The 66,047-nt window shown below is 37.8% G+C and overlaps 1 protein-coding gene across 1 annotated transcript; it reads left to right on the top strand.

The window, feature by feature from the left end:
- Nucleotides 1–15,094: 15,094 nt before the first annotated feature.
- On the top strand, nucleotides 15,095–40,885 carry LOC140011292 (uncharacterized). Its single transcript, XM_072060074.1, has 2 exons — nucleotides 15,095–16,793; nucleotides 40,575–40,885. Exons 1-2 carry the CDS (start codon nucleotides 15,095–15,097, stop codon nucleotides 40,883–40,885), a joined length of 2,010 nt encoding a protein of 669 aa, XP_071916175.1.
- Nucleotides 40,886–66,047: the final 25,162 nt, after the last annotated feature.

Genomic DNA, 66,047 nt, shown 5'->3' on the forward strand with positions numbered 1-66,047 from the left:
GCTTATTTGCCCACTGACTCACTTTTGACTTGGTGAGTGTCAAGTGCATGATTCGTTGTTAAGTATGTGAATTGCTTCTTCCCAATTATGTGACTTGGAATCATCGAGACGAGTGTATACTTTATCGCACTCGTTCTCTTTTACATGAAATTATATTCGAATTTCACTATGTGAATCGATATTCGACTCGTGTAAAGTGTTGTGGTTGTGATTCGCATTTGTGATTCGTATTTGAAATCGTCGATTGGAGCGTTGTCTCATTGACTCCTATTTGTATTTGGGGGACGCCCAAACTCATAGGTTAACCTTGTGACTCGAGCCAGCATGGGTTTAGTCGAGAATCTTGGTAAGCCATGAGAAAATTCGTAAAGTTTGATCTATTTGAGAGATCTCACTTGACATACTCTAGTAGTATCACATTCTAAATGATGAAGAGGCTCAGAACAGGGGGTTGTAACGGTGAATGGGATTCGTGAAGTAAGTGGCGTTCTATAAACTAAATATACCTATCCGGTTGACGGAGTGTCATTGCGCGGAGGTGTATAATAGAGACTTGGCAAAGCAAGTGGAATCTAACTCCTAAATGCTCCCGTATCCTTCTTGAATATGTTTTGTGACTATTCATGACTTACTTGATTGTTATAGTTTTATTTCTCGTACAAGTTTTATTGCTACTTGAATTACGTGCTTGCATAATTTTCTTGGCTTCACTGAGTGTTAACTCATCCCATTAGCTTTGTTTTCCTTAACAGGACTGGATCGAAAGATTTTTGGAGAAAAGCCGACTAGATTACTCTTTTGATTAGTACCTTGGTTGTAATTGTTTAGTCGACTTATAATAGTTGTATTTTGAGATTTGATGTATCTTTGAGAACTTATGATGTAAGATTTGAACGTTTACCTAAGGAAGCGACTTTGATGTACTTCGACTTTTATTATTGGTTATTTATCTTTAAGTTTGGATTGGAATTGTATCGAGTCCTGGTGAGAGTTAGGCAGGCGTCCCGCCGATACCCTTTGGTTCGCCTTAGGGAGAAGTGGGGACATCACACTATTAGTACTTCGAGTCTATTTTCTAATAGTGTAAGTTTTGTGATTTTTTTACCTACGGAACTCAAGTTATACTTTTTCAAATAATGTCGCTAAAGTTGGAAATTTTGTCAAATGAATTGAGTGGAACTTGAAAAATTTTGAGAAAACTTTTCTAGGTATTAAACTTTAATTGGTATGATTTTGGATGGTTTTGTGGCCTTAAACAAGTGTACGTCATAGTCCTAGGAATGCACTTGGTCATTCTTCGATTGGCTTTCAAGTTTGCCTTTGAGTTTTGTGTTTTGAGGGGCCGATTTTAGATAGGCGTATGGCTCATGATTAAGGCTCAAGTGAGTACCTTATTAATGTGAATTTTGAATGATCGAACCATGACATCTTGTCTTGGTTACTTTTAGGGTTTAACGGTGGGAAAAAGCATGATCCGGAGTCGAATGTTTAGCTTTGATCTACTTTAAAATGTAAGTGTTCCTTGCATATGTGTGCTTTAAATGACTATGTGGAATGTTGTGAATGTTGTCTGAATGTTAATGTTTTCCAATGATTGCTAAATGATTTTCGATGAGCGAGTGTGTACTTTATCGCACTCGATCCAAGCAAAAGAGAATTTTCAATGATTAAATGCTACTTGTACATAATTGTAGGCCTTTTGGCTGAACTGGTCCCTTGTCCTTCGATGCCAATCGACTCGAGCCAGAAGTGGACTCGATCTGACGGCTGGTGACCCTGGGACATTATTTGGTATACTCGAGTATTACCACGAAATCTGGTGGAGAATTGGCCAGTGAATTCAATGCAATGAAATCAATGAATAAATGACATGAACACTGAAGGAGTTTTCACTTGCAAATGTTTTTTAATATCGGAGGGACAAGAAAAACGGTTGGCGAATGAATGAATGAATGACTTGAATGAATGGCTCCAAGTGAACATGTATCCTTTAAATGAATAAATGATTGATTCTTGAATGACTGCTTATTACTGTGCCACGTGAAAAAAGTGCTAAGTGTAAATGTTTCCGTGTTTACCTGCTTGTTTTCTTGTTTGGGAACCTCACTGAGCTTATAACTCATCCCATTAGTTTATTTTTCTTACAGGAGTGAAGGTCGGAGCATGTAGCCGAGAACTAGTGTATATAATCTCTTGTATTTGTACTTTTGTAAATAAGATGTATTCGAAATCTTTAGAAATGTAACTCCTATGTTACACTTTTGGATTGTAAATTAAGTTTGGATTGTTGGTTGGAAATAGAACTTTTATATTAATTTCGAGGCTTGAACGGTTATTTCAAAAACGTTGGCAGGCGGTCCGCCAAACTCTTGGGTACACCCTAAAGGGAGGTGGGTTTGTCACAGGTGGTATCAGAGCCACTTTGAGTAGTCTCTGTGTGGGGTGAGTTTGGGCCAAGTGGTGTTATGGTCTCTATTATGTGAATGAGTAAAGGATTAAGTACTCTTCTAAAGCATAAGTTGTGAATCATGAATGTTATAAGTTTAAAACCCTTATCATGATATTTGGAGAAGATACATAGTATGTCAGGTAGGAATCTCTAATATAGGTGATTTACTCTTGGGACCGATCGGTTTGAGTTGTAAATTATCCTATTTTTGGATTCTTGCACCCGAGTACTAAAGAGTTGATACTTTTATGATGGTTACGAATGAAATTGAGGTATGTGTGGAAGATATGATTGTGTCATGCTTATATGAATTGTTTTTGGATCGAAAGAATAGGTTATTACCTTGGAGTGGCATTACTACTGATGTATTTGAATTTGTATCTATAATTGAAGCGGTTTGTATTTTAACTAATTTGAGATGCTTGTGGTTGAGGTAGTAGAAGTGGACGTAGCAAAGGAAGGTCAAGGGGTTGCAGGCCCTAATGAATTTAATCTTGAACCTAAAGTAGGGCAACCTGCAGCCGAGGGAGAAGTAGAATTAGTTGGTTCGATAATGACCTAGGTTAGAGATTCAACAATGCAGGATGTGGGTATAGGTAACTAGGATGACAAGCCATTTCTTGTTCTACCACTGAATGTATGCTGCTAGTGACGTGTCCATGTTAATGTGTATAGTATCTGCTTTGTCTTACGTACTTAGTTTTGATCAAGTTGATATGTAATGTATCTTTGTAACTTGATGAAAGGACTTGGAATGCTATAAATATACTAAGTGCATTTTCATATCGTTGATTGTGTGATTTAAAAATGTCTTCTTTTGCTGCTAAAGTCGATTGATTTTGTTTATGTGCTACATAACCTTTTGAAAAAAAAAAAAGAAAGAGAAGGGTAAGGAGGGTAAACGAAGTCAAGGACAAAGGGCTAGTCGAGAACGTGGGGCTAGCCGTGGACGTAGAGGTAGGCAAGTACAAGAACCAAGAGAAACAAGAGACGTGGCGAGAAAGTAGCAACAAGAACCAAGGGTCGAAGTAGGGGATCAAGTAGCAACGGCAATACAACAAATGGCTAATATCTTAACGCAATTGGTAGAGCAACAAGGCTGAATTCTAGTAAATCAGCCTAGGAACCCTGAAAACGGAGAGGATAGGGCTCTAGAGCATTTTCAAAAGTTTGTTTCTTCTAAGTTCCTTGGAGAGCTTGATCCGGAGATGGCTGAGCATTAGTTAGAGGCTATGGTTAATATTTTTATTGCATTGAATTATACGGAGGAAAGACAAGTAGCCTTTGCCATTTTTCAGTTTCAGGGACCGGCCAGAGCATGGTGGAATGTTATTAGGGCAAAATGGGAAAGAGAACATACGACATGGAATTGGGTAAATTTTATGAAAGAATTTAATGAGAAATACTTCCCACCTCTGGTCCAAGATAAGAGAGAGGATGATTTTATTAGGTTACATCAGAGAACCCTAAGCGTGGCCGAATATGAAACACAATTCACTAAACTGTCCAAATTTACTCCTGAATTGGTAGTTACGGAGCAAAAGAGGGCGAGGCGATTTGTACAATGGCTAAATGTGAAAATACAAGAGGCTTTAGCGGCTATGCAAATTGATACATTCATAGAAGCCCTTGAAAAAGCTCAAAGAATTGAAATTGTGAGGGCGCAAGTGAAGGCTTTTCATGTGAGAAAAAAGAGTACACCTACTAGTACACATGAGGAACCTAAGGAAAATGTAACGCCCTCTAAAGTAAGAAGAACGGACTTTCCACACTACCCACTATGGACATTCAGACAATTAGAAAAAGGTTCTATAAGAGGAGTTCAAATACGAAAAGGGCAACAAGAAGGAATTCCTCAAGAAAGCCAAAAAGTGGCTCCTCACTTGGTTTGTGGATACTGTGGAAAGACCAATCATACTGAGGATGAATGCTGGATAAAGGGGCAAAAATGTTTGATTTGTGGGAGTACTGATCATCAAATTAAAAACTGTTCGAAGAAGCAGCCACGAGGGAATAATGCTCAACAAGATGACAGAACCAAACCTAGACAAGCTAATGAAAGAGGGAACCGACCAAAAGTATCAGCACAGATATATGCTTTAGACAAGTAACAAGCTCCAGAATCATCTGAGATAATGGAAGGTAAAAATTTCGAGGACGAAATTTTCTTAGGGAGAAGAGAGTGTGAGAACTCGAAAATTATTTCTAAATTTTTTCCTATTTTGAAAAATTAATTTATATTTTCTTTTAATTTTACTTTACTTGTTTATTTTCTAACCTTAATTTGATAGTGCTTTTAAAGGTTAAGTTAACATTTTTATCTTTCTCTTTTTTATATTTTGGTACATGTTAAGTTTCGTAAAGTATTATGGTAGTTTGACCTATTTGTAAGGTGTGTATTATAGTTGGTGGACGAGAACAAGTGTAGTACTATAGGAATTATGCGATTAGAAGTGTTAAGAGTGTATTAGAGGAACACAAAATAGATTAGCTATAAGAAACACAACAGAGACAAAAAGATAGGAATAGAACCGATTGCCGCCATTTGTCGTCGATCAAACCAAACTTTGACTAAGATTTTGACCAAGAGTTGGTCTTGTATTTATCTTCCAATTGACACCAAAAATCCTTCATTCTTGCTCCATGAAGGTCGAACCTTAGAGAGGAAAGAAAGAGAAAAAACTTCCAACTTTCATCTTGATTCCTAGCTTGATTTTGTGGGGAAATCAACCTTAAATCCTAAATCCATCCGTAGAAGGTTGCAACAAGGAAGGAAGAAGCTTGGTGTGGTGTGATTTTGAGGGAAGAAAGCTATGATTTGCTACTCTCCTTAGGAATTGAAGGTAATATTGGTAAGGAACTACTTTTTCCCTTTAATCTTGCATTTAAGTGGGCATATGACTTGAATATGGAAGTATTGTGGCTAGTTTCAAGGATTTGTGTTGTTATTGGAATTTTTCAGCTTTTATTTATATTTTTCAGCCATTAATTAGGAGTTTCTAGCTTTGATTTGAATATGAAAGTTGAGATATGCAGATTTATAGCTTTGGTATGAAATTTTAGCTTCAAAATAGGGCTTCCTAACTTTAGTTGTGAAATTTCAGCCTTGGTAGAGGATTTTCCAGCTTAGGTATATGTTGATTATAGCTAGTTTGTGGTTAAAATAAGCACTCTATGTATCCTAAACCTTGTGAACTTGATTTATAGCTGTCTTGTGGTGTTGAGTGAGCTGATTTGAGAAGAAAATGTAGCCTTGAAATGTCTGGAAATACAAAGGAAGTGCTGCTGAAATTTTTCTGCAAGAGACTTTGAGCAGTTTTGGGAAATCTATTATATCTTGGTGTAGAAAAATACAAATTGAGTTCCGTTTATTGCATTTGAAACTAGACTCATAATCTTTTGATCGTGTAAAAATCAGGGGTTGGTTCAACTCCTATAAGTACCAGCAAATTTATAAATTTTTTTCAAAAATCATGACTGTTCTGTTTTGCACATGAGACAACAGTGATTTTGAACTGAAAATTTGATTAACCTATGAGCTAAATTTCATGAAGATGTCTTCTAAAATCTATTAGTACTTCGAGTCTATTTTGTAATGGTGTAAGTTTTGTGATTTTGTGACCTACGGAACTCAAGTTTGTGATTTTGTGACCTACGAAACTCAAGTTATACTTTTTCAAATAATGTCACCAAAGCTGGAAATTTTGTCAAATAAATTGAGTGGAACTTGGAAAATTTTGAGAAAACTTTTATAGGTCTTAAACTTTAATTGGTGTGATTTTGGATGATTTTGTGGCCTTGAACAAGTGTACTTCATAGTCCTAGAAATGCACTTGGTCATTCTTCGATTGGCTTTCAAGTTTGTCTTTCAATTTTGTGTTTTAAGGGGCCGATTTTAAATAGGCGTATGACTCATGATTAAGGCTCAAGTGAGTACCTTATTAATCTAAGTTTTAAATAATCAGACTATGACATCTTGTCTTGGTTACTTTTAGGGTTTAACGGTGGGAACGAGCACGACTCGGAGTCGAACGTTTAGCTTTGGTTTACTTTAAAATGTAAGTGTTCCTTGCATGTGTGTGCTTTAAATGACTATGTGGAATGTTGTGAATGTTGTCTGAATGTTAAATATTTTCCAATTGTAGACACCAAATTTTTAAATAATTTGTATGTTGCATCTAATTCATGATTTGGTTTTAGATTGTCTGCATTTTAGTTGTTACCTTTTTATTTGTCTTTTATTTGCTAATTATTTGTCATATTAATTTTGTTCACGTTTTAGTTTTAGTTTTAGTTTTAAGTTTTAACGTAAAATTTGTGAAAAAGAGGAAATTGATGAAAAATGGAAAATTGTGTTTTGTTGATTCTAGTTTATTTAGTTTCTACCCAATGTTAATTAAATTACTTTTTTTTGTTGTTTTTGTTGTTTGTTATCTATTTTTATTATCAGTTTTATTCAATTAATTTCAAAAAGAAAAAAAAAGAGAAAAAACCGAAAAAAATCACAATTCTATTTCTGCCGGTTCCATTTCCACTTCTCAATCTAGCACCTTCCATTGTTATTGCCGACTCCACTCCACTCACAATACCTTAATATATACATCCCACTACGCTACATCATTTCCTTCTGGACTTCAATACTCAACTTCCTTCAACCGTGCACCATTTCCTCTACACACCACCACACCTCAAACACAACCACTTCACTTCATACCCTTACCTCGTGATCATCGATTGAGAGGGAGAGAGCTGCAACCTGCAACCGAGAGAAAAGAAAAGAAAGGAAGCGTGCGAGCTGCGAGTCTTCGGTTCTGTCCGTAAGCTTGAGGGAAGAGACAGTGCGTGAGTTGCTACTGCACTCTCCACTTTCACTTCAACCAGCTGCAATCCATCTCCAACCGCAACACCACCACACCTGCAACCACCGGCAACCAAGACGGCAGCCAATCATCCATCGCGTGCGTGATTTAGCCGTGAGGAGAGTAAGACAACTTCAGCTTCTGCCGCGTGAGTAAGCTTCCAGTAGAGGTAATTTCTGGACTGAAACCAATAGATTATAGGTTGATTAAGCTGTATATGGACTTGCATGTGAGGTTGGAGTGTCCGGATGAGGAAATCAAAGAAAAGGAAAATCTGATTTTTGACGAAAATAGTTTTGCCGAGGAGTTGAAACAGAAATGCAGCTTTAATCTTGTTTCTTTGGAGTAATCTGAGCTTTTAAATGTTGTTAACTAACTAAGAACTAGGTGATTAAGTCTTGCATGAAGTTAGTTAGTTCGGATTAAACTAGAAAAGAAGAGATGAAACAGAATCGGCTAGCCTGCAAGCTCATCCGAGAGTGGCCGAACAACTTGCTGGTTGATTGATGAACTTTTGGTAACAACTGAGCCGAATCTGGACTGGAAATGCTAGTTAATTAGTTCAGTAGTTGTGCATGTGAGATTTAAGTGCCAATACAAGGTTTTAACCGAAGGAAAATTTTGTTTATGACTGAGTAAATGCTGGAAAATTTACGTGACTTGCCAAGGGAGTGAAACCAGAATTTGCAGTTGTTTCTGGAATTTTTCATTAGCAAATAATGCTTGGAAATGCATGAAAAATGTTGTTTTAAGTCTTGTATGACATTCAGTAGTAAACCATTTGAATTGTGGGCAGATTTGGCCAAAATTGTTGACACATAGCTGCGGCAATGTTGTAATTAGAAAATGCAGAAGTTTGCGACTTGTTTTCCTGATTTGTTTGGGTCAGAGTTTAGTGTGAATGTAGATCATTTCTGATGTATTTTGAAACTGAAAGTTTGTTGGAAACTCATGGTATGAATTGCTGAAGTTACTAAGTTATTTAAAAGTTCCTCCTTTCAAAAACACAGCAAGCAAAAGCTGCTGCATCTCTTTGTCTTTTTGTTTTCTTTTCCATGGCTGTTTAAGGGACCCTTACGTTTAAATTGCTTGTTAAATCTGGTTTTAAGGAGAAGGAATGGAATGATTTGATGTTAAGTTTATGTTTGAGTCCTTAAAACACTTGAGCTATGATTAAACACCATGCTAAAAATATTTGATCACGGTTGTGATTAAGAAGCTTGAGCTTGAGAAGGAAGTGCAGCAGTCTTCGGTTGCTAAAGTATGTGAAGTAATTGCAGAAACTTGTTTCATGGCTATTGCATAGAACTTGCATGTTTTTTTCCTTCTAAGTTTTCTACCTGTTGAGGCGATGGTAATGGCATAGTTTGCAGCTTAGTTAAAGCTATGTATGTGAGCTCGAGATCTGATTTTTTTTGGAAAATAAGATGTGAGTTTGAGTTGGGTTTCGTTTGAGCAAACATGAGAGAAAATATTGCAGAAACTCACTTTGAATTTGATTTACCTGCTTGTTTGGTTGTTAGATTCATGCTTTAATGTGTTGGTTAGAAGATTTTTCGATCAAAATGGTGTTAAGGTTGAGAAAATGAAAATCACGGTTGTCTTCTGGGTTGCCGAAAGCTTTCAGCAGAAATTTCTGCTGCAGAATGTTGTTTCTCATGTTGATTTTCACGTAGCTTGCATGAAAACTGCATGAATTAATCTCTAAAAATTGCACTTTGATCCCCTAAGTTCCCCTTTGTTGCACTGTGACCCAATTATGCTTTAATTTCTTGCAATTGAGTCCTAAAGTATTTGCAATCTGAACCATGACTTGACTTTTTCATCATTCTTGAACCTTTAAAGTTCTTAAATGTTCTAATTGGGCTCACATGATTGATTAATGTTTGCAATTGGATCCCTTTTACATGATAATTCGCTTCGGTATGTTTTTACGTGAATTGTGGACAAATTTCAATGGATAATTCCCAATGTCATGAAAGCTTAATAATCTTGGAAGAATTCATAGTCTTGGTTTCATTTGATTCAGTTTTTCTTAGATAATTTTGTTATTTAATCATAATAAATAATTTCTGTGATAGTTTTTCTCTTTTTGTGATTGTTGCATTTGATTGTGATGGATTCCACCGTAAGCATTTCAATTTAGCACTCCACTTTAAATTCTTGAGACCCTTTATTTGAGACCGATTTTTGCTTGCACGTGCATGATCTATTCCATATTTAATTTTCGTTCCATGCTTAATTTCCACTTTTGTGTTTAATGGTTGTTTCATGTGATTATTTGATAATTAAAGTGGTACCTTGACATTTTTATTATTTTGGAGGGTAATTTAATAATTTCACTTCATTAGAGCATCGATTCAAGGGAGGTACATTCTATCCCTTATTTGCACTTCATTTGACCCTATGTGCTCCTACGTGTTATGTGAATATGCATCACATGCACTTTATATTATCATTTCACATATCATACCTTGCTCACTCACGTGCACATTTTTACTTACACATTCTTGTCTTTTATTTACTTTTTCAAACTCATGTCCTCACATTGCATACATGCATTTCATTCATTTGCATCCCACTCGCATTATTCGTGACCTCTCCAAAGGGTCATTATTGGGCTTCACAATTAATGTGATTGGCACCATTCAACCTTTGAAGAGAAATTTCCCCCAATACCCCTAGGTCTAGGGTTTGCATTCATATAGTACATCCAAATGTAATAAATTTTTTGGTTAAAACAAGAAAATATTTGATTAAATCACGCAACTAGCCTTGGCTAGGTCAAAGGGGTGCCTTGGATTTTTATCCTTGCCTTCCCCTTCGTCAAATGTGACTCCCGAACCTTTTTCGTTGGTTTACGTGGATTAGGAGTCGTTTAAAAGGGGTTTCTTAATACTTTTTCCTATTTTTCTTTAAAAATTCATTTTTAGGTGACTTGGTACACCCTAACTCATTACCAAGTGGCGACTCCGATTTTTTTATTTCAAAAACCCTTTTTAAACTATAATTTTGGGTCAAATCGTCGCATTTTCAAAAGTCCCATTTAGACCCATTTTTATTTTTATCAAAAAAAATTCACTTTTTCCAAACCAATAAAATCCCAAAAGCAATCATTTTATTTTTCCAAAAAAATGGGGCGCGACAGTTGGCGACTCCACTGGGGACTTTCGAGAGTCCGAGCAAATTTGATTTAATCAATCTTTTTCTTCTTTTAACCTTTTCATATATCACATTTGGGTGTTTTAGGGTTGCATTTTTTCCTTTTTTAGGATTTTTTGCATTTCACGCGTATCCAACTACTCCCTCGCTCGTGAATGTATGATTGGTTGATTGGATGTATGTTTACTTGTTTATCTCGCGCTTGCATTGCATTTGGGTGGGGGACATCACCTTAGAGCCTCGCGTTGGTTCTTGATCCCTCCCCTCCAAACGAGCACTAGCATACGTGCATACGCTTTAATTATTTATCCCTTTTATTTTTCTTTAGTGGCTTGTCACGCCACTCCACCCTATTAGGATTAGGTGACTCACTTGGACATGTGATCACGACACGATGTGTGTGTAGCATGTTCCAATGGGTCACTCAATCTTCCGCTTAAAGCTATTGGTTGATAGCCTTTAGCTTTTGGTCGAAGATTGAAGTTTTGATAGATTCACTCAAACACGTAGCCGTGACACGATGTGTGCGTAGCGGTGTTTGGGGAATCGCTCGAGCCACCGACAAAGAACCTTGGGATTGATGACCCTTGGTTTCTAAGTCTGAAGGCTCGGGGGCCTATGACCTATCGAGTCTAGATGCATTAGTAAGCCAAGCCTCATGCATTCATATTAGAATTGCCTAGGGTAGAGTCAGCCATTATCCTGAACTAGGGACACTATTCACGAGGGGAGGGGTCCCAACCCTCTTTTCTTATTTATCTTTATTGCCTTTTATATTATCTATTTGTCCAAATGTGTTATGTGATTATGTGTTGAGCTCACGTTTCCTTGTTTTTTGTTTTTGGCATTCACAAACATTAAGAAATAAGAGGTCTGGCATGACCTTCTTTTAAGACCTACCCTTGTAGATAGGCTATTGCACGTTTGACAAATTATGGTTTATTTTGTTCATAAATTCATAATGCCATACCGTTTTAGGCCTACTCTGGCAAATAAAGGGTTCCTTAGGTCACGTTTCATTTCAAATTGCATATTTTATTGTTTTAATAAAATGGCATCATGCATAAACCCTAGAAAGGGAACGCCACGTAGGGAATCCCGTTTTAGGAATAAAACCAACCCTTTTGTGTCCCATGGGTATTTAACCCTTCAAGGGACTGCACGTTTAAGTTATCGCATAACTGGAGGAATGAGACTCGTAGGTAAGGTAATTGACAAACTACCCTCTTCATTATCAGATGGCTTGCCCTCGCCGCATCTACCAATTGTTAATACCGTCGACTGAGGTTCAACAATGGCCCACCTTCATGTTACCTAGTGAATTGAATCAAGTAGCCCAATTTTTAGGACCAATTGGAGACTTTAAGCAGATCAAATCCAACAATTACTTGGTAGAGGCTTTAGTTCATCTTTGGGACCCCGAGTGTACTGCTTTTAGAATAGGCAATAGGCAAATGACTATAACACTCGAAGAAGTAGCTGGCCTCCTTGGTTTACCCACACGAGGAACTGCCTTGGTGCTTCCATTTGCTTCCGACAAGGCCGAATTTTGTCAAATTATAGGATTGAAAGAGTCCGTGCTACGAGGGTCAGATCAGGGCGTCGCTGTGAATATTCTGTTTGAACGATTTGCGCCACGCGATGGATTCGAGAGGCATGTGACGGATTTTGTGTTCACTTCCAAAGCCGTATGGGAGCGCAAAAGGCTACTAGTATATGGGGTAGTTATGGCTGGGACCTATCTCTTTCCGCGAAAAGATCAAAAGATAGCCTTCAAATCAGCAAAAATTGTGAATGACCTTTTCTTAGGAATTCAGGGTAAGCAATGCTCTATAGTCCCGACCATTCTCGCAGATATTTTCTTAGCTTGTACTGGTTGTCGAAAGGGAGAAAAGTTTTTCCATGGGGCGAACTTGGTTCTATACATATGGGCTACGGAACATTTTAAGAGACAAGCATCAGTTGCCGATAGTTTGCCGGTGGTTGGATATAATTGGGTAATCACACATCCCAAAAGAGTCAACGAGGGAGATCTACCTAAGAACGCATCCGAATGTGTGGATTACTTGGAAACATTGCAAGATTTCAACATTAGGTGGGTATTAGATTGGACAGACTGCTTTGAGCCGATACTTCGCACTAAGGAATCCAAACGTGTTCTCTTGCTGGGAACTCAAGGAATCATCTCATATACCCCGAAAAGATTTCTCAGACAACTAGGTCGCATTCAGGGGCCGCCACCGATTTCCGAGTTTAGTGAAGTCACCATTTTCTTTGATCAGGGGGTATGCCCAAAAGAGATCCCTATGAAGAGTCAAATCACTGAATCTTGGAGAACAATATCCGACGATAGAAGCATTCGTTATCTTCCGGAGCTCAAACAGAAGGGGGTAATGACCGCACCATACGAGGATTGGTTGAAAGATTCCACCACGCAAGGGTTGCAACATGAGCCGTATGAGGAAATTGAGAAGCTGAGAGCCATCATTAAAGCCAAGGACATGGAGGTGGTACAGTTGAAGAAATCCATCGAAGTGCACAAAGGAAAGGCAGAAGAAAACAAGAGGTTATATGAGAAGGAGCGAGAAAGGCGCCAAGAGATGAAGCGGAAATGTGGGGAATTATATGATCAAGCCGAACGTGTCCAGATGCCATATACTAGAGAGAGTAAAGACTCTGTACTAGATAGGCTTAGGAACTTTGGTGATCTTGTACAAAATCGCCTTCGCAATATGATGTAAACAGATGTATTTGGTTTTTGCAATGAATCCCTTCTCACAAAGTGTTTGTCAAATAACAGGTTTGATTAATGGGTCTCATTCCGAAAGTGTTGCATCATGCTAGGCCTACCCTTGGCACAAAAAGGGCCCCCCCATAGGACATGCATCCGAATTTTTCGAATAATTACTAACTCATGCCTTTTTCTTTTTTCTCTTTTTGAATAAATTGCAGAAATTCAGTAATCATTGGTTTATCTAAGGGAGTTCTTTCTTCATTTCAGGTAAATTTCAAAATAGCTTTTCGGAAAAGCCCCATTATTACGCGATCCCGAAGTAAGGCCCAAAGGAATCGTGTAGACATGAGTACTCAACCAGAATCATCCGATAAGGCCGTTGCCACTACCCAGCCGGAAGCTGCAAGTCCTGGGGTTCAGTTGACAGAGTTACTCACAAAATTTGGGGAAATGGCGTCAGAAATGGCCGCTCAGAAGAAGTTGATTGACGAGCTCGTTAGTAGCGGAGTGCAACCTGAGCCTGTACCCGCTACACAACCACAATCCGAACCATTTGTTATTCCTCCATTTCAAACCACCTTTGAGGGAACTTTTAACCCGCAATATGCTTTTACTCAAAATCCTCCTTTCTACCCTCCTTATGGTCAAGGATTTCAGCCTCAAAGCGACCCAAACATGCATCAGAACCCACCAGCTTTTTATCAAACCACCGCGGAGCCCGTGGTGCCGGAGCACACTTTTCAAAATAAGCCAGAAATGGGAGAGTCGTCTGCCCAGATTAATATGAAGTTACTTAAACGCTTGGATCGTTTTGATGAATTTATCCGGAAAAGCCAAGGTTTAAGCAAACAAGGGGTGTTGGATTATGATGATTTGTGCCTGTTTCCGAACGTGCAACTGCCAGTGGGGTTCAAGACCCCTAAATTCAACAAATATGATGGAACAAGCAACCCTAAAACGCACCTGCGCTTGTTTGCTAACAAGTTGGGCAAGCCAGTGGATGACGAGAATTTGCCGTTGAGATTATTTCCAGAAAGCTTAGAAGGGGATGCGCTTGACTGGTATTCCAACCTAAAGCCGGAGGAAGTGAAGACCTGGCTCGATCTGTCCAATGCCTTCATTAGACAATATGAGTATAACTGTGAGCTAGCGCCAACTCGGACTACTCTGGAAGGAACGAAAAGGCGACCATCTGAAGATCATAAGACATATGCCAAGAGATGGAGAAAGATAGCTGCGAAGGTGGAGCCACCGATGACTGAGGATGAAATTATTCGCACATTCATAAAGGCGCATGATCCTCCATATTTCGAAGAAATTTTCCGTATGACTGGTTGTTCTTTTGCTGCAATTGTGAATAAATTGGAAGAGTTTGACGACTTTGTGAGAGCCGGGAAGATTGTCAATGTCTCTGCCCTGAAATCTCAGTTGGATGCTTTACAAGGGCAGGGAAGCAATGTGAAGAAGCCGCCGTTCAAAAAGAAAGAGGGGGATGCAACATTTATTTGGAACCAAAACCCTTCACCCAGACCCCGATACCAACACAGCCCAATCTACCAACCCCATTACCCTTACTACTCAAATCCGCATCCTGTATATACTACCAACATCCACCACCTTCGACCTCGCCCAAGCTATCCAAACCCACCTTCAGCCCCTTTTCAAATTTCCCAATCAAATCCACCCCAAAACCGACCTCGCCCTCCATATAACCCAAGATTTCCTCCACCAAATAGACCTGTTTACAACCATCCTCAACCTCCTGAACCTTACAACCGACCCCCTAGCCGTACATTTACCAATTTAGGCAGGCCTCTGGACCAATTGTATGACCAGTTGAAGGCCGCCGGGAAAATTGGTACAGTACCCCCTCCTACCTACCCATATGGTATGCCCGCGTGGTATAATCCACAAGCTGTCTGTGCTTATCATTCTGGGGCCCCCGGACATGCCACCTTTGATTGCAAAGCGCTTAAGCATAAAATCCAAGATATGGTTGAAGCCGGGGAGATTGTAATCCGGAAAAGGGAGGCGCAAGGGCCGAACGTAAATAGGAACCCTTTACCGGAACATGCCAATACCATTGGGGTTATTCTGGATGATACGGAGTATGTGGAACCAGTCAAAGAATTGGCAAGGGAAGCTGAAGTGTTTGGGGTCACAGACCAACCTTTTGTCATAGAACTGCCATTTGAAGAGGACGAGAAACCCTTTATCTTGGATCTCACGCCAGCTGAGAGTGAGTCTTTGGAGCCGGTGGTTATTGAATTCCCGAAGCAGGAGCCTGTCCTGAGCCTGCAACAAGTACCATGGAATTATGATGAACCTGACGTGCAGATTGGGGAAAGGTCAATTGCAAAGAAGGAAGTATCAGTGGTCACAAGATCGGGGAAAATTGCAAGCCCGTTTGAAGCAACCATTCCGATTCAAGCAAATAACTCTGAGCCACCCGCCAAACCAACAATTACCGAGAGAGAAGCCTTAGATTTCCTTAAAAGGCTCCAAAGAAGCGAATACAATGTGATCGAGAAGCTTAGCAAGTCGCCCGCTCAAATATCCATGTTGGATCTACTTTTTTCATCAGATGTGCATAGGGATGCATTGCTCGAAGTACTGACTAAAGCTCAAATTCCTAGAGACATTTCAGTTGATAATTTCTCACACGTAGTTGGGAATGTACTCTTCACCAAGCAAATTACTTTTTCCGACGAGGAATTGCCGTCGGAAGGCATTGGACATAACAAGGCCCTGTACATAGTTGTGAGGTGCAACGGAAAAATGCTGCCGAAGGTATTAATTGACAATGGATCTGCTCTTAATATATGTCCCTGGAGCACCTTGGAAAAGCTAGGATTGCAAGACGTCAAGTTGAGGCCTTCAGGGACCATAGTCCGAGGTTTTGATGGAGCGCAAAGAGAGCCAATAGGAGAAATTGATTTAGTAGTTGAAATGGGGCCCGCCCAGTTTCAAATAACCTGCCAAGTCATGCATTTTTCTAGTGTTTACAACGTTTTGCTTGGCAGGCCATGGATTCACAAGTCTGGGGCTGTGCCTTCTTCATTGCATCAATTGCTAAAGTTTGTAGTGAATGACAAGCTGATCACTATATTTGCCGAAGAGGATTGCCTTGTAATCACTGATTCTGGGACAAAAGAGGATGGAAGCCGCAATGTCACCATGACTCCCCATAGCACGGCTGATATCGTCTCTGTAAGTTGGATCACAAACGAGGAGCAAGTTCTACCAAAGGCCAGTGTTATGATGGCTAAGGAAATGATCCGAGGAGGTTATGAATTTGACAAGGGACTAGGACGAAATCTGCAAGGAGTTTTGAAGCCAGTGGAGATTATGGAGAAGAAAGATTCATTTGGCTTAGGGTTCCGACCAACTGCTAAGGATATCAAAGAAATGAAGGAACGTAAGAAAGCAGAGAAAGAGGGCAGGCAAAGGGTTTTTGACATTCCACCACTGCGGTATACTTTTCCACGACCAACAGAGGTTATCACATCAGAGGTTAATCCAGTCGACGAAATTGAAGCAAGTTTGGCTCAATTGTTCGTTGGGGCAACATTTGAGGATAGTGTTCCAGGCGAAGCTGAATTTCCTGACATCCCCGAAGGATCAATTCCCAATTGGACAGCCGAGTCCCTGCCCGTTCGGAAGGAGTTTCGGTAAACTAAAAGGGGTTTATCATTCATGTGAATTCATGAAAATACCTTTGCATCTGTAAATAGCCAATGAAAACAATTTTCCTTTTAACTAACGTTTGTGCATGTAAATATTGTTAAGTTTTCGTTTCAATTTGCTTTCAATCAAAGGTCTTTATGAAAATGCACAAGTTGTTCTTGTCATTGTTGTGTTGTTTATTCGATTGTTTATATTCATATTGCTTGATTCATTTGTTTGTTGTATGCTTATTTACTTATTATCCCACATTCGTTAATTCTTTCAGATGGCCAAAAATAAAATTATTTGACCCTTTGGATATCACAGTTCTGGAATACGATAATGGCAATCTCTATATCACTCACGACTTGGAGGTCTGTGAATCTGAACTCCAAAGCGAGAGTGATAATGAGGAAGTATTCGATTCTTTTGCAAAGGACTTTGAACAATATGAGGAAAAACCAAAACCGAACCTGGAAGAAACAGAAAAGGTTAACATTGGCACTGAGGATGAGGTTAAGGAGGTGCAAATTAGTATTCATTTGAATGAAAGGCAGAAAAAGGAGTTGTTTGAATTCTTGACCATGTTCCAGGATGTATTTGCGTGGTCCTATGATGATATGACTGGCATTTCAACTGATGTGGTGGTGCATAGGTTACCCACAGACCCTTCTTTTCCACCCGTAAAACAAAAACCCAGAAAATTCAAACCAGATATAAGTCTCAAAATAAAAGAGCAGATTGAAAAACAACTCAAAACCAACATTATCATTGTTTCCCATTACCCAATTTGGCTTTCAAATCCTGTCCCTGTTCCAAAAAAGAGTGGAGAGGTAAGAGTTTGTATTGACTATAGAGACCTTAATAAAGCCAGTCCTAAAGATGATTTCCCTCTACCAAACATTCACATTCTCTTAGACAATACGGCCGGACATGAGATTGAAACCTTTTGCGATTGTTTTGCTGGCTACCACCAAATTTTAATGGCAGAGGAGGATAGGGAGAAGACTGCTTTCATTACCCCTTGGGGTACCTTTTGCTACCGAGTCATGCCTTTCGGTTTAAAGAATGCTGGAGCAACATATCAGAGGACCATGACAACCCTATTTCATGATATGATCCACCGGGAGATGGAGGTCTACGTGGATGATATTATAATCAAGTCCAAAAGGGCAGAGGACCACTTGGTTGATCTGAAGAAATTATTCGAGAGGTTACGGAAGTACAATTTGAAGCTAAATCCTGCAAAATGCGCCTTCGGAGCACCTGCGGGTAAGCTGTTGGGATTCATTGTTAGCAAGAAGGGCATAGAAATAGATCCGGCGAAAATCAAAGCAATTCGAGATATGCCAGTGCCGAAAACTCAGAAGGACGTGAAAAGCTTCTTAGGGAAGATCAATTTCATTGGGAGGTTCATCGGCCAGCTAACTGCCACATGCGAGCCGTTGTTCAAATTATTGAGAAAGAATGTGCCGTTGTATTGGAATGAGGAGTGTCAACAGGCTTTTGACAAGATTAAAGATTATTTGTTGCATCCACCAGTTTTAGTGCCGCCCAAACCGGGCCGACCTTTGATTATGTATTTATCTGTACTCGATGGAGCAGTAGGGTGTGTTCTGGGTCAGCACGATGAATCCGGAAGGAAAGAACAAGCCATTTACTATCTAAGCAAGAAGTTCACGCAGTACGAGGCTAATTATTCATTCATTGAGAAAAGCTGCTGTGCATTGGCCTGGGCAGCCCAAAAGTTGAGACACTACCTGTTGAGCCATACCACTTATCTTATTTCCCGATCTGATCCTTTGAAGTATCTTTTGGAGAAGCCGATGTTGACTGGGCGTTTGGCGAAATGGCAGATAATTCTCTCAGAATTCGATATTGTTTTCACCTCACAAAAGGCGGTCAAGGGGCAAGCTATAGCTGATCATTTGGCGGAAAATCCAAGGGATGATGATTACCAACCACTCCGTACTTATTTCCCTGACGAGAGGGTCCTATTTGTAGGCGCTGCAGATGATATAAGTGAACAAAGTCCTGAATGGAGGCTTTTCTTCGATGGAGCTTCGAATTCTCTCGGAGCTGGAATTGGAGCTGTTTTGGTGTCACCCGAAGGGAAGCATTACCCTGCCGCTGCCAAATTGCAATTCGCTTGCACGAATAACATGGCTGAATATGAAGCTTGCATTTTTGGTCTCAAAATGGCGTTGGAAATAGAAATCAAAGAATTGATAGTTTTCAGTGATTCAGATTTGCTCGTGCATCAAACCTTGAAACAGTGGATAACCAAAGATTCGAAAATTCTACCCTACCATTGTAGTCTGCTTACTTTGGCCAAGCAGTTTCAAAATTTGGAGTTTAGACATCTCCCGAGAGCCAGGAATGCATTCGCCGATGCTTTGGCTACCTTAGCTTCTATGATCCAGTATCCTGATGAATTGAAGATCGAACCAATCCAAGTTCAACTTCAAGACAAGCCTGCCCACTGCTGGGTTACAGACGAGTCCTCGGATACTATTCCTTGGTTTAATGATCTTAAAGAGTTTCTCAAAACTGGGTCTTACCCTCTGCATGCTGGTACAAAGGACAAGAGTTTTCTGCGTAGAATGGCTTCAAAATTTTTCTTAAATGGAGAAGTGTTGTACAAAAGAACCTCGGATTTGAACCTTTTAAGGTGCATTGATGAAGATGAAGCTCAATATATGATGAAGGAAGTGCATAGTGGCGTTTGTGGACCTCACATGAATGGCCATTTGCTAGCGAAGAAAATCATGAGAACCGGATACTTCTGGCTTACTATGGAGCATGATTGTATAGATTTTGTCCGGAGATGTATAAAATGCCAAATGCACGGTGACATTATACGCGCTCCACCCACTGAACTGCATAGCATGACCGCCCCATGGCCCTGTTCAATGTGGGGTATGGACGTGATTGGTACAATCGATCCTCCCGCTTCAAATGGACATCGATTTATATTGGTGGCGATCGAGTACTTTACCAAATGGGTTGAAGCAGAGTCATTCAAACATGTCACGAAGAAGGTAGTGGCCAATTTCCTGAGAGATCACATCATCTGTCGCTTCGGAGTACCCGAAACGCTTATCACGGACAATGCCAAGAATCTGAACAATGACATGGTAGATGGACTATGTGAGCAGTTCAAAATCAAACACCGCAATTCTGCCATTTATAGGCCTCAGATGAATGGAGCTGTAGAAGCCGCAAATAAGAATCTGAAGAAAATTATCCGCAAAATGACAGAAAAGCATCGCGATTGGCATGAAAAGTTGCCTTATGCATTGATGGCATACCGGACTTCTATTCGGACATCGACTGGGGCAACGCCATATTCACTTATGTATGGGATGGAAGCTGTATTACCAGCTGAGGTTGAAATTCCGTCGCTACGAATCCTTATGGAAGCTAAATTGGAGGGGGCCGATTGGATCAAGCAGCGCCATGAGCAATTGACTTTGATAGATGAGAAGCGATTCAATGCTATCTGTCATGGGCAATGCTATCAAAAACGTGTGGCCCGAGCTTATAACAAAAAAGTCCATCGGCGGGCATTTAAACTGGGGCAAAATTTTCCTCAGTTTTGGAGTTATTTTCAGAAGAGTGCAATTTTAAGTTATTTCACCCCTCGTATCAAATCTGCTTTCAAGCCTTAACTTTTCTTGAAAAACACCCCACCTGACCTCATTACAAAAGCCCAAAGTCCTGGCTTTCATCACTTGCTGCATTTCTATTAGAAAATTTGTTAATCAACTGGCAGGTGATGTCTATAATGCTTTCGCCTAATCTCACAAGGGAAATGCATTCTACTGATGCCAGAAATCTTCAATTCATATTTCTGAGTCGATAATGGTCGAGATATTTCATGATTCTCTAGGTGAAAACCCGAAAGGGCGCCTCGAAAAGAGAAAAAAAGAAGAAAAAAGAAAAGAAGAAAAGAAAAAAAAAAAAAAAAAAAGAAAAGAAGAAAAAAAAAAAAAAAAAAGGAAAAAACAACAAAAAGGGTGGGGGCAACCTTGGTGAAAACCCGAAAGGGCGCCAAGGTAAGTTTTCTCAACAGACAAGCTCAAGAAGGAACAGCTGGTGACCTGGTGCATTTAGGGTTTTCCTCATATTTGTGATACTTCTGCCAATATCGGGTTCCAAAGAGAAAATATTCAAAGTCTTGAATATGATATTCATCGGCTAAATTTGTATTATTCTTTACAAATATTCTTTTGCAAAATGTATCTTTATAAACCTCTTGGTTGTTCTCAATTATTTGTGTATGAATGCTTATGATTGTATACATTCTTTTGCATGCTCATTTTTGCTTAACATAGGAAATCATCTTGCATATACGTTGATTTTATATGACTAATTTTCATGCATCATTCTTGCACCATTGAATTCAAATGAATGATAAACCCTGAGGTTTGTGCAAAGATAGGGGATTCAATCATCAGTTACAGGGAGTAACATACAACAAAGCTACCACCTGGATTGGGTGATGTGGTAAATCCGTATTTTATCAGTCTCAGAAATTGAAAGGTTTCAAGTTCGACTAAGGCAGACGCCGCCGAGCCGAAATAAAAGCATCACAAGACTCATGTTTACACGACTCTCAAGGCAAACCGGATCAAACAATGGTGGCAAGTCCATTATTTCTTCTTTTCTTGCAGGAATGTTGCATTCACAAACAAAAGCAGTCACTCTCTTTTTGGCACCTAAACTGATGTCAGACAAAGCTTCCCAGTAAACAAGGATAGATGTTATTTGCAAGACTCGATCATAAGAAACAGCATCAGCTATCGTTTCAGTCACAGAAATCCAAATTTCCCTCTTGGTACAAAAGTTGAACTATTCTCAGGTAAAAAAAAAAAAAAAAAAAACTCAATTCATTGTTTAAACTTCCCCAGTGAAGTCCCGTTTTAAATTCCTGTTCGGGTCAGTCCCGTTTTAAATTCCTTGTTCGGGTCAGTCCCGTTTTAAATTCCTTGTTCGGGTCAGTCCCGTTTTAAATTTCCAATCCCGTTTTTAAATTCCTGTTCGGGCCAGTCCCGTTTTTGTTTTAAATCCTTGTTCGGGTCAGTCCCGTTTTAAATTCCTGTTCGGGCCAGTCCCGTTTTAAATTCCTGTTCGGGCCAGTCCCGTTGTAAATTTCCAATCCCGTTTTTAAATTCCTGTTCGGGCCAGTCCCGTTTTAAATTCCTGTTCGGGCCAGTCCCGTTTTAAATTTCCAATCCCGTTTTAAATTCCTGTTCGGGCCAGTCCCGTTTTAAATTCCTGTTCGGGCCAGTCCCGTTTTAAATTTCCAATCCCGTTTTAAATTCCTGTTCGGGCCAGTCCCGTTTTAAATTCCTGTTCGGGCCAGTCCCGTTTTAAATTCCTTGTTCGGGTCAGTCCCGTTTTAAATTCCTTGTTCGGGTCAGTCCCGTTTTAAATTCCTTGCTCGGGTCAGTCCCGTTTTAAATTCCTTGTTCGGGTCAGTCCCGTTTTAAATTCCTTGTTCGGGTCAGTCCCGTTTTAAATTTCCAATCCCGTTTTTAAATTCCTGTTCGGGCCAGTCCCGTTTTTGTTTTAAATCCTTGTTCGGGTCAGTCCCGTTTTAAATTCCTGTTCGGGCCAGTCCCGTTTTAAATTCTTGTTCGGGCCAGTCCCGTTTTAAATTCCTGTTCGGGCCAGTCCCGTTTTAAATTTCCAATCCCGTTTTAAATTCCTGTTCGGGCCAGTCCCGTTTTAAATTCCTGTTCGGGTCAGTCCCGTTTTAAATTCCTTGTTCGGGTCAGTCCCGTTTTAAATTCCTTGCTCGGGTCAGTCCCGTTTTAAATTCCTTGCTCGGGTCAGTCCCGTTTTAAATTCCTTGCTCGGGTCAGTCCCGTTTTAAATTCCTTGCTCGGGTCAGTCCCGTTTTAAATTCCTTGTTCGGGTCAGTCCCGTTTTTAAAATTCCTGTCCGTTCAAATCATTTTGCAGCCGAATAACACAGGCGAGTATTTGGTGTCTACTTCTTTGTCTCAAGTTTTTTCAAAACTCAAACAAAGAGGGGCAAACTGTAGACACCAAATTTTTAAATAATTTGTATGTTGCATCTAATTCATGATTTGGTTTTAGATTGTCTGCATTTTAGTTGTTACCTTTTTATTTGTCTTTTATTTGCTAATTATTTGTCATATTAATTTTGTTCACGTTTTAGTTTTAGTTTTAGTTTTAAGTTTTAACGTAAAATTTGTGAAAAAGAGGAAATTGATGAAAAATGGAAAATTGTGTTTTGTTGATTCTAGTTTATTTAGTTTCTACCCAATGTTAATTAAATTACTTTTTTTTGTTGTTTTTGTTGTTTGTTATCTATTTTTATTATCAGTTTTATTCAATTAATTTCAAAAAGAAAAAAAAAGAGAAAAAACCGAAAAAAATCACAATTCTATTTCTGCCGGTTCCATTTCCACTTCTCAATCTAGCACCTTCCATTGTTATTGCCGACTCCACTCCACTCACAATACCTTAATATATACATCCCACTACGCTACATCATTTCCTTCTGGACTTCAATACTCAACTTCCTTCAACCGTGCACCATTTCCTCTACACACCACCACACCTCAAACACAACCACTTCACTTCATACCCTTACCTCGTGATCATCGATTGAGAGGGAGAGAGCTGCAACCTGCAACCGAGAGAAAAGAAAAGAAAGGAAGCGTGCGAGCTGCGAGTCTTCGGTTCTGTCCGTAAGCTTGAGGGAAGAGACAGTGCGTGAGTTGCTACTGCACTCTCCACTTTCACTTCAACCAGCTGCAATCCATCTCCAACCGCAACACCACCACACCTGCAACCACCGGCAACCAAGACGGCAGCCAATCATCCATCGCGTGCGTGATTTAGCCGTGAGGAGAGTAAGACAACTTCAGCTTCTGCCGCGTGAGTAAGCTTCCAGTAGAGGTAATTTCTGGACTGAAACCAATAGATTATAGGTTGATTAAGCTGTATATGGACTTGCATGTGAGGTTGGAGTGTCCGGATGAGGAAATCAAAGAAAAGGAAAATCTGATTTTTGACGAAAATAGTTTTGCCGAGGAGTTGAAACAGAAATGCAGCTTTAATCTTGTTTCTTTGGAGTAATCTGAGCTTTTAAATGTTGTTAACTAACTAAGAACTAGGTGATTAAGTCTTGCATGAAGTTAGTTAGTTCGGATTAAACTAGAAAAGAAGAGATGAAACAGAATCGGCTAGCCTGCAAGCTCATCCGAGAGTGGCCGAACAACTTGCTGGTTGATTGATGAACTTTTGGTAACAACTGAGCCGAATCTGGACTGGAAATGCTAGTTAATTAGTTCAGTAGTTGTGCATGTGAGATTTAAGTGCCAATACAAGGTTTTAACCGAAGGAAAATTTTGTTTATGACTGAGTAAATGCTGGAAAATTTACGTGACTTGCCAAGGGAGTGAAACCAGAATTTGCAGTTGTTTCTGGAATTTTTCATTAGCAAATAATGCTTGGAAATGCATGAAAAATGTTGTTTTAAGTCTTGTATGACATTCAGTAGTAAACCATTTGAATTGTGGGCAGATTTGGCCAAAATTGTTGACACATAGCTGCGGCAATGTTGTAATTAGAAAATGCAGAAGTTTGCGACTTGTTTTCCTGATTTGTTTGGGTCAGAGTTTAGTGTGAATGTAGATCATTTCTGATGTATTTTGAAACTGAAAGTTTGTTGGAAACTCATGGTATGAATTGCTGAAGTTACTAAGTTATTTAAAAGTTCCTCCTTTCAAAAACACAGCAAGCAAAAGCTGCTGCATCTCTTTGTCTTTTTGTTTTCTTTTCCATGGCTGTTTAAGGGACCCTTACGTTTAAATTGCTTGTTAAATCTGGTTTTAAGGAGAAGGAATGGAATGATTTGATGTTAAGTTTATGTTTGAGTCCTTAAAACACTTGAGCTATGATTAAACACCATGCTAAAAATATTTGATCACGGTTGTGATTAAGAAGCTTGAGCTTGAGAAGGAAGTGCAGCAGTCTTCGGTTGCTAAAGTATGTGAAGTAATTGCAGAAACTTGTTTCATGGCTATTGCATAGAACTTGCATGTTTTTTTCCTTCTAAGTTTTCTACCTGTTGAGGCGATGGTAATGGCATAGTTTGCAGCTTAGTTAAAGCTATGTATGTGAGCTCGAGATCTGATTTTTTTTGGAAAATAAGATGTGAGTTTGAGTTGGGTTTCGTTTGAGCAAACATGAGAGAAAATATTGCAGAAACTCACTTTGAATTTGATTTACCTGCTTGTTTGGTTGTTAGATTCATGCTTTAATGTGTTGGTTAGAAGATTTTTCGATCAAAATGGTGTTAAGGTTGAGAAAATGAAAATCACGGTTGTCTTCTGGGTTGCCGAAAGCTTTCAGCAGAAATTTCTGCTGCAGAATGTTGTTTCTCATGTTGATTTTCACGTAGCTTGCATGAAAACTGCATGAATTAATCTCTAAAAATTGCACTTTGATCCCCTAAGTTCCCCTTTGTTGCACTGTGACCCAATTATGCTTTAATTTCTTGCAATTGAGTCCTAAAGTATTTGCAATCTGAACCATGACTTGACTTTTTCATCATTCTTGAACCTTTAAAGTTCTTAAATGTTCTAATTGGGCTCACATGATTGATTAATGTTTGCAATTGGATCCCTTTTACATGATAATTCGCTTCGGTATGTTTTTACGTGAATTGTGGACAAATTTCAATGGATAATTCCCAATGTCATGAAAGCTTAATAATCTTGGAAGAATTCATAGTCTTGGTTTCATTTGATTCAGTTTTTCTTAGATAATTTTGTTATTTAATCATAATAAATAATTTCTGTGATAGTTTTTCTCTTTTTGTGATTGTTGCATTTGATTGTGATGGATTCCACCGTAAGCATTTCAATTTAGCACTCCACTTTAAATTCTTGAGACCCTTTATTTGAGACCGATTTTTGCTTGCACGTGCATGATCTATTCCATATTTAATTTTCGTTCCATGCTTAATTTCCACTTTTGTGTTTAATGGTTGTTTCATGTGATTATTTGATAATTAAAGTGGTACCTTGACATTTTTATTATTTTGGAGGGTAATTTAATAATTTCACTTCATTAGAGCATCGATTCAAGGGAGGTACATTCTATCCCTTATTTGCACTTCATTTGACCCTATGTGCTCCTACGTGTTATGTGAATATGCATGTCTATTTTGCTTTCCTAGCCTTCCTTTAATTTAATTTCTTTTATTTATGTCATTTACTTTTGCTTTTTATTTAAGTTATTCTTTATGGGGTATGTGTACACCTCTTGGCTTGTAATAGATAGGGCTTGAAGGAACATTCAATGAAGACCTATCGAAGACGTGTGCCTAGCTAGCAAATGTAATAGCTAGGGCTTCAATTGCTCATGTGTTATGTGTTACTTGTTTCAATTAGGTTCTTGCATCTAGTTGAGCATGCTAAGTGTTATGTGCTATGTGTTTATAAGTGTTTGGCATGTCTACTCGCTTTCCATAGCCATGAATGAATGTGATGGACGGATGTACGTTTCCACTAGTCCAACGCTAGTCGGAATCCATAGAATGGGCTAGTCCAACGCTAGACCCTTAGGGACTTCCCCTCGTTAGTACATATTTGCGTGTTCATCACATGTCATGCATTTTTCTTAACTTAGCATTTGGCATGCTCCTTGAAACCCTTTTTCCCTTCATTTAGGATTTTTGCATTTCATACTAGTTATAGGGTTCATTTGCTTGAGAGTCCCCTTAAATATGGGATATAGACGAGTGTGGCTTTTTATAAGCCTTAGCACGCTTGTATTCCCTCTATAAAAGGGCAAATTGAGTCACGATTTAGGTCTCCCCGTACTCAGTATGCATGAATTCCCTAGGTCCATGCATCCATTATCCCATTTTTACCCTCATTACACTTTCACTTTGCACACGTGCACTTTTATAATCCTCACTTGCACACGAACGCTTTTATCATTACTTGCACACATGCACTTTATATTATCATTTCACATATCATACCTTGCTCACTCACGTGCACATTTTTACTTACACATTCTTGTCTTTTATTTACTTTTTTTTCAAACTCATGTCCTCACATTGCATACATGCATTTCATTCATTTGCATCCCACTCGCATTATTCGTGACCTCTCCAAAGGGTCATTATTGGGCTTCACAATTAATGTGATTGGCGCCATTCAACCTTTGAAGAGAAATTTCCCCCAATACCCCTAGGTCTAGGGTTTGCATTCATATAGTACATCCAAATGTAATAAATTTTTTGGTTAAAACAAGAAAATATTTGATTAAATCACGCAACTAGCCTTGGCTAGGTCAAAGGGGTGCCTTGGATTTTTATCCTTGCCTTCCCCTTCGTCAAATGTGACTCCCGAACCTTTTTCGTTGGTTTACGTGGATTAGGAGTCGTTTAAAAGGGGTTTCTTAATACTTTTTCCTATTTTTCTTTAAAAATTCATTTTTAGGTGACTTGGTACACCCTAACTCATTACCAAGTGGCGACTCCGATTTTTTTATTTCAAAAACCCTTTTTAAACTATAATTTTGGGTCAAATCGTCGCATTTTCAAAAGTCCCATTTAGACCCATTTTTATTTTTATCAAAAAAAAATTCACTTTTTCCAAACCAATAAAATCCCAAAAGCAATCATTTTATTTTTCCAAAAAAATGGGGCGCGACACCAATGATTGCTAAATGATTTTCGATGGGCGAGTGTGTACTTTATCGCACTCGACCCAAGCAAAACTGAATTTTTAATGATTGAATGCTACTTGTGCATGAATGTAAGCCTTTTGGCTGAACTGGTCCCTTGCCCTTCGATGCCAATCAACTCGAGCCAGAAGCGGATTCGGTCCTGCGGCTGGTGACCCTGGGACACTATTTGTTATATTCGAGTATTACCACGAAATTTGGTGAAAAACTGGCCAATGAATTCAATGCAATGAAATCAATGAATGAATGACATGAACACTGAAGGAGTTTTCACTTGCAAATGTTTTCTAATATTGGAGGGATAAGAAAAATGGTTGACGAATGAATGAATGAATGACTTGAATCAATGGCTCCAAGTGAGCATGTATCCTTTAAATGAATGAATGATTGATTCTAGAATGACTGCTTATTACTGTACCAAGTGAGAAAAGTGCTAAGTGTAAATATTTCCGTGTTTACCTGCTTGTTTGCTTGTTTAAGAACCTCACTGAGTTTTTAACTCATCGCATTAGTTTATTTTCCTTATAGGAGTGAAGGCCGAAGCAAGTAGCCGAGAACTAGTGTATATAATCTCTTGTACTTGTACTTTTGTAGATGAGATATATTTGGAATCTTTGGAAATGTAACTCCTATGTTACACTTTTGGATTGTAAATTAAGTTTGGATTGTTGGATGGAAATGGAACTTTTATATTAATTTCGAAGCTTGAACGATTATTTCAAGAACGTTAATGAGTGAGTTCTGGCGAGAACTAGGCAGGCGATCAGCCAAACCCTTGGGTACACCCTAGGGGGAGGTGGGGTCGTCACACAAACAGGCATGCTAGCTACCATTCTTGTTTGTACATCTTAGGCAACTAGGTGTATTTAGTGAGCATATCACTAGCAAAATCTTGGGTGTCGGCCTTGGTTATTCAAAGAAATACTAAGGTTTTTATTAAGGGTTGGGAACCTCATGAATGACACTAGTCTAAAGGCTTGTGTTGGCATCACGAGCAAAGTAGAGGTTGCAACTTTATGTCCGCTATGCTTCGTAGGCTATATATTATGCACATTATCCTTGACTAATTAAGCTATTTGGAGACTTTCATGTCCCCACGTGCTAACTCATGATTAGAAGTATGGATTCTAACCTTAAACACCATGGGGATCCTTGACTAAGAGTATGCAATAAGACTAAGAGTATGCAATAAGAGTCACATTGCATAAGTGTTGAGAAGGGAAAAGCTATTAGCGTCATTGTTGCTGAGTAGGCATCATGGCTTCAGTTCAACAATTGACATATTATGACAAAAATTATGCCAAAGGTATATTTCAAATGAGTTATGGAGTAAATGTGCCTCTTGCTTGGGTTAGGGCATTGGTGGAATGAATCAAATAACACTCTAGTTGACAAAACTTGCGAATGAATAAGAGTAAATAAGTAGGCTGACTTGTGAGTGATTGCGAGGGCGTGAGTTGGTCCAAGTACTTGGACAAATTCAAGGATGCAAAAATTTTACCCTGAGTGCAAAAATGCGACTCTTGGTACCCAGTGAATGTTGAATGTGCATTTTGGGCCAAAAGGGATAAGGCCGATTGGGTGATTGATGTGAAGTTAAAATTAAATCTTACTTTTCATCTGCAAGTCTACAGATCATATGCAGGTATTCAAGTGTCAAATCCCGCAAAAAAGATTAACCAAGTATCAAAATTTATCAAATTCCTTTAGTTTTTAAACTAATAATTGCCACATGATTTGCAAGAAAATAAAAGGACTAATAAAAAATACGCAAAAAAAAAATCAATAACTGATGATTCTAAGTTTAGATTTCCTCAATTATCCTAACAAAAATCTTATTTTAGTCGGTTGGTTACTTCTTATGCTAAAATATGATAAAATATTCTAATATAATGAAATCCACTTTGGGGTGTAAATCAACTATATCAACAACACGAAAATAGTCTACTTTCATGATCTAAACCAAGTTAAAGATTTACTAAGATCAAGAGATTATGCAATTGTCCTTTAACTACTTTCCAACTTTCCTAGGTAAACTCCCTAAAGTTTGTCTTCACAAACTAATATTAACTATTAATTTTTGTTAATCAATTAATACTTTAAATGCTTCACAACTAATGGTTAATTAATTGCAAAGATGGAAACAAAAGATTTAAAATATAATACATATGATTAGTTAACCAATTTAGGAATAGTTGATTCCATCTAACCTTAATAAGAAAAAAAATTAACTAGACACATTAAATATGAGGACTCATGTTTTTATTCTTAAAATAGTTATTTTAAAATTATTTACCCTAGTATTAGTTAATTATATTAACGTTACATGAATTTCTTTTCAATTTCGCTTTAACGCGTGCAAATCGAAAGTTCGTGTATTTCGTGTCAAAATGGCTAAGTGGAGATTTGAGAAATTTATACTAAACTACTAAGAGCGAATACTTACATTGTTAAAGAAATTACATTGGAGGATTAGTTCACTAGTGCAACAAACAAGAGAGAAAAGTGGTAGTACGAGACACTATTCGAACATTATTTACAATTGACTTTTGCAAAGCTTTTGGCCACAATTTCTTCAATCTTCCAAGGGAAGATTCACACAACTCAAACCCTTCTCTCTCTCTTACCTCTCTCGGCCGAACACTCCAAAGGAAAAGGAGGAAGAAAGCTCTTCTCATTTTGCTCCATTCTTGCTTCCATTTCACTTGGAAATTCTCACCCAAATCACATACTACTTGGAGATTCATCCTAGCTTGAAGAAAGGCAACACCTTGTGGAATTTCTTGGAGGTTTTGTGGTGAAAAATTCTGATTTCTCATCTAGGGTTAGAGGTAACCCTTGAACTCTTCTAATCTTTCCATTTCCTTCAAGAATCAATGTTGGTTTTGCTTGGATTTGAAACCCTAAGCAAGGAATAAGCTAGAGGACTTGAGGAATTTCATTTCTTGTTTTAATCTTTAGGCTAGCGACCTTGAGATGGATTATAGGTAGCTAACTTGAGATGTAATTGGTTGATTGATATTGTTTATGTGTTGTATGAGATGATATTGGTTAGAAAGTGAAGGAAAAATCGAAGGAAAATAGTGCATGAGAGCTGGCCGAAACTGTCATGTGGTTATCTTGCTTGTATTTATAATTTTTGTTGGTTGTTTGTGTGACGACCCCACCTTCCCCTAGGGCTAACCCCAGGGTTTAGCGGACCGCCTGCCTAGCTCTCGCCAGAACTCACTCACTCACGTCAAATAAAATAGGGTGCAAGCTCAAGAATAAAAGAAATAACAGTTCCCAAGTTTAGAACATATAAATATATTTATTTCTATCTCAAACCTCCATACAAGCTCAAATATATCAAAATGATTTAAGTTCTCAATACATTCAACCCTAATTGACCGACTAGTGCGAGTACAATCGCAAAATTTCTAAAAACTAGACTATGCTAGCCTGAACCAGTTTCACGCCTCGCTCGTATCCCCTGTAAGGAAAACAAATGGCATGGAATGAGTTAAAAGTCCAGTGAGGTTCCAAATAGTAAGTTGACCATTATTTAAAAGTGCACGTATCAAATTAGCAAAGTAGCGAGCATAACAAATTCATAAAAGTGAGCAATAACACTTCAAATAGCAAATCTCAAAATGAGCGAGTATAAAATTCTTTTTCTAAAAGAAATAATAGCACTACGAATAACAATCAAAGTATAAAGATACAGATGGCTCTCAGGAGCCAAATTCACGTTGCTTCACCAGAGTTTGATCAAATATTAGTTGACACTCTGTCAACTTTCAAGTAAAGTAACCAATCCAATAGTGCTTCGCTTCACACCAATCCGTCCACCATTCAACCCCCTTACCGGGCCCGAACACCAACTAACCACTGGTGGTAATACTCGAGTATACCGATTAGTCAAGAAGGTATCACTACACTCGACAAAACAAGAGACCCATGGTTTGTTATCTAATCGACCAAACCCTTGCCAGCTCGACTCGATTAACTAGCCAGTGGGGTTTGGGTTCCCAAGGAGTCAACATAGTAGATGACCAATCTACTTAGTCAAGTGAGAAAGTACGGAGACGGGAATGAGAGGCACCTCCCACTCGAATCGAATATGGTACATGCTGCCGCTCAGCACCTACAAGTCAAGCACAAGTTCAAATACAAGTACAAGTCAATGCAAATCAAGCTACTTGTACAAGCATGAATGAGATATCAAGTGTTTAGTTGAGTTAGGTCAAGTGCGATAAAGTACACACTTGCCTGATCAAACCAAGCAAATCTTATCCGATCACATTGGTAAAGAATTTAAATCAAGTATCAAGTTCAGTCATGTATTTGGAAGCACTCACCAAAGATTTAGTGCTTGTCAAAAATCACATTTAGGTGTAACTCCTTGGTTGGAGTCCAAATCTGTGATACAATATCATTTAAGAGCTTGAAATCAACTAGGGTTCAAAACTGAAGAGTTTCGCTAAAAGAAAATCAAGTAACTGAAACTCATTTAGGTAGCATTGATGTTACTTATCAAACTCTAGAAAATTCATGCTCGCTCTTTTGATGTCGCTAAAGAAGTGATTACAATTTTAGAATTCACATTTGAGTCTAAAAGACGAGGAAAACATATTCCGAGTGGTCACTACTTTCATTTTTCCAAGGGTATGAGTTTCAGTCAAATTTCAGCTTATATACCTCTACGAAAGAAGACTCGAATATCATAGACAATCCAAGTTCAATTCGACCTCAAATCTTCGCTCAAGTCGCGAGTACACACGCCTAACCTTCGAGTGAAAATTTGGGCGGCATGCCCTTTGTATTTAGCTATTTTCCAATCATTTATGACTTCATTATTTTCCTCAACTCAGCCCAAATTCACACATAAACAATCTCAACAGAATAGCCCTTCAACTGGGCTCAATGTCATCCAAATACAAGGCAATTCTAGCAATGTAACCATCAAAATCAAAGTTGAAAACCAGTTTTAAAGACGAATAGCTAAGTAGCAGGTTTGATATCTTCCGGCGTTTTGGTTATATTTGAAGCTACGCTTATCGGATTGGGGTAAATTTTATGGCGTTTCAAAACTAAGACAGAGACCTACATTTCCTATGAAGACATTGACACCCAGTTCGTGCATTTTTAAGGTCAAAATATGCAATCTCAGAGAGAACAGAAAGCTGCCTGTGAAATTGGGCTTTTGGGCAGTCAGGGGTATTTTAATCATTTCACAGCATACAGTGCTTCGATTTAGTCAGGGATATTTTAGTCATTTTATAGGTAAATAGTTAACTTCATGCCCTACAACCTTCATGTTTTGAGCAAAGACTAATTCGGCCTTTATCATGGACGAATATGCAGTGCAGAAACAGGGCAGATTCCACTACACTTGCTGGAATTTGATGTTTTAATGCTTAAAACTAACATTCGTGCCTTGAATCACTACCCCAAGTCCCTATCCAAGCTCATCATCATCATATACTAGCTAAACAACAATAATCACAACTGAAATTTCAAACCCTAGCTGAAAATTATAAACTAATAAGCAAGACCATGAAATCTTCCATAAAATCCATCACAATCAAGCCATGTGTTACTTAAATTGCAAAATAAGAAAGAAAAAGAGAGGTTTCTAGTATAATACCTCAAAACTGCCAAAATAAGTTGTGATACAATGACTTTCTTCCTCCCAAAAGTTCCACCAAGCTCACCTCCAAGCTTTCCCGAATATTTATCGGAGTGGATTCAAGTTTCACTTTAATTTTCTCAAGAATCAAGCAAGATATTAAATTGGAAAATTTGAAATTTTTCTCTCTTCTCCTCTCCCTTAGAGCTTGGCCAAGATGGTGAAAAATGAAGAAGAATGAAGCCAAGAGAAAGATAAGAAGATAGGAAATTGGTTTGGTCAAAATTGAATGGATTGCCGCCAAATGTCGCCGCAAGATTAAGTCTCAAATTTTTCTTTTTTTGCCTCTTTCTTTTGGTCAAGATTTTCGGCTGATTTAGAGGATATTTTAGGGCTAATTTTGCTGGAATAAAATAAGGAGATTAAGGTAATAAAATAGTGTTCAAGTGGTGTATTCAATCGGTAGCAAACGGTGCATGTCGGTTCAAGCCGATTTTTCCTTAACTCGCGTGTACTAGTGTTTTCACTTATGATTCACTAACTTATTATTAGCATTTCTAATCACACACTTTATCTTATCTACAATCCATTTTTAACCACCAAATTTAGTACACACATCTCACCAAGTGATCACACTACCAAAATGTACCAAAAACACACAAAAAACCCGAGTATATACAAAAAAAAACCCTAACTTATGTCATTCCTTTAGAAAAATCATAACTTGAGTTATAAATATAAAAAATTCATACAACTTGGCTTGTTAAAAACTAGATTTCAAATACTAATAATCTTTAGAAGACACCTCAAAGAGATTCAGTTCATAAGTTAGTTTAAATTGAGCCATAAACTACTACAGCATTCCTATGTTTACTTGTTCAGGGCAGAATTTTCAGTCAAATTTGCCAATTTTCTAGAATTTATGGAGATTGAATCAAACATTAAATTTTATACCATAGGAATCCATATGAGTCTAGTTTCAAACGCATCAAACGGAACTCAATTCTGACTTTCCTATACGAAGTTATAGCCACTTTTCCAAAGCTGCGCAGAGTTTCCTGCAAAAAATTTTAGATTTTCTAACAACTTGAGATTATGAAACTTTTCTTAACAAAATTCACTCCCTTGGCTCACATTCAACCAAGAATCTAAGGCAAGTAAGTTCAAATAAGAGTTATAAAGACAAGTAAAATTTCAAGATCTCATAGTTTGACTGTGAAATTGGTTGATATATGTTGTACATTGTGTGTGCAAAGTGTCTTCCAAAAATCGTTGCATTTGGTTGAACAAAACTTGGATTTTCGAAATTGAAAGAAATCTGGAAATGGTAATCTAGATGTCTGGACAATAGCTCTTTGTTTGAACGAAACTCTTTGTACAAAAGTCAAAACTGAGTGCCGTTAGCGGCATTCAAAACTAAACATTCGTAACTTTCCAACGGTATAAAAATCACTTGCAAGTTCGAATTGAACGAACCGTAGTGATTCAACAAAGTTGACTGTCCTGTTGTGATGGTCTGTCCGAGAGGAACAGAGAAGTTGCATCTAGTGGCTTGATTTTCTCTCACTTGTGAACTGATTTTGGAAACGACTCTTTCTGATGAAATGTAGCATTATGAACCTAGTTTATAATGCCATAAGCCATTCTTAATTTGAACTTGTATTGAGTGAGATGTGGTCTGATTTTGAAAGTACAACAAAACTGGAAAACTGGAAAGTTTTTCCCTTCTTGCTGGCCGAATGGTCAGAGTTGTTTTGGGGTGTTTTGTTTCGAAAATTTTGATGTCAATTAACAGCAATTGCTTATTAAATATTTATAGGACTTTGGTTTCAAAATGGATCGAATTGGGGCTGACTTCATTAGGCAAAATGTTTGGAAAAGAAAGAAAATTAAGAGGGCAAATTAGCCTTGAAACATTTTCCGAACGTTGGTCATTTTATTAATTGCCTTCCCACGTGATTTTTTGCGTGAACTTTGATAGAGAAGTAGTCCACATATGAAAGTTTAAGTGTACCAAATTTGGTGTAATTTAAATAACCTTTCGATATCCAAATGATGCTACGAATATGGCTTTTCAAATTTGGAAATTTCTGATTAGTATGCAAAATTCAGATAAATTTGAACTGTTATATCTAGATACTCAAAACTCCAAATTTAGTTCCGTTTATCGTGTTCGAAACCTTGTTTGAAACTCTTAGTGTGTTACGAATTTCAAGGCCTGATTCACTTTCTGTGAAATATGCCGAATTTCCAAAGATTGCTGAAAATCAAGACAGGATCAAAACTGTCTTCTTGGAACTGAAACTTTGAGCTAAAAAATGAGTGCCTTACATCTAGAATCTTGGAAAAATGTCTTCTAGGAACTTCTAGTACTTCGAGCCTAGTTTTCGACAGCATAAAGTTTTCCATTTTTTGATGTACCAAACTCAAGATTTGATTTTTCAAAGATTGTCGCTTAAAGCTAAAATTTCTCGATTTCTTATGAAATGAAAATTTTGAGAACTTGTTACTTTCTTTTGATATCGATAAACTGTTTTAAACTAGATTTCATGGTAGAGACAAGTTTCTCTTGGGATTTTAAACCCTCACTTTTGAATCTCGATTTTCAAGTGATTAAGGTTCTCTTTCATGACATTTTCTTAGTATTGCACAAGTGTACATTCTTCCTTGTTAGCAAGGAATTTGTAAGTAATAGTGAGTGATAGTCAATTATTATTTGTCCAGACACTCAAGGGAATCTTCAAGAGAATCTCAAAGCGGACGCCTAAAAGCTTGTTTGAGCACTTACTCACTTTTGACTTGGTGAGTGTCAAGTTTATGACTAGTTGCCAATTATATGAATTGCTTCTTATGGATTAAATGATTTATGATTGCCGAGTCGAGTGTGTACTTTATTGCACACGTTCTCTTTTAACTGATTGTATAATTGAACTGCTCATAATTAAATTGTATGGGATTGACTGAATACCGATTGGAGTGAATCTCCTGGACCTATAACGGTATCGGTCGATTGGAGTGAATCGCCTCGACTCATAACGGTAATTGGGGGACGCCCAAATCTCAATTGGCCGACCTTGCGACTTGAGCCAGCAAGAGATTGGTCGAGAAGCTCGGTGAACCATGAGATAATTGTAAGTTTGATCTATTAAGAGATCTCACTTGGCCTAGTCGAGTAGCAGTGCCTTTTATAGAAGAGCGGGCCCAGGACTGGGGGTTGTAATAGTGAACTGGAATTGTGAAGAATGTGGAGTTCTACAGACTTAATATCGACCCGGTTGATGGAGTGCCATCGCGGGGAAGTATTTGATCGAGTTTTAGCTGTGATACCCCGACTTCTTTAAACCCTAAATTCTAAAAAAAAAAAAAAAAAAAAAACCCTAAGATTTTTAATCAAAAACCCTAATTTTAATCACTGGAATTGTAAAATCCCTCACATTTCTCTTAAAACTTCCTTTTATTTGGAACTTATGATTTTACAATAGCCTTACCACCCAATCACCCCACAATAAGTGCAAATGAACATGAAAATAAAGGTTTTTCCTTTTTCGTTTTAAGTTAGCGTGAATTAGGGTTTTCACGTTTTTCGTAGTATGACTATTCGGTACCGAGTGAGGATCGAATTTGGTAGCTAAGAGTGCTTTTTGGATGAGGAAATATTATATGATTAGAAGTGATAATAATAAGATAGTGATTAGAAGAAAAAAAAAACCCTAGTATACGCGATTTAAGAAAATCGGCCCGAACCGACGGGTATCGATCACTACCGATTGAACCCACCACTTGACCACTACTTCCTTACCACCACATACCCTTGATATTTGTACAAAATATCTCTCTCATCCTCATCCTTATAACTGAAAATTGTGGCCAAAATACAAGGAGAAGAAAGAGAAATTTTGAGTGGTTGTGGTAGTGCCAAGTGTTGGCAATTTGTGGCTTTGACTAAACTTAATTTTCTTACCTTCTTATCTTGTAAATTAGCTCATTCTTCCTCATTTTTTTTCTGGTTTGGGCTGAGACAAGAGAGAGAGAAAGGGAGAGCAAGAAAACAAGAAAAACAACCATTTCATCTTGAGTTTGAGTGTATTAAGTGAGGAAACAAAAAACTAAACCGATTAAAACCTTCCTTGAGTGTTTAGCTAGTGGTGTGTTGGTGAAATTTTGGAAGGAAAAGCTAGGGTTGCTCTTGGTAGTCATTTTAGCAAGGTAATAATGCTGTTTTCCCCATTTCTTACTCTTAATCTTGTTTAACTTGGCATAGCACCATAGATTTGTGGTGGATAATAGCTATTATCATGTTTGGGTGGATATAGTGTATGTTTTCTTGAGTTACATGAGTTAGGGGTTGAGGTTTTTGCTGCCTATACTTGTTGTATGGAGGTATATGTTGGATCTAAGTTTATATAAGTGATGGTGGTAGTGATTGAAGCAAGAAATGAAGAAAGTTTCCTTTGAATCCCAAAATTCCAGATTTCTGGAAAATTTCATTTCAGTTCTGTCCGGTTTCTTTTCCCTATGTTATAGGCCGAATTAGGCTTAGCATAAAACATGAAAGTTGTATAGAATGGTAATTTATAGGTTCTTACAAAATTTCAGCTCAATTGGAGCAACGTAGCCTGTGAAAACACTGAAATACCCCTGCTGCCCTGTTTTTATCCGAACATACTACTCAGCTTCTGTAATTGGTTGTTTTGACCAGGAATACTGTTGATTTGGCTGTCAATGTCTTCTTAAGACTTATAGCCTTGTATCTTATCTTTCAAATGGCTTTGGAATCACTTGAATTAGAGTTGTATATTCTGAGATATGATTGAATGAGTCAGGACTGCCATAGGAAACTTCGAATTGGAAAATCTGGAGTTTTTTTGGTAAATTTGACCTAGATACATTGCAAACTGGACTGAGTGACCTTATTCAACCTTGTAGCCCCCTGTCTTAGCTTCGAAATGGTATAAGTTTCACCTCAATCCGATAAGCGTAGCCTCAGATGTACCCATTCCGCAAAACCCGTCAAAACTGTCTTCTGTAAACTTCGTTTTCACACTTGTTGTTAGCTTAAATTTTTGTCCTTGTATTGTCTTGAGCAGATTGAGTGGCTGTTTATGTTGTGTGTAATGTTGGGATTGATTGAGGAAAATAATGAAGCCACAAATGGCTGGAAAATAGGTAAATACAAAGGGCGTGCTGCCCAAATTTTCGCTCGAGGACTAATTTTCTATTTGAACTTGTATATTTTCGTTTGCCAAATACTATGACTGTTTTTCCATCTTAAAACATGGTCCTTCTTCAATTGGAAACTCCAAATATTTGCTTACTCTTGCCAAATAAAGAGAAGTGGTTTAGGGTTTTCCTGGGTACTTTGTTCTCCTTTTTACATGAATTTCACTAAGACCTTTAGTTTATAAAATCTACGTGAATATGAGATGATTTTGAACCATATAAATGATTCCGAAAACAGTACTTCTTAGCCTATCTAGTTGGATTCCGATTTGTTTTTTATTCAAGTGTTTTCATTGGAAAATGTTATAATCCTTTTGAGTTTGGTTTTACATTTGGTCTACGAAACCCTAATTATTTTGTCTACGGGTCTAAATGTCCTCGTTTCACTTTAAATACCTAATTGTTTATGCTAGATGAGCTGTAATATTCTGTCTCGTTAACTTTAGGTTTTCTCGGTGACTAAGGATAATATCCGGAAGGATATTTTGCAAGTTGTTTCGCGTACATAGGTGAGTGTTCCTTGTTTGTTATATTCTCCTTGACTTCATGCCTTGTTGTTATTGTTTGATAAAGTGTTAAGTGTTTTCAATGATTTTTAAAACGAATTTTCTAGGCGAGCGTGTACTTTATCGCCCTCGACCTAAATAAAACGTGAAATTTTCAATGATTTAATGGTTGATACTAGTTGCGCATGAATGTAAGCCTTTTGACTGAACTGGGCCCTGCCCCTTGTTACCGATCAACTCGAGCCAGAAGCGGACTCGGTCGGGCGATTTGGTGACCTAGGTGAACATTTGGTATACTCGAGTATTACTTTGTAGTCCGGACAACGTCCGGATGGGTAGAGCCTGGCCAACGGCCGGGAAAGGGGTGAATGAACGAACGAAAGAACAAACGAGGGATTTTACTTACAAAAATGCATTTTTAAACGATTGGAGGATTAAGGGGAAATGTCAGGAGAACGAACAAACAAACAAATTGCTCCTTGTGAGCCGTATCCTTTTAATGAATGAGTTACTATCGCTTTCCATTGTAAATGTTTCTTGAATTATTGATACTCCATGTTTCATGTATTGAAATGATTATTTGATTATGTGTTCGAAACCTCACTAAGCTTTTAGCTCACCCCTTTAGTTTTGTTTTCCTTAGCAGGGAAAGGCGAGCAAGGACGAGAGCCCGTATAGACTAGCTTGGTCTAGCTCGTGGTTTTTTTGTTTTGTAATGGTTCTCGCCCTAGTGCTTGGCACGGGCTGGTTGTTTGGTGAATTGAGAACCTTTGTATATTAGACGTTTATACTTCCTTTAGAGATAGCAATGTATATAAGTTTCGTCTTAAGTTTTTTATTTTTGCTATATGAATTCTTGTGGTTTTATTTCGGATTTGTTTGAGTGAACGACTGAGTCCTGGCGAGAGTTGGGCAGGCGGCCCGCCGAACCCTTTGGTTCGCCTTAGGAGGGAGGTGGGGCCGTCACATTAGCGAAACAAGTGGAACCTAACTCTTGAGAGCTTCTGTATCCTCATTGAGTGTGTCTATTTTAAATTGTGAATTGCTTGAATGTTACAACTTTATTTCTCACTTATGTGCTATTGCTACTTGAACTATTGTTTGTATGTTTTTTTTCTTCGCCTCACTGAGAATTAGCTCATCCCATTAGTTTTGTTTTCCTTAACAGGAGCCAAAATGAAAAGAATTGGAGAAGCCAACTTGATGGACTTATGATTAAAGTTTTGAATGTAATTGTTTAGACAACTTTTGGAGGTTGTATATTTTGGGGAATGTTGATGTACTTTTGGTAACTTGTGATGTAAGATTAAATATTTTAAGGAAGCGACTTTTCTTTATACCTTCGACTTTTATTATTCGGTTATTTATCCTTAAGTTTGAACTAAAATTGTATCAAGTCTTGGCTAGAACTGGGCAGGCGTCCCGCGATACTCTTGGGTTCGCCCTTGGGAGAAGTGGGGGCGTCACAGTTGGTATCAGAGCACTAGATTTAGAGATCTATTTGGGAGATATATTAGAACTTTACCTCGAGAATAGGAATGAGAAAACTTAGTTATACCTTAAGTACTGTTTGAGCGAGTTAGTGACTTTAAGTTTCTAACTCAAAAATTGTGGTTATTTTGCAGGGATGGAGAATGGTAATGGAGGACACGCTGCTAATGGTAATGGTCCTACTAATGGTCACGTGGAGTCTCTTAGACCTATTTACAATCGAGCACTTGGTGGAGGAACTCGTGTGCATTACTCGTTTTCTTCTAGGTTTTCCCGATGTCTCTGTAGGACGACACACGCTTATCCTAATGATCTCGTACTGTCCCTTGACGATGAGCGTTGGCAGTTGGTAAATACCAACAAAGATTTTCTCCAGAAGGTCGAGGAGTTGAGCCTTATAGTGAACGCTCAAGGTGATAGGATTGCAGAGCTAGGGGGACAGTAATGAACGAGTTGGTTAGGGCTGAGGCCGCTCGTGATGGGATTCAAAGGGCTAGAGCTCGATTGACTAGAATACGCGAGGTGGTCCGGGATCGAACTTCTGGGATCTTGACAGACACCACTATGTTGATTGATGATGTGATGGATGTTGTGCAGAGTTCAGTTCAGGAGGGCACTGAGGAGGAACCTTTCGAGGAGGATCCGGAGAAAAACCCTGAGGAGGAGGTTCTGTCTGATAGTCCTGCTGAGGATTAGACTAGGAGTGATAAATCTTTTGACTTGTATAGTTAGGATTAGTTGGGGTGGTGCTAATTCAGAGGCCATTGTATTTTGCTTGACTGCGTAGCCTACTTTTGAGCCACCTAAATCTACTTTTGACGTGTATGCCTAATTGCACTCTTGTGGCACCAGTGTATCATATTTTTGTAAACACCCCATGACTTGCTAATTGTATAAACCGTAAAGTGTTAATATATGTTAGTAATTGTTATTTCCAATGGTTTCATGTTAACTCTTATTCTGAGTATTTTCCTTGCATAATTATTTTTTTCTTGCATTAGGCATAACTAGAATTATGGACAGACGAAAGAGTGGTAGAGGTTGTGGGCGTGGGACTAGGCAAATCCAATCTCAAGGGGATAATCAGGGATCGGCAACTAGACCGATCCAAGGACAAGAAAATATAGAGGGTAACCAAGTGGGTACTGCCATTAATAGGATGACTGATATTTTAGAACGATTGGCAGAGCAACAGGGCCCAGGGCCATTTAACCAACCTGAGGCCCAGAATAGAGGTGATGATGGAGCCTTGGAGAGGTTTTTGAAATTTGCTCCTCCTAAGTTTACTGGAAAACTTGATCCTGAGGTAGCGGAGAACTGGTTGGAGAGAATGATCAACATATTTGCCACCTTAAACTATACCGAAGATAGGCGAGTAAACTTTACTGCTTTCCAATTTGAGGGCATAGCACGTGCTTGGTGGGACGTGATAAGGGGAAAATGGGAAAGAGCGCAGACCCTTTGGATTTGGAAAAATTTCACGAGGGAGTTTAATGAGAAGTTTCTTCTGCCCCTAATCCAAGAGAAGCGGGAGGACGAATTCATAAAATTGAGGCAAGGAACATCTAGTGTAACCAAGTATGAAGGAAAGTTCACTAAGTTTTCTAAGTACGCTCCAGAATTGGTGATTAATGAGCGGAAAAGGATAAGGCGCTTTGTGCAAGGACTCAATGTGTAGATCCAGGAAGTGTTGGCAGCAGCCCAAATCTCTACGTTTACCGAAACTCAGGAGAAAGCGCAGAGAGTTGAGAGCACAAGACTGCAAATTAGGGATTTTCACACTAAGAAAAGGAATATTTCTAGTTATACTTCTGGACAGGCAAGTAAGAGTGCCCCACCTTCCAAGATGGAAAGAGAAACGGGAGGAGTAAGGTCATTTGGAGCTCCAAGAGAGGTTTTATCAAGAGGAGGTCGTAGTGGGTAAGGTCAATTGAGAGGAATACCTTCTAGTGGTCAGGTCGTAACTCCTCAAGTTAGTTGTGGCTACTGTGGCAAGTCAAATCATTCGAAGAATGATTGTTGAAAAAAGTCAAAAAAAGTGCTTATACTGTGGCAGTGCCGGGCACCAACTCGCGAGTTGTCCAAATAAGCCGAAGGTAGGAGGTAGCACTCAAAGGCCAGAAAAGTCAATCTCTAAACAAACTAGTGCTAGAGGGAGTCAACTTAAAGTACCTGATAGGGTTTACGCATTGAATTATCAGCAGGTCCCCGATGCTATTAAAGTAGTTGAAGGTACGATCCCTATTTTTCACCGTTTAACTAAGGTTTTAATTGATGCGGGTGCGATACACTCTTTTGTGAACCCTACCTTTATGAGTGAGATAGATGTGAAGCCATTTAAATTACCTTATGATTTGGAGGTTAGAACACCTACTGGGGATCAAAATTTAATCGCTAACTTGGTATATAGAAATTGTGAGATATGGGTTGGAGAGCGAAAATTACTGGCCGATTTGATGGGTTTAACTATTAAGGGGTATGATGTTATCTTAGGAATGGACTGGTTAGCTCGTTACCATGCGCAGTTGAACTGTAAGACGAAAATGGTAGAATTATGCATTCCGGAAGAGGCAACCCTAAAATTGGATGTAAGGGGTAGATTAGCCTCATCTGCTCTTATTTTCGAAATTCGAGCTAGAAAAATGTTATGGAAGGAAATTCAAGGATATTTGGCTTTTCTTATAAGTACTCCTAGTGATAAGGTGAGATTGGAAGATATGCCTGTAGTGAAGGAGTATCCGAATGTTTTTCCTAAAGAATTAGAGTCTTTGCCTCTGGAAAGAGAGATAGTTTTTAACATTGATGTGATTCCAGAGGTAGCACCTATCTCTAAGATGCCGTACAGAATGGCTCCGGCAGAATTGAAAGAGCTAAAGTTACAATTACAGGACCTTCTAGAGCGAGACTTTATAAAGGCAAGTGATTCACCATGGGGAGCACCAGTGTTGTTTGTTAAAAAGAAAGATGGGAGTTTAAAACTATGTATAGACTACCGAGCCTTGAACGATATTACCATTAAGAATAAGTACCCTTTGCCCCACATTGATGAATTGTTTTACCAATTGCAAGGGACGGTAGTATTCTCAAAATTTGATCTCAGGCAGGGTTATTATCAGTTGAGAATTTTGGAAAAAAATATACCTAAAATTGCCTTTAACTCGAGGTATGGACATTTTGAGTTCGCAGTAATGCCGTTCGGATTGACTAATGCACCTGCGGCTTTTATGAATTTAATACACAGAATCTTTAAATCTTATCTGGACCAGTTTGTAGTGGTATTCATTGACAATATACTGGTATATTCCAAAAGTCTGGAGGATCATGAGAAACATTTGAGAATTATTTTACAAACTTTGAGAGAGTATCAGTTGTATGCTATATTTAGCAAATGTGAATTTTGGTTGAAAGAAGTGACTTTCTTAGACCATATAATTTTCAAGGACGAAATTAAGGTGGATCTAGCCAAAGTTGAAGCGGTTTCTAACTGGAAACAACCAGAAAATCCTATTGAAATTCAAAGTTTTATAGGGTTAGCAGGGTATTATCGAAGGTTTATCAAAGATTTTTCTAAAATTGTTGAACCCATGACTGAGTTGACTAAAAAAAGTGAAAAATTTGTATGAAACCCAAAATATGAAGAAAGTTTTCAGAAGTTGAAGAAACGTTTGACAAGGGCACCTGTGTTAGATTTACCAAATGGAAAAAATAGTTTTGTGATCTATACAGATGCTTCAAAAGAGGGCTTGGGATGTGTATTGATGCAAAATGATAAGATGATAGCATATGCCTCTAAGAAACTAAAATCGCACGAGAGAAATTACCCAACTCATGACTTGAAGTTAGCGGCTGTAGTATTTATATTAAAAAAGTGGAGGCATTACCTCTATGGGATAACATTTGAGATTTTTACAGATCACAAGAGTTTTAAATATTTGTTTTTTCAAAAAGAGCTAAATTTGAGACAACATAGGTGGATGGAATTCTTGGAAGACTATGATTGCACGATAAATTACCATCCAGAAAAAGCCAATGTAGTGGCTGATACTTTAAGTCGTCAAGTGCAGGTGGCAAGATTGATAATTAAAGAATTGTACTTGTTGTAAGAGATTAGTTGTTGGAATTCTTGACTTGAACCGAGAAAAGTGATCATTGGGAATATTGTCGTGAAATCCACCTTGTTGGAACATATTAAGGAAGCTCAAGTGAAGGATTCTGTAGCACAAAAATGGTTGGATAAAACGAATAAAAGGGAAAAATCAGATTTTAACTTGGGAACAAACAGTGTATTAAAATTTCGGAATCGTATAGTAGTGCCAAAAGACGAAAAGTTTAAGAAAGAAATCTTGGAAGAAGCACACCGATCTAAATACACGGTACATCTTGGAGGGAATAAAATGTACCAGAATTTGAAGAGTTTGTACTGGTGGGAGAACGTGAAAAAGAAAATTGCTCAGTTTGTCCAAACTTGTCTAATTTGCCAGCAAGTTAAAGCCGAGCATCAGAAATCATCTGGTCTTTTGCAACCCTTAGAAATACTCGAGTGGAAGTGGAAAAATATTACCATGAATTTTGTATCTGGATTGCTAAGGACATAAAGAGGTCATGATGCAGTTTGGGTGATAGTAGATAGATTGACCAAATTGGCTCACTTTCTGCCGATTAGTATGAAACACCCGTTGGAGAAATTAGCTAAATTATACCTGGATGAAATTATAAGGCTACATGATATACCTGTAAGTATTGTGTCCGATCGAGACCCTAGATTTATTTCGCGATTCTGGCAGAAAATGCAAGAAGTGTTGGGAACTAAATTGAATTTTAGCACTACTTACCACCCACAGGCTGATGGACAATCGGAGAGGACGATTCAGACTCTTTAGGACAAGTTAAGAACTTGTATTTTGGATTTTAGAGTGAGTTGGAATAAATACTTGATATTGGTGGAGTTTACTTATAATAATAGTTTCCATTCATTCATTCAAATGACTCCGTACCCTGCACTTTATGGTCGAAAGTGTAAATTTCCAATTTATTAGGATGAAATAGGTGAAAGAAAGATTTTAAACTCAACTACAGTGTTTTGGATTGAGGAGGCACGAGAAAAAGTAAAGTTAATATGCCAGAGGATTCAAACCGCATAGAGTCGTCAGAAGAGCTATGCAAATAATTGAATGAAGGATTTAGAATTTGCAGTTGGAGACCAAGGAGCTGCTTAGAACCTGAATTTTTTGAAAATTTGTCTAAAATTTTATTGTAGTGCACTGTAGAAGTTTTTGGAAAAATATTTTAAGATGAAAAACTTTTTTTCCTTTTATTTTTTTATTTTTTTCTTCTTTCTCTTTCTTTTTCTTTCATTCCATTTTCTTTTCTTTCCTCTCTTCTTCTTCTTCTTCTTCCTTCCCCCTCCCCCGTTACCTCTGCCTTCCCAGCAGCCATAGTCCTACCATTTTTTTTTCTTTTCTTTCTTTTTCTCTTTCTTTTTCTCTTTCTTTTTCTTTTTCTTTCTTTCCTTTTTCTTTTCTTTCCTTTCTTCTTCTTCTTCCTTCCCCCTCCCCCTTCCCTCGCGGTACCAGACCTCTGCCTCATTCAAGAACCAGAAGCCATGGTCCCAAATTTTTTTTTCTTTTTCTCTTCCCCTCTTCTCCTTCTCTGCTCCCCTCTCCCCCTCTACTCCCCCTCTCCCTCCCAAGCCAAAGAATCAGCAACCATGGCTAAACAATTTTTTTTTTACTTTTTCTCTCCCCCTCTCCATCCCTTTCCTACTCTCCTTCCATTCCCCCTCCCCCTTTGCCCAATCCGGTCGCATGACCAGATCGCAAATACGGTCTGCTACCACGATAGGCTGTGATCTGGTCGCAAGGGAAGATAGAGGGTGGCTAGGGAGGGGAGGGAAGGAGAGGGGGAGAGGGAGAGGGAGAAAGGAAGGGAAAAAAAGCAAGGCCGGAGCCGGAAACAGCGACAGAGGTGGTGGTGGCCGGCGCCGGAAGTGATGCCCGGCGATGAAGGTGTGGTGAATCGGCGTTGGGGAGAAAGAAGAGGAAAAGAGAAAGTTTTTTGTGTATTAGATATTTTGAAGTGTGTAAGTTAAAAAATTTTATAAGTTTTTTTGGATTCCTGTAATTAAAGTTGTTAAAAAAACTAGTAGCTAAAAAACTTGACCAAAAAACTCGCTTCCAAACAGGGCCCAAATTTTTCTTAAGATCACTCTTTTGAAAGCGAGTTTGATGGAAGGTGGAGAAAAGAAATTGCAACCGAGAATTGTAAAACCATATAAGATTCTTCAACGTGTAGGGAATGTGGCTTATAAGTTGGAATTGCCACCCAATTTATCTCGAATCCATAACGTTTTCCACGTATCATCCAGATCCGTCTCATGTCCTGCAACCAGAAAATATTGAGATTGATGAGACACTAACCTATGAGAAGAAACTAATAAAACTTCTAGACCGTAAAGTGAAAGAACTGAGTAATAAGCAAATCCCGTTGGTGAAAGTTCTTTGGAAAAACGATGGAATAGAAGAAGCAACTTGGGAAATAGAGGAGGAGTTTCAAAAGAAGTACCCAAACCTATTTCCAAATCAATGTATGAATTTCGTGGACGAAATTCTTTTAAGGGGGAGAGAATGTGAGAACTCATGTTTTTATTCTTAAAATAGTTATTTTAAAATTATTTACCCTAACATTAGTTAATTATATTATCATTACATGAATTTCTTTTAAATTTCGTTTTAACGCGCGTGAATCTAAAGTTCGCTTATTTCGCATCAAAACGGCTAAGTGGAGATTTGAGAAATTTATACTAGACTACTAAGAGTGAATACTTACAGTGTTAAAGGAATTACATTGGAGAATTAGTGCACTAGTGCAATAAACAAAAGAGAAAAGTGGTAATACGAGACACTATTCGAATACTATTTACCATTGACTTTTGCAAAGCTTTTGGCCACAACTCAAACCCTTCTCTATCTCGTACCTCTCTTAACCGAACACTCCAAGGGAAAAGGAGAAAGAAAGCTCTTCTCATTTTGCTCCATTCTTGCTTCCATTTCACTTGGAAATTCTCACACAAACCACATCTACTTGGAGATTCATCCTAGTTTGAATAAAGGCAACACCTTGTCAAATTTCTTGGAGGTTTTGTGGTGGAAAATTCTAATTTCTCATATAGGGTTAGATTTAACTCTTAAACTCTTCTAATCTTTCCATTTCCTTCAAGAATCATGGTTGGTTTTGCTTGGATTTGAAACCCTAAGCAAGGAATATGCTAGAGGACTTGAGGAATTTCATTTCTTGTTTTAATCTTTAGGCTAGCAGCCTTGAGGTGGATTATAGGTAGCTAACTTGAGGTGTAATTGGTTGATTGATATTGTTTATGTGTTGTATGAGATGATATTGGTTAGAAAGTGAAGGAAAAATCGAAGGAAAATGGTGCATGAGAGCTGGCCGAAACTGTCCTGTGGTTATCTTGCTTGTATTTTGTTGGTTTTTTGGCTGTGAAATTGGTTGATATATGTTTTACATTGTGTGTACAAAGTGTCTTCCAAAAATCGTTGCATTTGGTTGAACAAAACTTGGGTTTTCGAAATTGAAAGAAATCTAGAAATGGTAATCTGGATGTCCGGACAGTAGCTCTTTGTTTGAACGAAACTCTTTGTACAAAAGTTAGAACTGAGTGCCGTTAGTGGAATTCAAAACTAGATATTTGTAGCTTTCCAACGGCATAAAAATCACTTGCTAGTTCGAATTGAACGAACCGTAGTGATTCAACAAAGTTGACTGTCCTGTTGTGATGGTCTGTCCGAGCGGAACAGAGAAGCTGCATCTAGTGGCTTGATTTTCTCTCACTTGTGAACTGATTTTGAAAAAGACTCTTTCTGATGAAATGTAGCATTATGGACCTAGTTTATAACACCATAAACCATTCTTAATTTGAACTTGTATTGAGTGAGATGTGGTCTGATTTTGAATGTACAACAAAACTGGAAAACTAGAAAGTTTTTCCCTTCTTGCTGGCCGAATGGTCAGAGTTGTTTTGGGGTGTTTTGCTTCGAAAATTTTGATGTCAATTGACAGCAATTGCTTATTAAATGTTTATAGGACTTTGGTTTCAAAAATGGATCGAATTGGGGCTGACTTCATTAGGCAAAATGTTTGGAAAAGAAAGAAAAGTAAGAGGGCAGATTAGCCTTGAAACATTTTCTGAACTTTGGTCATTTTATTAATTGCCTTTCCACGTGATTTTTTGCGTGAAATTTGATAGAGAGGTAGTCCACATATGAAAGTTTAAGTGTACCAAATTTGGTGTAATTTAAATAGCCTTTCAATATCCAAATGATGCTACGAATATGGCTTTTCAAATCTGGAAATTTCTGATCAGTATGCAAAATTCAGATAACTTTGAACTGTTATATCTTGATATTCAAGACTCCAAATTTAGTTCCGTTTGTCGCGTTTGAAACCTTGTTTGAAACTCTTAGTGTATTAAGAATTTCAAGGCCTGATTCACTTTCTGTGAAATATGCCGGATTTCCAAAGATTGCTGAAAATCAAGACAGGATCAAACCTGTCTTCTTGGAACTGAAACTTTGAGCTAAATAATAATTAGTGCTTTCCATCTAGAATCTTGGAAAAATATCTTCTAGGAACTTCTAGTACTTCGAGCCTAGTTTCCGACAGCACAAAGTTTTCGATTTTTGGATATACCAAACTCAAGATTTAATTTTTCAAAAATTGTCGATTAAAGCTGAAATTTCCCGATTTCTTATGAAATGAAAATTTTGAAAACTTGTTACTTTCTTTTGATATTGATAAACTATTTTAAACTCGATTTCATGGTAGAGACAAGTTTCTCTTGAGACTTTTGAATCTCGATTTTCGAGTGATTGACGTTCTCTTTCATGACATTTTCTTAGTATTGCACAAGCGTACATTCTTCCTTGTTAGCAAAGAGTTTGTAAGTAATAGTGAGTGATAGTCAATTATTATTTGCCTAAGCGCTCAAGGGGATCTTCAAGAGAATCTCGAAACGGACGCCTAAAAGCTTGTTTGAGCACTTACTCACTTTTGACTTGGTGAGTATCAAGTGCATGACTAGTTGCCAATTATATGAATTGCTTCTTATGGATTAAATGATTTATGATTGTCGAGTCGAGTGTGTACTTTATTGCACTCGTTCTCTTTTAACTGATTGTATAACTGAATTGCTTATAATTGAATTATATGGGATTGACTGAATATCGATTGGAGTGAATCTCCTCGGCCTATCACAGTATCGATCAATTGGAGTGAATCTTTTCGACTCATAACGGTAATTGGGGGACGCCCAAATCTCAATTGGCCGACCTTGCGACTCGAGCCAACAAAGATTTGGTCGAGAAGTTCGGTGAACCATGAGATAATTGTAAGTTTGATCTATTAAGAGATCTCGCTTGACCTACTCGAGTAGTAGTACCTTTATAGAAGAGCAGGCCTGGGACTGGGGGTTGTAATGGTGAATGGGAATTGTGAAGAAAGTGGAGTTCTACGGACTTAATACCGACTCGATTGACAGAGTGTCATCGAGGGAAGTATTTGATTGAGTTTTGGCGAAGCAAGTGGAATCTAGATCCTGAGAGCTCTTGTATCCTCATTGAGTGTGTCTATTTTAAATTGTGAATTGCTTGAATGTTACAGCTTTATTTCTCGCTTATGTGCTACTACTACTTGAATTATGTGTTTGCATGTTTTTTTTCTTAGCCTCACTGAACGTTAACTCATCCCATTAGTTTATTTTCCTTAACAGGAGCCGAAATGGAAAGAATTGGAGAAGCCAACTTGATGGACTTTTGATTAGGATTTCGAATGTAATTGTTTAGACAACTTTTAGAGGTTATATACTTTGGAAAATTTGTTGCACTTTTGGTAACTTATGATGTAAGATTAAATATTTTAAGGAAGCGACTTTTCTTTATACCTTCGACTTTTATTATTCGGTTATTTATCCTTAAGTTTGAATTAGAATTGTATCGAGTCCTGGTGAGATATGGGCAGGCGTCCCGCCGATACCCTTGCGTTCGCCCTTGGGAGAAATGGGGACGTCACAGTTGGTGGCAGAGTACTAGGTTTAGAGATCTATTAGAGACTTTACCTCGAGAATAGGAATGAGAAAACTTAGTTATACCTTAAATACTGTTTGAGCGACTTAGTGACTTTAAGTTTCTAATCCGGGAATTGTAGTTGTTTTACAGGGATGGAGAATGGTAATGGAGGACACGCTGCTAATGGTAATGGTCCTGCTAATGGCCACGTAGAATCTCTTAGGCCAATTTACTATCGAGCACTTGGTGGAGGAGATCGTGTGCGTTACTCGCCTTCTTCTAAGTTTTTTCGATGTCTCTGTAGGGCGATACACGCTTACCCTAATGACATCGTACTGCCCCTTGTCGATGAGCGCCATCAATTGGTAAATGCCAACAGATCTTTACTCCAGGAGGTTGAAGAGCTGAGCTTTATAGTGAACGCTCAGGGTGATAAGATTGCAGAGTTAGGTGGGACGATAATGAACGAGTTGGCTAGGGATGAAACCGCTCGTGATGAGATTCAGAGGGTTAGAGCTCGATTGACTAGGATAGGCGAGGAGATCTGGGATCGGGCTTCTGGGATCTTGGCAGACACTACTATGTTGATTGATAAGGTGATGGATGTTATGCAGAGTCTAGTTCAGGAGGGCACTGAGGAGGAAACTTTCGAGGAGGATCCGGAGGAGCACCCTGAGGAGGAGGTTCCGCCTGATAGTCCTGCTAAGGATTAGATTAGGAGTGATAAATCTTTTGACTTGTATAGTTAGGATTAGTTGAGGTGGTGCTAATTTAGAGGTCATTGTATTTTGCTTGACTATGTAGTCTACTTTTGAGGCACCTAAATCTACTTTTGCCATGTATGCCTAATTGCACTCTTGTGGCACCTGTGTGTCATATTTTTGTAAACGCCCCATGACTTGCTAATTGTATGAACCGTAAAGTGTTAATATATACTAGTTATTATTATTTTCAACGATTTTATGCTGGCTCTTATTCTGAGTATTTTCCTCGCGTAATTATTTTATTTATTGCATTAGGCATAACTAAGATTATGGACGGATGAAGGAGTGGTAGAAGTCATGGACGTGGGACTAGGCAAATCCAATTTCAGGGGGATGATCAGAGATCGACAATTGGGGCTATCCAAGGACAAGAAAATGTAGAGGGCAACCAAGTGACTACTGCCATTAATCGGATGACTGATATTTTAAGACGATTGGCAGAGCGATAGGGCCCAGGGCCATTTAACCAACTCGGGGGCCAGGATAGAGATGATGATAGAGTCTTGGGAAGTTTTTGAAATTTGCTCTGCCTAAATTTACCAGGGAACCTGATCCTGAGGTAGCAGAGAATTGGTTGGAGAGAATGACCAACATATTCGCCACCTTATACTATACCGAAGATAGGCGAGTAAACTTTACTGCTTTCTAATTTGAGGGCATAGCACGTGCTTGGTGGGACGTGATAAGGGGAAAATGGGAAAGAGCGCAGACCCATTGGATTTGAAAAAATTTCACAAGGGAGTTTAATGAGAAGTTTCTTATGCCCCTAATCCAAGAGAAGCGGGAGGACGAATTCATAAAGTTGAGGCAAGAAACCTCTAGTGTAACCAAGTATGAAGGAAAGTTCACTAAACTTTCTAAATACGCTCTAGAATTGGTGATTAATGAGCGGAAAAGGATAAGGCGCTTTGTTCAAGGACTCAATGTGTAGATCCAGGAAGGGTTGGCAGTAGCTCAAATCTCTACATTTACCGAAACTCTGAAGAAAGCGCAGAAAGTTGAGAGCACAAGACTGTAAATTAGGGATTTTCACACTAAGAAAAGGAATATTTCTAGTTATTCTTCTGGACAGGCAAGTAAAAGTGCCCTACCCTCCAAGATGGGAAGAGGAACGGGAGGAGTAAGGACATCTGGAGCTCCAAGAGAGGTTTTATCAAGAGGAGGTCGTAGTAGGTAAGGTCAATTGAGAGGAATACCTTCCAGTGATCAGGTCATAACTTCTCAAGTTAGTTGTGGTTACTGTGGTAAGTCAAATCATTCGAAGAATGATTGTTGAAGAAAGTCGAAAAAGTGCTTATACTGTGGCAGTGCTGGGCATCAACTCGCGAGTTATCCAAATAAGCCGAAGGTAGGAGATAGCACTCAGAGGCCAGAAAAGTCAACCTCAAAACAGATTAGTGCTAGAGGGAGTCAACCTAAAGTACCTGATAGGGTTTACGCATTGAATTATCAGCAGGTCCCCGATGCTACTGAAGTGGTTGAAGGTACGATCCCTATTTTCCACCGTTTAACTAAGATTTTAATTGATGCGGGTGCAACACACTCTTTTGTGAACCCTATCTTTATGAGTGGGATAGATGTGAAGCCATTTAAGTTACCTTATGATTTGGAGGTTAGAACACCTATGGGGATCAAAGTTTAATCGCTAACTTGGTGTATAGAAATTGTAAGATATGGGTTGGAGAGTGAAAATTGCTGGCCGATTTGATGGGTTTAACTATTAAGGGGTATGATGTTATCTTAGAAATGAATTGATTAGCTCGTTACCATGCGCAGTTGAATTGTAAGACGAAAATGGTAGAGTTATGTATTCCGGGAGAGGCAACCCTAAAATTGGATGTAAGAGATAAATTAGTCACATCTGCTCTTATTTAATTCGAGCTAGAAAAATATTGAGGAAGGGAATTCAAGAATATTTGGCTTTTCTTATAAATACTCCTAGTGATAAGGTGAAATTGAAAGATATGCCTGTAGTGAAAGAGTATCCGAATGTTTTTCCTAAAAAATTAGAGTTTTTGCCTTCGGAAAGGGAGATAACTTTTACGATTGATGTGATTCTAAGGGTAGCACCTATCTCTAAAACGCCATACAGAATGACTTCGGTTAAATTGAAAGAGTTAAAGTTCCAATTACAGGACCTTCTAGCGCCAGGATTTATAAAGGAAAGTGATTCACCGTGGAAAGCACCGGTGTTGTTCGTTAAAAAAAAGATGGGAGTTTAAAACTGTGTATAGACTACCGAGACTTGAACGATATTACCATTAACAATAAATACCCTTTACCCCACATTGATGAATTGTTTGACCAATTGCAAGGGGCGGTAGTATTCTCAAAATTGGATCTCAGGCAGGGTTATTATCAATTGAGAATTTTGAAAAATGATATACCTAAAACTACCTTTAACTCGAGGTATGGACACTTTGAGTTCGCAGTAATGCCGTTCAGATTGACTAATGCACCTGCGACTTTTATGGATTTAATGCACAGAATCTTTAAATCTTATCTGGACCAGTTTGTAGTGGTATTCATTTGACAATATACTAGTATATATTTCAAAATTTTGGATGATCATGAGAAACATTTGAGAATTATTTTACAAACTTTGAGTGAGCATCAGTTGTATGCTAAGTTTAGCAAATGTGAATTTTGATTGAAACAAATGACTTTCTTAGGCCATATAATTTTGAAGCATGGAATTAAGATGGATCTAACCAAAATTGAAGTGATTTCTAACTGGAAGCAACCAGAAAATCCTACTAAAATTCAAAATTTTATAGGGTTAGCAGGATATTATCAGAGGTTTATCAAAGATTTTTCTAAAATTACTAGACCCATGACTGGGTTGACTAAGAAAAGTGAAAAATTTATATGGAACCCGAAATGTGAAGAAAGTTTTCAGGAGTTGAAGAAACGTTTGACAAGGGCACCTGTGATAGCTTTATCAAATGGAAAGGATAATTTTGTGGTCTATACAGATGCTTCAAAAGAGAATTTGGGATGTGTATTGATGCAAAATGATAAGATGATAGCATATGTCTCTAGGAAACTAAAACCGCACGAGAGAAATTATCCAACTCATGACTTAAAGTTAGTAACTATTGTATTTGCATTAAAAAAGTGGAGGCATTACCTCTATGGAGTAACATTTGTGATTTTTACAGACCACAAGAGTCTTAAATATTTATTTTTTCAAAAAGAGCTGAATTTGAAACAACGTATGTGGATAAAATTCTTGAAAAACTATGATTACATGATAAATTACCATCCAGAAAAAGCAAATGTAGTGGCTGATGCTTTAAGTCGTCAAGTGCAGGTGGCAGGATTGATGATTAAAAAATTGCACTTGTTGGAAAAAATTAGTTGTTGGAATCCTCGACTTGAATCTAGAAAATTGATCTTTGGAAATATTGTCATGAAATCCATTTCGTTGGAACATATTAAGGAAGCTCAAGAGAAGGATTCTGAAGTACAAAAATGGTTGGATAAAGCGAATAAAGGGGAAAAGTCAGATTTTAACTTGAGAACAAACGGTGTATTAAAATTTTGAAATCGTATAGTAGTGCCAAAGGATGAAGAGTTTAAGAAAGAAATTTTGAAGGAAGCACACCGATCTAAGTACACAGTATATCTTGGAGGGAATAAAATGTACCAAGATTTGAAGAGTTTGTACTAGTGGAAGAACATGAAAAAGAAAATTGCTCAGTTTGTCCAAACTTGTCTAATTGCCAGCAAGTTAAAGCCGAGTATCAAAAATCATCTGGTTTTTTGCAACCCTTAGAAATACCCGAGTGGAAGTGGAAAAATATTACCATGAATTTTATATCTGGATTACCAAGAACACAAAGAGATCATGATGCAGTTTGGGTGATAGTAGATAGATTGACCAAATCGACTCACTTTCTGCCGATTAGTATGAAGTACCCATTGGAGAAGTTTGCTAAATTATACTTGGATGAAATTATAAGGTTACATGGTATACCTGTAAGTATTGTGTCCGATCGAGACCCTAAATTTGTTTCGCGATTTTGGCAAAAAATACAAAAAGTGTTAGGGACTAAATTGAATTTTAGCACTACCTACCACCCACAGACTGATGGACAATCGGAGAGGACGATTCAGACTCTTGAGAACATGTTAAGAACTTGTATTTTGGATTTTGGAAAGAATTGGAGTAAATACTTGACATTGGTGGAGTTTACTTATAATAATAGTTTCCATTCATCCATTCATATGGCTCCGTACGAAACACTTTATGGCCAAAAGTGTATATTTCCAATTTATTGGGATGAAATAGGTGAAAGAAAGATTTAAACCCAACTACAGTGCCTTGGATTGAGGAGGCGCGAGAAAAAATAAAGTTAATACGCCAGAGGATTCAAACTGCACAGAGTCGTCAGAAGAACTATACAGACAATCGAAAGAAGGATTTAGAATTTGCGGTTGGAAACCAAGGAGCCGCATGGAACTTGAGTTTTTTGGAAGATTGTCTAAAACTTTACTGTAGTGCACTGTAGAAGTTTTTGAAAAAAATTTTTAAGATGAAAAACTTTTTTAAGATGAAAAACTTTTTTTCTTTTCTTTTTCTCTTTCTCTTTCTTTTTCAATCCTTCCTTTTTCTTTTCTTTCCTCTCTTCTTCTTCTTCTTCTTCTTCCTTCCCCCTCCCCCGTTACCTCTGCCTTTCCAGTAGCCATGGTCCTACCATTTTTTTTCTTTTCTTTCTTTTTGTCTTTCTTTTTCTTTTTCATTTTTTTCTTTTTCTTTTCTTTTCTCTCTTCTTCTTCTTCTTCTTCTTCTTCCTTCCCCCTCCCTCTTCCCTGGTGGTACCAGACCTCTGCCTCGTTGAACAACCAGCAGCCATGGTCCCAAATTTTTTTTCTTTTTCTCTTCCCCTCTTCTCCCTCTCTACTCGCCTCTCCCCCTCTACTCCTTTTTACCCTTCCCCTCTCTCTCCCGAAGCCAGAGAACCAACAGGCATGGCCAAACAATTTTTTTTTTTACTTTTTCTATCCCCCTCTTCTCCCTCTCCCTCTCCCCCTCTCCAACCCTTTCATACTCTCCTTCCCTTCCCCCTCCCTCTTTGCCCAATCCGGTCGTGTGACCAGATCGCAAATGCGGTCTGGTGCCACGACTGGCTGCGATCTGGTCGAGTGACCAGATCGCAGCTAGGGAAGAGAGAAGGTGGCCAGGGAGGGGAGGGAAGGAGAGGAGGAGCGAGAGAAGGAGAGGGAGAAAAAAAGGAAAAAAAATGGAAGGTCGGCGCTGAAAGCAGCAGCGGAGATGGAGGTGGCCGACGATAAAGGAGTCGTGGATCGGGGTGGGGGAGAAGGAAGAGGAAAAGAGGACGTTTTTTGTACATTAGATATTTTGAAGTGTGTAGGTTAAAAAATTTTATAAGTTTTTTTGGGTTCTTGTAGATAAAGTTGTTAAAAAATTAGTAGCTAAAAAACTTGGCCAAAAAACTCGATTCCAAACAGGACCCAAGTTTTTCTTAAGATCAGTCCTCTGAAAGCGAGTTTGATGGCAAGTAGAGAAAAGAAGTTGCAACCGAGATTTGTAGAACCATATAAGATACTTTAACATGTAGGGAATGTGACTTATAAGTTGGAATTGCCACCTAATTTATCTCGGATCCATAACGTTTTCCACATATCGATGTTCAAGAAATATCATTCAGATTCATCTCATGTCCTGCAACCAGAAAATATTAAGATTGACAAGACACTAACCTATAAGGAGAAACCAATAAAGTTTTTAGGCCGTAAGGTGAAAGAACTGAGGAATAAGGGAATCCCGTTGGTGAAAGTTCTTTGGAGAAACCATGAAATAGAAGAAGCAACTTGGGAAATAGATGAGGATTTTCAAAAGAAGTACCCAGACTTTTTTCCAAATCAAGGTATGAATTTCGTGGACGAAATTCTCTTAAGGGGGAGAGGATTTGAGAACTCATGTTTTTATTTTTAAAATAGTTATTTTACAATTATTGACCCTAGTATTAGTTAATTATATTATCGTTACATGAATTTCTTTTAAATTTCGTTTTAACGTGCGCGAATCGAAAGTTCGCTTATTTCGCGTCAAAACGACTAAGTGAAGATTTGAGAAATTTATACTAGATTACTAAGAGTGAATACTTACAGTGTTAAAGGAATTACATTGGAGGATTAGTCACTAGTGCAACAAACAAGAGAGAAAAGTGGTAGTACGAGACACTATTCGAATACTATTTACAGTTGACTTTTGCAAAGTTTTTTGCCACAATTTCTTCAATCTCCCAAGGGAAGATTCACACAATTCAAATCCTTCTCTCTCTCCTACCTCTCTCGGATGAACACTCCAAGGGAAAAGGAGGAAGAAAGCTCTTCTTATTTTGCTCCATTCTTGCTTCCATTTCACTTGGAAATTCTCACCCAAATCACATACTATTTGGAGATTCATCCTAGCTTGAAGAAAGGCAACATTTTGGGGAATTTCTTGGAGGTTTTGTGGTGAAAAATTCTGATTTCTCATCTAGGGTTAGAGGTAACCCTTGAACTCTTCTAATCTTTCCATTTCCTTCAAGAATCATGGTTGGTTTTGCTTGGATTTGAAACCCTCAGCAAGGAATAAGTTAGATGACTTGAGAAATTTCATTTCTTGTTTTAATGTTTAGGCTAGCAGCCTTGAGGTGGATTATAGGTAGCTAACTTGAGGTGTAATTGGTTGATTGATGTTGTTTATGTGTTGTATGAGATGATATTGGTTAGAAAGTAAAGGAAAAATCGAAGGAAAATGGTGCATGAGAGCTGGCCGAAATTGTCCCGTGGTTATCTTGCTTGTATTTCAAATTTTTGTTGGTCATTTGGCTGTAAAATTGATTGATATATGTTGTACATTGTGTGTGCAAAGTGTCTTCCAAAAATCGTTGCATTTGGTTGAACAAAACTTGGGTTTTCGAAATTGAAAGAAATCTGGAAATGGTAATCTGGATGTCCGGACAGTAGCTCTTTGTTTGTACGAAACTCTTCGTACAAAAGTCGGAATTGAGTGCCGTTAGTGGCATTCAAAACTAGACATTCGTAGCTTTCCAACGGTATAAAAATCACTTGCTAGTTTGAATTGAGTGAACCGTAGTGATTTAACAAATTGATTGTCCTGTTGTGATGGTCTGTCCGAGAGGAATAGAGAAGCTGCATTTAGTGGCTTGATTTTCTCTCACTTGTGAACTGATTTTAGAAACGACTCTTTCTGATGACATACCAAACTGATTTTGGACCTACCAAACTCAAGATTTGATTTTTCAAAGATCGTTTAAAGGTGAAATTTTCCGATTTCTTATGAAATGAAAATTTTGAGAACTTGTTACTTTCTTTTGATATCGATAAACTGTTTTAAACTAGATTTCATGGTAGAGACAAGTTTCTCTTGGGATTTTAAACCCTCACTTTTGAATCTCGATTTTCGAGTTATTAAGATTCTCTTTCATAACATTTTCTAAGTATTGCACAAGTGTACATTCTTCCTTGTTAGCAAGGGGTTTGTAAGTAATAGTGAGTGATAGTCAATCATTATTTGTCCAGACGTTCTAGGGGATCTTCAAGAGAATCTTGAAGCGGACTCCTAAAAGTTTGTTTGAGCACTTACTCACTTTTGACTTGGCGAGTGTCAAGCGCATGATTAGTTGCCAATTATATGAATTGCTTCTTATGGATTAAATGATTTATGATTGTCGAGTCGACTGTGTACTTTATTGCACTCATTCTCTTTTAACTGATTGTATAACTAAACTACTCATAATTGAATTGTATGGGATTGACTGAATGCCGATTGTAGTGAATCTCCTCGGCCTATAACGGTATCGGTCGTGGAGTGAATCTCCTTGACTCATAACAGTAATTGGGGGACGCCCAAATCTCAATTGGCCGACCTTGCGACTCGAGCCAGCAAGGGCTTGGTCGAGAAGCTCGATGAACCATGAGATAATTGTAAGCTTGATCTATTAAGAGATATCGTTTGGCATACTCGAGTAGTAGTGCCTTTTATAGAAGAGCGGGCCCGGGACTGGGAGTTGTAATGGTGAACTGGAATTGTAAAGAAAGTGGAGTTCTACGGATTTAATATCGACCCGGTTGACGGAATGCCATCGCGGGGAAGTATTTGATCAAGCCTTGGCGAAACAAGTGGAACCTAGCTCCTGAGAGCTCCTGTATCCTCATTGAGTGTGTCTATTTTAAATTGTCAATTGCTTGAATGTTACAGCTTTATTTCTCACTTATGTGCTATTGCTACTTGAACTATGAGTTTGTATGTTTTTTTTCTTGGCCTCACTGAGCGTTAGCTCATCCCATTAGTTTTGTTTTCTTTAACAGGAGCCGAAATGGAAAGAATTGGAGAAGCCAACTTGATGGACTTATGATTAAAGTTTTGAATGTAATTGTTTAGACAACTTTTGGAGGTTGTATATTTTGGGGAATGTTGATGTACTTTTGGTAACTTGTGATGTAAGATTAAATATTTTAAGGAAGCGACTTTTCTTTACACTTTCGACTTTTATTATTCGGTTATTTATCCTTAAGTTTGAATTGAAATTGTATTAAGTCTTGGCGATAGCTGGGCAGGCGTCCCGCCGATACTCTTGGGTTCGCTCTTGGGAGAAGTGCGGGCGTCACATTAAAGAAAAATAATCAACTAAGAAAAAAAAGATTTAAGAAAAGAGTAAAGGAAATTTATCCAAGATAGATGCAATCTCCTTTTTCTTCCTCCAATCTTCAATAAAGTCCTAACTAAGAGAAATATGAGAAAAAAACTAATCTACCCTATACTACTCCTAATACCTACTCCTTTCGTCCATAAAAGTTCGTCACTTTTCAGGAACATGAATTTTTTTTATACAATAGAGATCTAGAAGAAATAAGCTACTAAACTTCCTATATTGCCCTTGACCGTGTTGCCCTATTTGCATAAAGTAATGAAGGAAAGTTGCCCTAATATTGGTTGCATTCAACTCAAGGCTCAAGGGACCACATTTGTTATGAAAGGCCTTCACTATTTTTTCAAAGTGTATGCTACAAGTTCTACCATCATGCCATCAATACCACTCACATATGTCTAAGTATGTTTCTATTGTTTTGATATCTACAAAACAATTTTGCATTGAACCCACACATTGAATGACATATGTAAGGGTAAAACAAGAAAAGCGTACAAATTTTGTTTACCATTTATAGTAAACTACAATAATTTTGGGACGAACCAAAATAGAAAACATGACACTATTATTGGGACGGAGGGAGGACTTTAAATTGGAAATCTACATTATAAAATAGACTATAAAATATGCCCAAAAATTCTCTATTCGTCCACCAAAGGCCATTTTCATAGATGAAAAGAATTGGAAACTAATTAAGAAGAGAAAGCCCTACCAGGATAGGATTTTGATAGCTCTTTCCTCAAATTTAGATGAAAGTATCTCTATGAAATAGGCAGCTACAATATCAAGACAATGCAAGAAAGTTGTAGCCAATCTTTTCTATAGATCAAAACTTAGATCATATGGATGTCTAGGTACAGATTTATGTACAAAATGCCACCAACTAGTCAGAAGACAATTGTGAAAGTTTTAAAAATGTAGCACTAGGAAATTATTTTTTGTAATTCAAACTTTTGAATTGTAAAATGTCAAAACTAGACTTTGATTCTTAAAGAATTGCGTCTATTGATCTTATTTGTGTAAAGCATCAAGAATCATCTCAATTTGATACTGCATCTTGAGTCATAGCCAGAATACCGAAACGCGTAAAATCAGAATCCAAATCTTTTTTAGAAACAATATTCTTAATTTCTACAAGGTGGTTTTAGCTCAATTTCCTTATTTTTCCACACTTTCTGAACATCTTTTAATATTTAATAACCTTTCTTAAATGCTGCTTTAAGTATTTTTTCATTTTTTTTTCAAATCCTATCAAAACGAGCATAAAGTGCACCTAAAACTTTTATTCTTTTATTTTAACTTTAATCTGTGCTTAAAATAAGCAAACTTAAAAAATCCTAAAATGAACAAATATCAAGTGCAAAAACATAATAAATGGAATCAAAGACACATACAAAAATAATGCAAAATAAGATTTGGGTTGTGACATAACAAAAAGGCGAGCATGCACAAGGGGTGCTTACTATAAAGATGCATTTTTAGGTTCTTTGTATTGATGATTCGAGTCATTGGTAAGAATCTTGCAGGGTAAGTTTTATATATGCACTGCTACTACTATGAAGTATCAATAAGTTCATGTTAGTGTCAAGCTAAACTATGATTAAACAATGACTACTTAGATTCTTCGATACTTTGTATTGAATGTTCGAATCATTCGTAAGAACCTCTTTGAGAGGAAATGCTATGTGTGTAAGCTAGTCCTATGAAGCAACAAGTCCATGTTAATATCAGGTTCAGCTATGATTAAACAATGATTGTTTGGAGGGGTTGAAGCTAAGTTGGCATTTAGTTGGCAAAATTAAGAGTGTTGCATTTATCAAATGTTCCTACTGATGTGTATAAAGTTATATACAAAAATTGGACCCATAACACCATGTTTGTTGCATTGGTCAAAGGCTTCGCTGATGTGTGATGAATTATATTCAAAAGTTGGAACTATTGACTAAAAGTGTGTATCCTCAAAAGTCAATCAACTTTTAGGTCTTGATATATAATTGAACTATTTATATTATAACAAATGACATCTTTATCATATTGATTGTTTATTTGTTTATATTTATATGATAAAGTTCTTAGAATAAATTTAATCAATGAAATCAAGAGTGTTATGATGATGAAGTTGATTTGGTCAAATTTAAGGTGTATTCTTAAATATTTCTAATTAAAGTATTAATAAGATAGAACATTGTTAAGATGGTTAGACTACCATATACTATAATTCTTCTATATGATAAGTTGTAGACCTTATCTATTATAATGTAGATATTAGAGTAAGTATATGGGTGCTTGATAGATGATCAAGCTCACTAGGTTTATCACTATAGAGCTTTCCCTAAAAGTGGCAAAAGGACTTTTAAGTAACATTTGTATAAGTGATCCTTAGACTTGTAGTTATCATAGTATCTTGATTGTGGATTACTATACCATAACACTCTGATTGTTTTTCGTAAATGGGCTACTCAAATCATTAGTGATTGCTTTTCATTATTAGTCACTTATAAAAGTATAACTCAAGAAATCTTAATACTAAATGGATATGTCTTGGAAAGCTATTTCTAAATACTTCTTCATTGGAGTTATATTTTGGTATAAGAAACTATCATTAATCTTAGTGGAATAGCCATGTATTCCATATACTAAGATTAATATAAGAAAAGTATGTTAAAAGAATATTACTTACATAGTAAATGCTCACTAAAAGAGTGAAGTCATCCACTTAAAATTTGTCATTACATGAGTGGTTATGATGTATTGTTAGATACGACAAATTCAACTTGAAGGACTTATGGTGCAAACAAGAATAATTTTCCAAAACAAGGGTTGTATTAGAATAAGGAAGCTAAATTTATTGGAAACTAGTTTCTAGTTTTTAGAAGAATTTCAAAAAACTATTCATCTATAAATGCTCCCAAACTTTTACTAGATTGCCCAACCTATTTCTCAAGACTTTGAATAGATATTTGTTGGGATTGAACCATTTGATCTATTTTCTGTATGTATTAAAACATCATATCCTCCATATTAGGCTTTTTCTCTTGAATAGGTTGACGAGGGTACTGTGGTTTTTGCTGTTGCCCTTGGAACTCCGATGGCCCCATAGGTTTATTCCCTTGCTCCCTCCAAGAAAAATTAGGATGATTATGTCACCCTGGATCATAAGTTTTTGAGAGAGGATCATTCCTTTGTTGCATTCATTAATCTCCATAAGCTTTGACAAAATTAACATCCTCTACCATAATAGACGGATCTCTATTATAGTAGCCTGTAGTTGTATGCTGGCACATTGCAATTAGCACAAGGTTCTGACTAGTGAGTTTCATGAGTAAGCAATGACTGCATTTGTTGCATTTGTGTACTTAACTCAGCCACTCGTGAACTCAGATCTCTTCGTGTAGATACTTCATGTACACTTGCTCTCTTACCCCATATTGTCTTTTGTTGAGAGTTACTAGATAGTAATTTACATATTTTAACCAACTCCTCTAGAGTCTTATCTCCAATGTACCCTCCTACTGCAAAATCTACCATATTTTGGGTCATGAAAGTCTGCCTATCATAGAAAAATTGCACTTCTAGAGCAAAAGGATACTGTGATGAGGACATTGGGCAAGCAGCAACTAAAATTGTTCCCAATTTTAGTGAATGGGTTCTCCCTCCATTTGAGAAAATGCGCAGATTTTATTCTGCAAATCAATACTCTTTTCCGGTGAGTAATATTTAGTCATAAAGATGTTGTACACATCTTTCAAAGTTGCTAAAGACCCCTCTAGTAAATTCAAAAGTCATGATTTTGCATGATCCCTGAGGCAATAAAGGTAGCACCTTATCCGCAATTCATCTTGAAATAACCTATTCAGTGGAAAAGTCTACACCACGGTATAAAATTCCAGGATGAAAGTGATTGGATTCTCAATAGCTAGGCCATGAAAACCAAGTACTAGATTGAAGTGCACGGTCTTTAGCTCATAATTTCTTGTCTCTTCACTCAACTTGATACAGTGTGGGAAATGCTACAATAATAGGACATTGGATGTCCCTCAGACAAAGTCCAATAGATGGAGCTACTAGTGGCACCAGTTGCTGATTATTATTGTTGTTATTATTGTCACGATTGTCATCTACCATGATTTCTTCATTTGTGCTTGTTGACTCTGCGAACTCGATTGCAATATTAATACCAGGTGATGGTGGTTGTGATGTCTGTTTCTGCAAATGTGATTGTTTCCTGGAGCACTTTGTAGTTTTCTCAATTTCAAGGTCATATACCAAATCACCCTTTTGTAATCGGGTCATACACCAAGTACCTATGCAAGAGGATTATAAATAAAGTGAAGAACTAGAGATAAGAGAAAAAAAAAGAAAAAGAAAAATAACTAAAATAGAGAAATTAAGCGTCGTCCCCTGCAATGCGGTCAAAACTTGATCGACAATTTCTGCAAGCGAACACAGTCAATCATAGTAATAAATCACCTGGAGTATTTTAGGGTTGAATCCATAGAGATGAGTTGATTTTCTACTTTCATTATTCTAACAAAATAACAAAACTTAAATCCAAGGAGTTGTTTGTTCTAACTAAGCAATAAAATAATAATAAATTCAAATAAAGTAGTGTGAAAAAACAATAGACATGAGCCTAGGGTTCCAGGTTTTAATCCAGAATTTAAGTTAATTGTCTAGTTAATTTCTTAACATACAATGAACGCATCACCACTTGTATTTTAGATTATCTCTTGATACATCTAAAGTGTCCATAATTAAATCCTACATCTCTCTCAAGATTACAAGCATTCAATTAAACCCTTCAAAAATTTTGATAATATAAGTATGTCATACAAATTCTAACATACTCTTGTGATTAGGATAAATATATTTATCTATGTAGTGTACGGTTGTATCTTACCTCTTAGTTTGATATAAACCCAAAAATCATGTCTATTATGATCAGGCATAGACACATAATGAAAATCAAGATAGATAAAACCATAGCAAAAAGCAAGAAATTAAACTAGAAAATGTGACGACTTCACCTTCCCCTAGAGCGTACCCTAAAGGTTAGCGGATCACCTGACCAACTCTCGCTAGGACTTACTCACAAACTCTAAAAGAAAACAAGAACAATACTCATAATAACAAGCGCAACAACAATTTCCAAACTTAAATAGAGACCTTCATTGACATCAACTGTTTGTGCAACTCTACATTCAACAAGGGATACAAGCTTATAAATCAAAACCAAACGATCCCGATATAAAGCTAAGAAATGCTCTCTAGGACATCCAATCATAACATAAACAAAAGCCCTGCCTTCTTGACTCACACTCCCACATTCTCACCTCTTGTAAGAAAAACAAACTAAAGGAATGAGCTTTCGCCTAGTGAGATCCCAACACAACATGCAAACGAGGTAACAAGTTGGCAATCACGTATATCACAATCTCAAAGTGAGGAAAACAACTAGCAATTTATCAAACCTTATAAAACTCACATGATGGGATTATCACGTATTCTATGAAAGCAAATAATATCCAGATAACTCATTTAACAAAGTACAGTATATAACACATTCATGTAAAAGGATACAGTCTGCTCTCAGGACAGGATCCATAGCAACTTGTCTGGAATCCATTGACACTCTATCAACTATGAAATTATAATATCTGTAGATCATCACTTATCTTCAGTCCCGTTCCTCCGATCATCCCCATATATCAGGCCCAAACTCCAAAGATAACAGTAGAGGTAATACTCGAGTATACGGATAAACAGTGGGATAAACAATAAATGGTCCCCATGGTTCATCAATCTCCTCAACCAAGCCCTTGCTGGCTCAATTCGATCAACTAGCCAATGCAGTTTGGGATCCCAAGCACTCAATATATCGATGAGATAACATTTTCAACCAACTTTCAAGTCATACACATGTATATCAGTTCACTTGTAAATAGGATAACAAGAGCTCAAACAAAGTTAGATTGGGTATGATAAAGTACATACTCGCCTTTTCATTTGCAGTTCAAGATATATAGCAGTATTAATCAACTAGGCACATTGAACATCATTCAAGCAAAATTAGGTCAAGT

Source organism: Coffea arabica, chromosome 7e, assembly GCF_036785885.1.
Source record: "Coffea arabica cultivar ET-39 chromosome 7e, Coffea Arabica ET-39 HiFi, whole genome shotgun sequence".
NCBI lineage: Eukaryota > Viridiplantae > Streptophyta > Magnoliopsida > Gentianales > Rubiaceae > Coffea > Coffea arabica.

Excerpts from the sequence above, each read along its gene's own strand:
- LOC140011292 (XM_072060074.1), top strand. The coding sequence starts at position 15,095 with ATGCCCGCGTGGTATAATCCACAAGCTGTCTGTGCTTATCATTCTGGG. Across the intron at positions 16,794-40,574 it reads ATTTGAGGATAGTGTTCCAG|GGATGGAGAATGGTAATGGA; the intron begins GCGAAGCTGAAT and ends GTTATTTTGCAG.